Source organism: Oryzias latipes, chromosome 19, assembly GCF_002234675.1.
Source record: "Oryzias latipes chromosome 19, ASM223467v1".
NCBI lineage: Eukaryota > Metazoa > Chordata > Actinopteri > Beloniformes > Adrianichthyidae > Oryzias > Oryzias latipes.
In genome coordinates, this window is record NC_019877.2 from 3,762,802 (window position 1) to 3,823,557 (window position 60,756).

Below are 60,756 nucleotides of genomic sequence, written 5' to 3' on the forward strand. Positions count from 1 at the left end.
GCATCTTCTTAATGACAATGCCACTCTCATGTCTTTTGATGATTTCACAGCTAAATATGGTTCACTAACGAATAGAAAAGATTTTGAAAAAATTATTAAGGCCATTCCTCAAAATGTTGTGAGCTCAGTTTCTGATTTGTTTCATAATGACATCTACAGACATCCTACTGTCCCCAAGCTTCTGATTAATGGACACAACATAGCAACTGCCAAACTCCCAAACCTTCAAATCAGAGAATATTTTAATGTAACGTCCTTTCCCTACGTCTCAAATCCAAATTATATAACCCAATATTTTAATAATTCAAAAAAGAAACAAATACGAACTAAATATTTAAAACTCCCCATTCCTCCTAAAGCCAAGGAAGTTCACTTTAAGACCTTTTCAGGTATTTACCCTTCCAAGGAATTATTAAGAAAACGGTTTGGAATTCCTGAAAATTGTTGTTCTTTTTGTCATGTGGAGATTGAAACAACTGAGCATCTTTTCTTTGAATGTTTTTATTCTGATGTCTTTTGGAATAGCTTACACTATTGGCTTTTCCCCAAGATTCCACTTTTGGCAGACTTTTCTATTAAGGATATCATTTTTGGGTTTATTTTAGAAAACAAGAACACAGAACTTATTCTGAATGTTGTAATTATTTTGGGTAAATTCTATATACATAAATGCCGTTTCCTTAAAATCAAACCATTTTTTTCTACATTTCATAAAGAACTCTGCTCTTTTTTTTCATCTGTAAACTTCATGGAAAACAAACTTGCTATGGAACTTCAAAGTATCATATGTAAATTACAGCTTCTTGATAGCCCCCTAAGTTAAGATTAATTGCAATGTCTATGTAAACCCCCCCTTTTTTTATTTATTTTTTATTTTATTTTAATGTCTTGTATTTATTTTATTTTATTTTTCTGTATTATTGGTAAAAAAAAAATTATATTGTCTTTATTCTGCATTGGCTGTTTGTACATGTCCAGTACCTTTTTTCGATGTTTTTGCACTTTGCATAATTGTATACAATTGTCTCAAACTGTTAACCTCAACTGTCTTTTTCAATAAAAAAAAAAAAAAAAAAAAAAAAAAAAAAAAAAAAAAACTCCAAATTGCTCATTGCTGTTGTTTCCATTATACATCACAAGAGGGCGCACGCTCATTTTCAAGCCTTGTTCATGTTTTATTTAGTACAGACGAGTCACGCGCGGTGCATTCTGGGTAGGGCACTTTCAAGCAGCCATCTTGGCTTTTCGTCCTGTCTTAAGGGAGGGTGATGAAGGGGATCCGAGGAATTACCCAGCTGTCGGTGAGAATTGTAACATTTTTGTCGCTCCATTTGTAGCCCTAATATTGGCAACGGTTGCCCTGTCTGTGTTTTTATCCTCAAAATAAAGAAAAAAAGAAGCAGGGGTCGTTCGTGAACCTTCTAGTGCTAGCACTCTCAGCAGACGAGGAAGCTAGTTGGACTTTAAGCTACAACGACCTACTGGAGAATGTTTATGCCATAGAACATCACATACTCTGCCTTTACACATTAATTTAATATACGTTTACATTAAAGTCACTCTTGTTCAATGGGATTGCTTCTTTATTCCGCTGAAATGTCTCTAACCCCGGCAGCTAACTGCTAGTGATTCTAGTGTCAAAACTTGCAGAGCTCACACATTACTCACCCTATTTTCCAAGATAAGGTCATTTAAAATGAAAATAATCAGGTTTTCATATAGTTTAAGATTTACACACATTTGCTTTTTTGACCTATGTTTGTCTATATTAAACATCCATTTGCTTTCACCGTGTTTACTTACTGTTCAATCTCTTATGATTAAACGAATAGAAGTAATCGGACAGATTTGCATAATCTTATGTGTTTGTTAAAATGATACTTTTATTTTTAGCCCCTTAAGTACTTCTTCATTAGTTAGTGAATAACATGTTATTAATAACCGCCACAAATAGGAATAAAAAGGTTGAAACTTGTTTAAAATCATCCGAAAATTGATAATTTTCTCAAACGTGTAACATAGATAGATAGATATAAACTTTATTAATCTCCCAAAGGAGAAATTCAGGTGTCCTGTAGCAAAACACACAACCACACACAACAAACAACAGTAAAAAGACAGTTCACAAAATAATATCAGTTCATATCAGGCAGGTTCATTAAACAGCCTGATAGCTGTAGGGACAAATGAGTTCTTAAAGCGCTCTGTCCTGCAGCGCAGTGAAAGGAGTCTATTACTCCGTGTGCTCCTCTGACCTGACATCGTGTTGTGCAAGGGATGTCTGGGATTGTCCAGTATGCTCTGTGTCAAGGCCCTCATCCTCTTCTGCAGCACAGATCCCAGAGAGTCCACCCTCCTCCCGATCACAGATGCACATCTCTTGATCAGTTTGTCCAATCGAGTGCAATCCCTCATGGCCATACTGCCATCCCAACATACAACCCAATAGAAGACAGCACTCGCCACAACCGACTGATAAAAGAGGAACAACATGTCAGTACATAAGTCAAAGGACCTCAGCTTTCTCAGGAAGAACAGCCTACTCTGCCCTTTCTTATACAGAGCATGAGCCTGCTCCGACCAGTCCAGTTTGTGGTCAAGGTGCAAACCCAAACCACCTCGATTCCCCCACCATCGATGATCACTGGCTGGTGGGAGGACTTCCTACTAAAGTCAATGATCATCTCCTTGGTTTTTGATGTTTTCAGCACATAGTCTAATACAGAATAATTATAGCATCCTTTAGCCTATACCATAACCCTGTTTGTTCACGTTCTCCTGAGTTTAAAGTTTTAGAGCAGTTTTCAGGGGTGATTGCATTGTTCTTTTCTGGAAGAGCGTCTTCAGTCAGGCTGGATTCTTCCACAGAACATCTCACACCTCAACTCCCACGGCAATACGACAACTACGACAACATTTAGCAAATCACGGCTTTTAAACACTACACCTCTGTATTTATTTTCATTATTTTTTCTGTTATGCCACCTATTTTATCTTATCTATATATTTTTTGTTCTTTGTCTACTTTTTCTTAATTGTTGCTTTTATGTTTTGTGAATTTAATGTTGTGTTGACAACCCCATCTATGTTGTTTCTGTATCTGCTGTTGGCTGCCTTCTGTTATCCTTTCTGTGTTGATTTAAGTTGCAAGTCTTTTTACTTAACCTGTCTACAGAGACTGAAGATGGAATTAGCCTAAAAGGCTATAATGTTATACATTTTAAATGGTATTTTAATATGTGCGGACCCTGCCTTAAAACCAACCAACAAACCATAATAGTCACTCCAGTGCTTACATTCTGTATTATACCCATGGAAATGGCTGGTTCCTGGAGAAAACCAGCTGGGAAAGCCGCTGACTCAACCCGTGAGCCCACAGCACCTTAGTTATGATGTCCACCCTTCCCATGTTCTTTGTGTTTCCAGAGGAGGCTTTATGCAGCCCAGGCTGCCCGTAAGGTGGAGGTGACTGGGTTTCAGCCGCAGGATGTGCAGGTCAGTGGTTGCTGACTTCTTTTTCTTTTCCACAGAGGCGCTTCTATGCAGCTGCCGGGAGAGGCCAGTCCCTTGTGCAGCCCTTGACTGGCCTCCAGCTCACTCCTGGAGCTTTTCATCACTACCAGGATGTCCATGTAGGTTGGTGTGTGATAGGAAAGGATGCAGAAGAGATGAGCTTGAACAGTAACGCATCTAAGATTTAGTTTTGCCTAAGACGGCTGTCTTGTTACTCCGTAATTGTTGAGCTATATCCACATGCAGTGAGTGGCACCTTCTATTACAAGCTTTAATGGCTTTTTTTTCTTCAGTAGAAATGTTTCTGTGTCTGTTCTTCCAGGTAACCAGGTTGCCCAGCGGACTGGTGATTGCCTCGCTGGAGAACTATTCCCCAGCCTCTAAGATCGGCGTGTTCGTCAAGGCAGGCTGTCGCTATGAAACCCCGGAAAACGTGGGGGTAACCCACCTGCTCCGACTGGCTTCTAATCTTGTAAGAGTTTCATCTCTTTTTATGCAGTGATTATTACTATTTTATTTTTTTTACATTTAAAGCAGCAAATAAATGGTCAACGGATAAGATTGAAAATCATTTTTTGATTTGAAATGGTTTATTTCAAGCAATCAAATAAGAATAATACACAAAAAACATTGCAACCATCAGTTGTACATTCATACAGTGATGTATCAAACCCAAATTAAATATTGCTTGAAAGGGAGTGAACTTCTATAATCCCACCCCTGTTCTACCGTACCTGATTTATCATTATCCAGTTCATAACATTTATCAGACAGAGTTAAGAATCCTTAGGTATGAAAAAACACGCATAACAAAGATGAATTACTTATTATGTAAAAAATAGACATAACTATCTTAGAAATCAAAATGGAAAATGCAAAACAACTTTTTGTTGTCTGGTTTCAGACGACTAAAGGGGCTTCAGCGTTTAAGATATGCCGTGGGGTTGAGGCAGTGGGGGGCAACTTAAGGTTAGTGATTTCCCAAAAGGTTTTTTTTAAGGCAAAAAACTGTTATGAAATATTTCAAATGATTCATAAAAATGTGCTTTTTCCTGCGCAGTGTGACTTCGTCCCGAGAGAACATGGTCTACACCGTTGACTGCCTGAGAGATGATTTGTGAGTCTTCTTCATGAGAAGGAGACTTTGGGGAGGAAAAAATGATCACTTCTTATTAATGAAAGTATATAGTCATTTAAGATTACATTTGCATTTCTGTTTGAATGCAGCGACACAGTGATGGAGTTTCTGATCAATGTGACCACCGCTCCGGAGTTTCGTCCATGGGAGGTGTTGGATCTCACACCGAGAGTGATCCTGGACAAAGCTCAAGCTGCCCAGAGCCCCCAGATCGGTGAGATATTTATACTGCCGTGTTGATCTTTCTCTCTCACATGATTTGATACGCATCTCGATATAATGGTTCACGAATCCATACAGAAAAGATTCAACTGTAGTCCAGTTCTTTCACCTAAATCTAGATATTTACTATTCATTTGGCATTTAAAACTATAAATGGTGATACCTTTTATCAGGGAGACTCTTTTTTTCTATTCTGGCACTTTTTATTTTAACCTTTAAAAGACAAAATGTCTTTGGCATAACAGCTTCAAAAACTAAAAAAACAGTGTCATCATAATTTCTTCAGGTATTCTTCTTTGTGTGCTGTGAAAGACGTGTTGTTATGCGTTTAGTGAACACAACACGCATCCCTCGCCGTGGTAGAAGCAAGCTTGTGATTGGTCATCTTTTTGTTTGTGTCACATGTACGATAAAAGACAAAAACAGTAGAAACACAACAACTTTATCCAACTGCAGTAAACATTTAAAACATGTCTGGGAAACATTAAACCTGGACCTAGACTGCTTAAATTGTGCAATGATGGATGTTTTTTTCATTTTTATTTGAAATTTTTTCTGTTTTTTTTTTTTTTAAACAATTTTTGTCACATTTTAATTGGGCATCCTGTTTTTTTGTAGATCACAAATGCACTTTCATTAAGCAACAACTTAGTGTTTAGTTACTGGATAATGCACTTTTTATTCAGTATTTATTACTTTTATTAACAAGGTTTTTTAAGGTACAAGTGTTGCACAGTCAAGGAAGCACTTTTTAATTTCTGACAAATAAAGATCTGTTCTATTCTATTGTTTTTTATTCTATGAAGAAAAACTGACAAAGTTCTCTAGACACTGATTATTTACTTCCCTTATGAATTTTTTGTTTTTTTACCTTTTTATAAATATAATCTCTTCATATCTGTGGTTTTCAACCGTTCCTCAGTAATAGATCAGTTTTACTACGCATCTGCTTCTTTTACATCCCTAATTAATACACACAGTGTCCCTGAAAACACACACCCCTTTATAAACAAATTACTGTTAATTAAAAGGCTTTTTCCTTCTTGTGTTATTTCATGATCAAAGCATTTATAGAACTAACTTATGAAATTTAGGTGAAGACATGTTTTCTTTTGATTTTTTTCTGTGATTTATAAATAATTCAGATATTTTCATGCTGTTATTTGCCTAAAATATATAAAAAAAACTTACTTGTTTCATATTTGTTCTTTTCAAAATAAAAAAATATAAATATTTAATTGGTTTTGGAGTAAAGTTTGATCCCGTCTTCTCATTTGAATGTAGAGGATTTCAAATCTTGTGTATTTTAATACATTAAAAGCCCTTTTTACCATTTCCAGGCGTCATTGAGAGTCTGCATCAAGCAGCTTATAAGAACGCGCTGTGCAACTCCCTCTACTGCCCAGACCACATGGTTGGCAACATCCAGTCTGAACATGTAAGTCTTTGTTCCGATTTCCATCAAAGAAAGATATAATCTTTTTAAATCTTTCTAAAAACTCTTTTCCCCCCCACAGCTGCATCAGTTTGTCCAAAATAACTTCACAAGTGCCAGGATGGCTCTTGTTGGGCTCGGTAAGAATCCTTTTTTATTTAAATGTCGCCCAACCTTATTGAACTATTTCTGGAAGTCGTTTTGATGGACACCTGTCCTCCAGGTGTGGACCATGATGTTCTGAAGCAGGTGGGGGAGCAGTTCCTCAACATCCGCAGTGGAGCCGGGTCTGCCGGAGCCAAGGCTCAGTACCGCGGAGGTGAGTTGGCTCAAAACGCTCCGCTTTTGACAAATCCAGCGCCGTGACGTAACGTGTTTGTGGGTGTGGTCTGCAGGCGAGGTCCGGCTGCCCGGTACCAGCAGCCTGGTCCACGCTGCCGTGGTGAGCCAGTCAGCAGCAGCAGGAACCGGCGAGGCCCTGGCCTTCAGCGTGCTGCAGCATCTGCTGGGAGCCGCTCCAAACGTCAAGAGGGGAGCCGCCGTTTCCAACAAACTGGTCCAGGGTGTTGCCAAGGCAACCACTGACCCCTTTGATGTGGGTGGCCGTTGGTGACATATCGACTAACTTGCCGTTGTCTCAGTGAATCCAGAAAGTTTTAGATTTCTTCTTTTGTGAACAGGTCAGCGCTTTTAACGCGAGCTACTCGGACTCCGGTCTGTTCGGGGTGTACACCATTTGCCAGGCTGCTGCAGCTGCTGAGGTCGGGATGCTGTACTTTTTAAACAAACCTACTGCAAATGTTAAACCCGTTTCCATGGTAACAACTCTCATGTTTCGTCTCTTAAGGTGATCAGGGCAGCTGTTGCCCAGGTGAAAGCCGTTGCCGATGGTGGAGTCACGGCTGCTGACCTCACTCGAGCCAAGTAAGACGTTACTAAGGGGAGAAAAATAAAATCTGTTTTCCATTGAAGGTCTTTTGGCTGAAACAAGGTTTCTTTTTTTGTTTTGTTTTTCCCTCCTGTTAGGGCCCAGCTAAAGGCTCACTTCATGATGTCTCTGGAAACGTCAGAAGGTTTGCTGGAGGCAGTGGGAGCTCAGGCTTTGGCCAGCGGATCGCACCAATCCACCGAAGAAATCTCCAAAAACATCGACAACGTCTCCCTGAACGATGTTGCTAACGTAAGATTTCTGCAAATTTGATCTTTTTTTTTGTTTTAAATCGTTTCTATTTAATTATTTTGATTTTAAAACTCCGTAGGCTGCAAAGAAATTTGTCACCGGCAAGAAGTCCATGGCGTCCAGCGGGAACCTCATAAACGTACCCTTCGTGGATGAGATCTGATGTCCTCTTTCATCTCTGCACCCTAATTATCTGACATTTTCCCTCCATTTAAAGCCAAGCGGAGCTTATTGTTTTTCAAATACTGTTGTCCTAAAAAATATACCATCTGGGTACCTCTGAGTGTCAAAACTGTTTTAAGTTTCAGAGTACTGTGTATTACCCACCTCTAAACATCATCTGTATAGTTCATGTAAAATACAGAATAAAGTTGATCTACCTGAAGGTTTTAACTTTGTTTGATTTAAAATACAGAGAAAAAAGGGATGTAGACGATTTGGTGCCCACAGACAAAATAAAAGGAGTTACAATGCCTTTTTTTGTACAATAACTTTATTTAAAAAAACAAAATTAAACAACATAGCAATACACCATTAATAAAAAATAAATGTTATAGGAAATATAGCATGAGAGACCTTCATAGAGGCTAAGAGTTGCACAGTTCAGTAATTTTATCAGTTACTTTTCTAAAGGTCCAAAGAAAATGTTCATTTTAAAATATACAGACATCTGTTTCACAAGTGAAATCTCTATTAGAACCAAATGTGGTCTTTAATTCATTTTTTTTACCCTGAAAGTTTCTATTAAAACACATTTTAAAGTTGCCAAAATAGAAAAGCAACTGCTGTCTTTAATTATTAGTCATTTGGTTGGTTTCAGAGCATTCAGAAATCCAGAATTTTCTCAATTTTCACCTAATTTTTCAACATAAGCCAAGTAGCAACTAAAATACAGACGTTTTTAAAATTAAACTGGGTTTTAAAATGCAACAAGATATTATTGGTACAATATTTTTAAAGAACTTTCTCTTATACGTTCATTGAAAAATACCTATACAATATGAAATATTAATATTTAAAGGTGTTTAACTGTATATTTTGCCCAGAATGAGATTATTCCAAGTTTTTGAGGAAGCCTACAGGATTTATTTAAATAAAGGCTGTGGTGACACTTTAAAAAAAAATCTGATTTAAATTTGGATTTAAAAGACAACTTTCAGAAACATCAGAAGAATTCAGCGAATTAACAGGTGGGGCAAAAAAAGTACAATAGATGAGAAGTAAAAATAATGAGCACAGAGCACATTTCCTAACATCGCGAGAATGTAGGTTTATAAGTTTTTATAACTTTTTTTTTTTTTCCCATAAGTTTTTATAACTTTCACAGTCTTTAAACTTTTGAGAGGTTCATTATATTTCAAAATGAAAATCGGTAATAAAAAAGTTTCATTTGGGGATATTTACATTTTTTGTATATGTAATTTAGCTAAGAGAAAAAGTAAATTGAGTGATTTTCAAAGACACCTTTTATTTATGTAAAAAAAGGATCTCGTGTTCTCGTTTCTTTTCTCGCGAGACTTCGAGACCCGACTGGCATGGGGACGAGGGGACTATTTGGGATGAGTTTCCCACGCGGACACCATCATTTATGAGGGCATACGTTTGTGTTTACTGGAAAAACAGTGCTACGACTATAAGTTGGAACAATTTAGGACCTTGAAGGCTGGATTTTACTCATAAAGGAGAAGGCGTTTCCCGCCTGCGACCATCATCATCCGGAGGAAAACGAGCTTCCTTTGGGAGGATTCCTTCAAAACAAGTCAGCTGGAAGCATCAGCTGACTTTTGCAAGATCAAAGTTTAATCGGATTTTTGGAAGGCATATATTATTATTATTATTACCATTAATATTCGTAATGTGAAGAAACACCGGGGCTAGATACTCCCCGATCCCGCGGAGAGAGTGTCCATTCTTTCCTGGCTGGAGAAAGGCCAGAAGTCTGGATCTCCATCCATCATCGGTAAATCCCGGACCAGCCCGGTTCCGTCATCATGGTTGACGCGCAGGGACAACGGGAGGCGTTTTAAACGCGTTCGAAGGGAGAGTCGGAACGCCGACATGGACAAACCCACCGTGATATCCGGTTGTCTGTTCCTGGCTGCAGACATTTTCGCCATCGCCAGCGTCGCCAATCCGGACTGGATCAACACCGGAGATTCTTCCGGTAAACTTCGAAGCTCCTTCCAGATCAAAATACAGCTTTAAAGTATTTGAAAATATGTCGGGACAACAATAATTAAGTGTTAACCCACAAAAGAACATTTAACCCACATTATGATACCACCACCACCGTGCTTCACACTACAGATCTTGAGATATTCGTTCCAGGTGTTTTTAGACGTTTTTACAATACTCAGTATAATGAACTTTTACACTTCTTATGAGCAACATAATTTTATATATTTTTTAAAATGTATTCACATTTAAATGGAGAAATCCTTTTATTTTAGCTCCCAGATTTTAATTTTGAGTTCATGTGTTCACAGAAATGGTTTAATCTCCTCGTTGGCGGTGTAAAATTATTTGAAACATCATTTTTGCATTCTTTGACTTTTGGTTTTTGGGCCTGTACGTCTTCAGTTTTCTGGTCTTTTTAGCCCGGATTGAGCCAGCCCCACTATGGGGCGTAGGTAGAATATCAGGGAGGGGCAGGTCTGGGTGTGCTGAGAGTTTGGGGAGTCTCATCCCTCCGAGGCCCTAAAATGCATAGATAACCATGCTATCATCACATCTTCTCATTTGATCCATGTAGTATGTCTTATAAGTTTTATGTTGAATATTCTTCCTTAAACTCTGCGGTTACCAGGCTTCTTTTCTTCTTCTTCTTTTGATGTCTGTCTGTCCTTATGTTTATTTTTTGCATTTTTCCATTTTTGTGTTTTTATATATATATTTTAAATTTTTTAAATTTTAATTAATTGCAGACCATCACAATTAAGGGGGTATTGGTCTCCCTTTGGCCCATCTGGTCCTGCTCGGTGGTCTGTTTCCTGAAACATTTAGGTGTCCAACATACATTCTCACATTTAACCTAAACATCTTCAGTGACTGGAAAAGAACGGGAACAATCCATTTTTTTAGGGTTATCAGTGGTGTTTTTCCCTCCTTTCAGCACCTCCAGGACCAGCAAAACTAAATGTTTGGTTGATTTTTATTGTTGTTTAGAAGAAAATATAGGCTCCTCCTGCAGGTTAAAGGCTCATAAACATGCTGTCTTCCTGGATGTTGAATGCATCCAAGCTTTTAAAAACATTGTTAAGGTTAAAGCAGTTTCTAATTTGTGACGTTTGCGTCCGCTAAAAGCTTCGGTCTCAACCTCCTAAAGACATCTATTCTATTGTATTCGATTCTATGATGATCTATCTCCAAATTGAAGTCGAGATTTCCCACAAAACCGGTTTGATCGTTCTTTCTGGCTTTTAAAAGATTTTAACGAAATAAAATTTACTCTCTGAAATTTTTTCAGAAATACAAAGTCAGTAAAAAAGGGCATTTTAAAAACTGAAAACTAAATTAATATTTTGTGATATCACAAACTCATTGAAGAAGCTCCTTTAAATTACACAAATAAAGAGATATAATGAACTCAAAAAAACACAAATATAAAAAAATCCCAAACTATAAAAAGTTACTTTCAACATAAGATGATTTTTAGACTTAATACATATTTTATATTCTAAGAAAAGATCGGTTTAATAATCTGATCTTTATAAAACAAATGGAGACATTTAAGAAGAACAATCAGGTTTGTGTCGTCTACTTTTGCCTTACAGAGATTACAAATTATGTGTATTTAAAAAAAAGATTTGTACGGCTTTTTTTTATCTAACATATATTAAAATACTTTTACAATTTGCCAAATCTTTTTAATTCTGGTTAGTACTAGAAAAAAATAGGATTATAATTTGCATTTTGCTGATAACGAATGTAAAAATCCCATTATATTTGACAGCAAAACACATTTCCCCTCGCTAAGATTTCCTCTGGCAGTACAATAGTTTAAACAAACAAGTGCTAATTAACTTGTTAATTATTTTTTTCATTTTTAGTTACTAGTGCAGTTTAAAAACTGTTGTTCGAGCAGCTCTAATGAAGAGTCATTGCTATTTCCACTTTATAGCATGAAATCAAATGTTAGTTTTGGCCTAAAACTTCCAGGAAACGGAAGATGTTCGCTTATCTGGTGTGATGCATTCAGGGGAAGTGGGATTATCCTGTGTTAGAGGCTGAACGGGTCATCCTGCAGGAGGAAGTGGTTTCCTCAGGAATCTGAAGGGTAAAATGGGTCTGAATCAAACTCCAGCAAAAACAGAAACTAGGTGGCCGGGGTCTCTGCTTAAAATATGGTTTAGAGAAGAAATACAGGCTTTTAACCAAATTTAGGAATAAAATGATAACATTTCAATAGCTCTAATGTATTTTAGGGTCAATTGTTCGACTGATTTTTTTAAAATTTTGATTTAAATTTGCTATTTCTACAGATTTCTCTTAGTAACTGCAGAGTGGAGCGGACTCTTTTCATGGACAGATCCATTCTTTTTGACATCACCTATTCATTCATTTCCAAATGTAAAATGCAGAATAAGGTTTTAGTTACTCAGGGAGCCTCCATCGGCTCATTCCTCATCCCTAAAGGTTGCAGAGAAAACTCTTGGGGCTTCACAGCCAGTCGACAAGTGAAGTCTGACACAAACCTGGAGCTGAAACTCTGACTCCCGTCTCTGCAGGATCCCTGAACGTTGGTTTAGTCCAGCAGTGCCAGACCATCCACGGGCGAGATCGGACCTGCTTCCCCCCTCAGCTGCCCGGAGAATGGGTCACCACGCTCCTTTTCATCGTCCTGGGCATCATCTCTCTCACCGTCACCTGCGGCTTGCTGGTGATGTCGCACTGGCACCCCGAGGCCACCCGCTACGCCCGATGGATCGCCTTTACAGGAAGTGGGTGTTTCTCTCTGCCGGAGTTGGTGTTTTTGAGTCGGCTCAGGTGTTCTGCAGCCGCCGCAGGAATCACGACTTTGTCGGTGGGGTTAATTTAACTAAAATAACGAGAGAGAGAAAAAGGAGGGAGAAATGAGGCTGCTGGTTAAAAGACGCTGACCATTAAAAGACCACGCCCCCTTGTTTTCTTTGTCCGGCCAAATAAAGGTTGTAAAAATGTACCGCCACATGACTCATCACTGATAAAGGTCTTATCCCCATTCCATAGGGATAAGACCTTTAGAAAAATAATGTTTTTCATATCAACTATAAACATGTTCATCATTTCACATTGAATTTAGACTGGCTTACGTGAAGCGGGCCCCCTAGTGGTTACTTGGTAAACTGACCTTGCTTCGGCTATTTATGTTCATCCCAGAAGTCCGTGTTTTTCACACCTGTACTACTTCATGTCCAGCTGTTTTCCTTTTCTAAGGGTGGAGAGTTGAGTGACAGCGGCTGTTTTACTTAAATGCATTTACAGGCGTTGATTAAGTTAGAACAGGGGTCGGGAACCTATGGCTCGCGAGCCATATATGGCTCTTTTGATGGTCACATGTGGCTCGCAGACAAATCTTTAATTATAGTTTTTTTTTTTTCATTAGACCAGTCCTTCTCGGGCGCGATGCGATGCCAGAGGCGCGCAGTAGTAACAGTGCTTAGAGAGAGAAATCTGCGCCAGCGCTATCAGTTACTATTATCTATTATTTCACAGAGTTTGTACCAGCTGGAAACCTGTGAATTGACGTGCCTAAAACTACGCGCTCCCGTCTCTGAGAAAGAGCGCGCAGATGTGGAGACGGGATGTTCGAGGAAGAAAGCAGAGGGTGGGGCTGAGGTGTTGTGGGGACAGGCAGCAGGTGAATCGCGCAGGGATTGTAAAAACGTAAAACCCGCTTCCCGTCACTCACTGCAGCGTGTGAGTGTGTGTTTGGCTCCCCGTCTGCATGTGAGCAGTCTGTCTCACATCTACAGAACATTCAGACCTACGATGACGTTTAAAGCCTCAACGCCTGAACGAAGCAGAAACTGACCACGTATCAACCAGACTAGACCCTCAGCAAAACTACCACGAGAAATACTCATCATTTATTAGCAACAGAATAACAATGTTATTAAAAAAGAATCCACAGACTTATTGTACTTTAAAAATGTTGAAATTATATCAAATGCACACATTCATTTGTATATTTAGTTTTAAACAAATTGTCGCGGACTGAGTTGGATGGCTGTTGGGCCGCGTTAAAAGTTCTGGAGTTCATTGAACGCGTCAAGCAGAGATCTGATTGGCCCTCAGTTCTGTCGCTCAGCCTGTTGTTAGGTAGTTTGGACCAATGGGGTTCAGCTATGGGCCGAATAAGGGAAATGGGAGGGCTGCAGCGGGAGCAGGGGAATATAAAGTTGGTAGAAGCGCTCTCGTGTCGGCGGGAGAGATTCAGGAGTTGCTGAATTAATTGTACGGCGTTTGTTGCGGTCTGCAGTAATCGGAATAAAGAACTTTAAAAGAGGTTAAGTCTCCGTGCCTCAGTGTGGGGAAGGGACACTACATTATTGTATGGCTCTTTCGAAATTACATTTCAAAATATGTGGCATTTATGGCTCTCTTGGCCAAAAAGGTTCCCGACCCCTGAGTTAGAAGAACAACTTCCCGGCAAAAACTCTTATCTTAAAAGATCCACTCCGATCAAAATCTTGTTCTTCTGGCACTTTCCTGATGATGGAGCACAATTATAAAGAAAATTTAGCTTGAAAATTATATTTCTGAGTATTTCTATATTTAAATTGTTGTGAAATGAGGATCAGACAAAAAAACTCGTATTTGTGATGCCAACAATATGCTTGGCGAGCCACAAGGCCCCTGCTCTGAGCTCTCAGCAACTGCAAAGGGGAATGGGGGCGGAGTTGCCTCTCGTCAACAGTCCCTCCCACAACTTGGAAGTGAATTTCTAATGAACTTTGCAGAAACTATGTCCTGGAAAACTAGTTTTTTTTTAAATGGCTAAAAACAGCAGAATCATAATTAAAAGATCACAGGGAACACTTTGAAAATAGATCAAAATATGATTGGAGTGGGTCTTTAGGCATATTTTTAGTTTTTAGTGGTTGGTATTTGACCTCTGACCCGGGTGATAAATCTTTCAGACATGTATTTTTTCGTCATTTAAGAACTTTTAAAGCCATTCTTTGTATACGAAAACTATATATCTTGCTTAAAGACGTACAGCATTGAGCTCCTCTTGTGGTCTTTCCTCCCGCAGTGGTTCTGTTCTGCATGGCGGCGCTCATCTTTCCCATCGGCTTCTACGTCAGCGAGGTGGGAGGGCAGCCGTACAAGCTGCCCAACAACACCATGGTGGGCTCCTCCTACGTGCTCTTCATCATGTCCATATTCTTCACCACAGTGGGACTCCTGTTCGCCGGGAAGGTTTGCTTTCCCGGCTGACGCGCCACAGAGTTTGAATTCACCTCTTCAGGGGGTCAGATGTTCAAAAGGCTCCGAGATGTGAGTGGACCTTCAAAATAAAAGCTTTCAAAAGGGGCCTTAAGAAGAGCACAGCCATAACTAAAAAAATTTAGGTACAAGATGTACATAATTGATTCAACTCATGGGTTGTCTTCCCTGCTAACATATTTGACACTATTTATTTAAAAGCACTATTTTGTTAATTTGTAAATTTATTTTTCACAGCTTCTCCCAGTGTTTTCGGTCGACCACGTTGCCTTAAAAATGTTTTTTTGGACCAATATTGTTGTTTTAGGAAGGATCCCAGGAAAGAGAGACGGTAAACGATGATTAAATAAACTGATGTTTTGCTGAATTAAACTTTTTTTTAGTGAGGTAGGGTATGTACTCACTTTTTAAAGTCATTTTTCTCCTTTTTATGCATTAAACAAAAAGTTTTGCACATTTGAAGTCTTCTTTGGACGTGGTTACTGTCTTTAATAGAGTAATTATGCAGCATTAAAGGTAATTGTTCAAGCATTTATAGTAAAAAAATAATTGATGAGCTTTTTTTTTTTTAAATGAGTTTTGAAACTGACCAAATGTTTTCTTTAGAAAAACTTCTTTATTCAAGACAGCTGCACACCTCCATAGTTGTCTGTATTTTTTATGAAAGAAGAGACAAGAAGTCTTGTCACATTGTTATGTAATGTTTGAGAACAAAATTAGAATAATCTCATTAAAAGTGACTCAAATGTCTTTGGCTTTCTTCTTTTTATCACCTAACAGGATAAATTCAAAGCCTTGAGGGCCAAAAACATTTAAATATCTTAAATAAACGGCACATAACATGTATGTTTATGATGTATTTCATTTTGGATGGTATAGAAATACCAACTTTTGCAGCAGAAAATAACCTTTTTCATAATTTTCCTGCATGACAGTTTCAGATTTTTTTTTTAATCGGAAAAACCAATTTGAGGAAATCAAGTACAAGTAAAAATGACAAAAGCAGGTTTCTAGTTTTCATAAAATAAACAGTTTTTCCTACAGAAAAAGATTCTCTTCTGTTTCTGTTTTATTTTACATGAATGGTATTTCCTTTATAAAAGACAAAGTATTCACTGCTAATGTAACACTTAGTGATTATGGATGACACAATTAGAATAGAATAGAATATCTTTATTTAAATTTATAGCACTTTTCCCAAAACGAATCACAAGTGCTTTACAAAAGTAGTATAAAATCATATCAAAACACAAAGAAGTAATAAAATACAATCATAATAATAAAACATAACACTGTAAAACGTAAAGCAAGGAATAAAATCAACTAAAATAATTAATAGTAATTGATAATATATAATTGATTATAACATTTCAATTATAATTGATAATTGAAATATTATTTAATTGGAATATTTAATACTTTTTCTGGCTGTAGTCGCTTTTGGGAAACCCATAAAACACAATTTAAGGAAACTAAATTTAAAATAAATCCGTTTTTTTAGAGGACAAATAAATGAAGTAGACACTGAAATGTAGGTTTAGCTTGAAAAAACAACAAAATAATTGCTTGTAGACACCACAAAGGTGAGCCTTTCTGTACAGAGTACTAGCTTTTACTTGTTACATCATTGTATTTTACATTTTTTGTTTTGTCAGGTTTAATGTCTGAATACATTGATTCAATTTTTTATGACTTAAATTAAACATACATTTAGTTAATTTTTCTTAATTTTAGTGCACTTTTATCATTCAAAAAAAGAGGCAACTGTTTTTTTATACTTAAAATTTTGCACAATTTTCACTTATTACAAGAATGTATGTATGCTTATAGAGTTTTATTTTTTATTAACAGATCCAGAAACAAATGTGTGAAAACAAGAACAAGCCTTAAATGCAGTTTGGTCATCAGATAAACATGGTAACATTCTTTTAACCTGATGTTTTTTTAAAGCGTCTTGTTGAAAGCTGTTAAAACCAGCTGTAAATGTTTCATTTGATGGTTTTTTTATTAGGACTGATGAACAAGAAACAGCATTTTAAACTCTAACTGAGATTAAAAGCACAAATAAATGAAGCAAATATGCCACAAATAACAAATTTGATCAAAACTTATAGCACAGCAAATACTGATAATAAATGAGTTCTCTCTTTTTATGTTTAGCTTAACTGTCTCATGTAATCAACAGGAAGGTTTATACTAAAGTCTATTTTCATCTATTTTCTTTCAAAATTATCTTCATGTTGCACCAAAAGGAGGAATAATGATTCCAACCATAAATCCGAAGGATAAATGTTTAGAAAATGTTATAGACTTACATGCAAATACCTTAAAAAGTCAATATATACAGCTAGTTTGTTATTTTAACGTGTGGTATTTAGTAGGGCTGCACAATATGTATTTTAGATATTTAAATATGGATGGGAGAGAACTTTTTGCAGCTCAAGCAAGAAAAAACTGAAGTCTGGGTAATCAGTTCTGAAGCTGAGAGGGATAGGGACCAATTTTATCTGTCAACCAATTCTATGACTACATGTAAGGAAGCTCGGTGTGATTCTAGATGCAGATCTGAGCTTTGACCAACATGTGAATCAACTAACTAAATCTGCATTTTACCATCTGGAATATCGCCCGAGTGAGATCCTTTCTCTCTAGAGCCAGTGCTGAAATCTTAATCCATGCTTTTATTACACTTTGAGGATAGATTGTTGTAATGCCCTCCTTTCTGGTGTAAAGAAAACCACACTCAATCGCGTGCAGCTAGTCCAGAACTCTGCTGCACGCCTTTTAATAAGAACTAGGAAGAGGGAGCACATTACAGCAATCTTAAAATCCCTGCACTGGCTCCCTGTCCAGCTTCAGGGTTGATTTTAAAGTTCTTTTAATAGTTTTTGAGAGTGTCCATGGTCTTAGTCCTTCTTTCATATCCGACTTGCTTTTAACCTATGAACCTCCTGCTGAAGGTCCCCGGGGTCAGGACAAAAAAACCACGGCGAGGCCTCGTCTAGAAACTACGGGCCTCGTCTGCGGAACAGTCTACCTGAGGATGTGAAGGCCTCATCTACAGTCGAGGTTTTTAAAAAGAAATTACAGACACACCTTTTAAAATCAGCTTTTAATTCGATTTTATGTCATATCTTTGTTTTTTTTTTAAGTCTTCATTCTTTATGTTTTATCACATCATTTAATCTGTTCTATCTAGAATTTTTACTCTTCTATTTTATCACATACATATTTGTTTAATCGAGATTTTTTTGCGCTTATATTTTAACACATATTTGTTTCATGTCTTTTAGCCAAATTAGACTGTTTACGAGTGTTTTCTCACTCTGGGGTGCTCATCTATACTGACACCCCGGCCAATAGGAGGACAGGGCAGACGGCACCTTCTGTGTTCTCTCTTCTTTAGCATTTTTTTTTCTTTAGTCATTTCTCTTTTACTTATGTTTGTTTTTGTGCATTTTATTGTGCGGGGCTTATTTAATTATTTATTGCATGCATTGGGATTGGTGTTTTCTGCATTCTGGTTTTGTTTTTATGTTCAGCACCTTGAGCTGTTTTGTACACGAAAGGTGCTATATAAATAAAATTAATTTGAATTTGATATGAGGAAAACTTGCGATATTGGTGATTAATATTGCGATAGCGATATAATTTGCGGTATATAAACAAAGAGCAAAACAACCAAAAACATAATTCCCATTTCATTGCAACAGTTTAAAAATGACATTCCAAATGACCCTCGTTGACATAAATTTGAGGTATATTGCGCAGGCCTAGAATTTGGTAGTTTTGGGATTTTATTGATTAAAAAAAAAAAACTAAAAATCTTTCTTTTGTACCTCTATTGTGCTATAAAGTGTGATGTGATTACACCAAAGCAGGGAAGAATAACTCAAAAACCAGCCTTTGTTCTCATTTACACTAAACAGATTTTCAAAAAGTCAAATTTAAAGCTGTGAAAGAAGATTTTATTATCTATTGATTATCTATTAAGGTGTAGCTGTTAAAGTGGAGCCACACCAGGAGCAGTAAATGTATTAAAGACCTAAAGAAAAGAGATCCACGTCCGTCAAACCCTGCCTGCTGCCTCCCTCTGAGTCCTGTTCCGTCACTTGGAGGAAAACGGTTAGTAAGTTAAAACGGCGCCGCTCTGCTGCAGTTTGGCCGTCTGAGCAGCAGCCAGCAGCAGAACGCCGGCGAGGAGCTCCAGGGCGTAAGACAGCCAGGCCAGACCCAGAGACCATCCGAAGGAGGTGTGGATGTAGCTCAGACCCTCCTGCCCCACCAGCCGCTCCGTCTCTGCCAGGGCCTGGTGCGAGTAGATGATGTAGAGGGTGGCACCGCACAGCGTCAACAGACCTGGAGATTGAAAAAGGAAAGAAAAGAAAAGAAAGTTCTCCAGGGAGGTGGCCCTTTCCTCAGATTACACGTTTTTCACAATAAAAGCGGTTTGTCTGCAGAGACGACAGCACCAGCTGTTTTTTTTTTTATTGTGACAAATACAAGGAGAGTTTTGATCAACAAAGTATCATTAAAGATCCCCTATGATCATCTTTTGATCTAATATCAAGTGGTCTTTGAATTAAGATCATGCTGTATGCCCAGCGTATTTTCTACACCACAAATATGATCTTTTTCGAATGTTTCTTTTAAATCTGCTCCTGATTTTCTATTTGAATAAATAAATACTCAGAAAAGTAATTTTAATTGTCCTCCATCATCAGAAAAATGCCACAAGAACATGTTACAAACATCCTTTTCACCAGAGTGGGTCTTTATGAGCGCACATTTGTCACGCAGGATCTGTTCGGTATCGGAGAAGGACGAGTTTCACTGTGTTGCTATTGGAAACCCTTTTAATTTTGACGGCTGGCTCATGGGATTTTGGTCGTTTCAGCAAAGCTGCTCAGGATGGGACTAATAAAGATGCTACTGCAATTGCACCCTGAGGTGCAGCAAACTGGGAATACGGTGCATCTGATGTCTCATTTTTATGCACGGAGAACGGAGACTCTGTGAGAGACGGAGAGACTGCTGGGAAACGAGGCGCAGGAAGGACCACCCTGACCGTCACCAACCCAGCTTTTTTTTTTAAGAACCAGACTTTCAGTTCCGTCTAATTGTTTTTCTTTTCGCCTCTTGCCTCAACTCCAATCTGACTTTTTGATTTTCCTGCTGTAAAGCGACGACAGAAAAGTCCTTCCAGACTAATGTCATTTACACTAAGAACCAGGTCGCTTTCACTCATTTCTCATTTCGGTGAAAACTCTCTTCAGAGGGCCAGTAAAACTGTAGGACAGCCCAGCGAGGCACACACGAAAACACACATTAGCCTGTTTAATGACTGGAGAGGAGCCGCTGCAATATTCCATTTGAGGCACAACAAAGCAATCAGTGAGGAATTAACCTCACACATATACAATTAAGTCCAGAATTATTGAGTACTACAACTCCTGACCCTGGACTCTGAAAAAAAAAAAAAAAAAAAAAAATCACACTAAACTTGAGATTTCCTGTCCGGTCTTTCTAAAGAATGTTTAAGTTTGAAACTTATGTTTTGATAATCCCATCATTTTCAACAGCTGTTTTTCCTGGTTTCCAATTTTTAAGCCAACTTCAAAATGAAACAGTCAAGTTGAATCTGTGGTCAGCAAAAAAGTATTTTTAAAAAAATTAAAAGGAATACCAGTACTTCCTGTATGAAGTTGAATGGAAAACAAAAGTAGCTGGAGCAGGATGAGTTCACAAGTTAACCACTAGGTGGCTCCTTGCAAGTCAGTTTCCCTTTATCCACATCTAAAATGGCAATACTTTAAGTCAGATGGCAATCTATAAAACTAAACTTTGGGACAAATTTGAGATATAAAAGGAGACAAACCAACAACCTGGGTATACTACTCCTTTAGCTCTAGTGTCAACTTTCTTTCGACTACCGTAACTCTACAACTGTTTACGCAATTGACGAAATTCAGCAGCTTTTCTCCGCGACAGAATCGGCGCAAACTGTCAATAAGTTACGGTATTTTATAGAGAGTTATTTAGGTGTTGCCGGTGACCGTCCATCGACCTGCCGTACGGGTGCATGTGACGGCTCAAATTCTGTCGAGTTTATGCATCACTTTTTGCACCACTAATTCAACGTGGATCCACGTGGAAATGCATACCTTCTGTACTTTCTAACAGGCTGCTCAGCCAAACAACTGTAACAACAAGAATCCTAAAGAAAGCAGAGTCTCTGTTCATGTCAGGGCTCAGAAAAGAGCAGTCAACAAGCTGACTGGCTTTAATTCGGGCCGTGATATCATTTAGCTCATTGGCATGCGTTGCTCATACCCAGAGAACACATAAGAGTCTTTGTTGAGGAAGTGTTTGACCATCACAAGCTCCTTTTTATGCAGGTCATAAGGCGTTGGTTGAGTGAGGCAGATTCCCAGGCCCTAGATTAGGAGAAACTTCATTACAGTAATAAAAAAAACTAAATTGACATAACAGAGACAAGAACTCTGTCAATAGCTACAATTTATGCAGTTAAAGACATTTGTTAGACTGTTGTATGGAATCAGTGGGATGAAAATGCTGTAGTTTTTTTCCCCTCCACTTATGAGATGATTTCATCTAATTAGTTTTGTGGCAAACATTACACAAGCTTCATTTGAGACGCTGCTCTAAATGAGCTTTACTCTGATTATTATAATTTTTTTTGCTTCAATCTGTGATGAATTTTCAGTCAGCGGGGTGTTTTTTTTTTCAAAGTTAAATGATTCTTCAAGAAGAACAGCGAGTACAGAGACATATTAGCAGAGATGGGAATCCTGGGAACTCCTCAATGAACGATGGAGAAAGATCCAGGTAAAGAAAGACGTCTCGAGCATCGATCACATCCAGCATGGAAGATGACCTCTTTAGTCCATCATTTTACAGCTAAACCGATCTCCCTGTGCACACAGTTACTGATCAACCACCGTGTGCAATGAAACAATAAATTAGAAGCTGCGAGTGGCGTTGTATAGCCTTCAGGTGCTGGCTGCCCTCAATACCTCCCAATTACCCTTTTTTTACCTACCCTCACAGACAAACCACTGCCTCCCTTTATCTTTGCCACCCTTGTCAGAGCTGCCAGTCATGAACCCCCCCCCCCCCTTTTTGTATTTTTTTGTTTTATCTCCATAGCAACCATTTAATTTTTTGGTCACATGTGGGCGGTGAACAGATCCATCCAATTTTTAGAAGAATCTGCAAAAGTAAACTTTTGGATTTCCTTGGCAACTGAGGTTTGTTTTTGTTAACCACACCGACATTTTCAATATGGTCCTGTGTATTGTTTCGTTCAGCTTGAGCCAACGATTCATTTTCACAACCTTAAGGCCCGTACACACCGGGACGAATATTCGCCAGGCGTTATTCGCCAGCGTTTTTCGCCACGTTTTTTGTGTTCACACCCAGGCGATTTTCGCTGACGATGAGTGGAGTGAACATGCAATTTCATTCCCTGACATTAGATGGCGCTTAGTGTAAAACAGAAATACTCCTGTACACAAGGTGGCGCTGCGCAACTTTACGCTTCTTAAAGTCGCTTTTCACTCAGAAGAAGAGAGCAAGTATTTACACGCTTGTCAGAATCAAACAAAGAAAACATGAATATTTCAAGCACCAGTAGCTCCAACTGGTGCTTGGTTCGGGGATGTTTTAGAATGTCCGTCATTATTGCTTCGCGGCTGTGTAGACGCTACTTGGCGTCTATCTTCTTCGCTGGTATGTGTGCTCAGCAAGGCAGTTTTGTGTTTGAGCGCCCCCAAGTTGTGTTTTACTGTAACTTCAGAAGCTCCAGACACGTGAGCAAAAGCGCCGTTCTCATTGGTCGAGTAGATTTCGACGCGACGCGTCGAAAAAAAAAAACGAACCCGAGGCGTTTTTTTTTTTTGACGCTTTAACGCCTGGCGTTTTTTCGCGTCGGTGTGCACACTCTCATTGGGGCCCTTTGTTTAGTCACGAGGCGTTAAACGTCGGCGAAAATCGCCGGCGAAATTCGTCCCGGTGTGAACAGGCCTTTATGGAAAAAATGTCCGAGCAACAGGGAAACACCCCTTTTGAGAGCTTGACACACTAACAGCATTAAAAATCTTTAAACACTGTTTTTTCCCCCCAAAGGGCTAATGATGGTCAAGGATTTAGGAGGCGATAGATCAAAGTCCCGAGCTGGGCCTAAATTGGATTGTGGGGGGGGGGTCAAGATTAAGACCTCTTTCCAAGGTCAAAGGTCAACAAAACTGTGGTTACAGACTTGCACGTGTGTGAATTTTCCCATATCGTTAGCAAATACGATTCGAATTTCAAAGTTAACCTCAAAGTTGCTGCCAAGCCGAATGTCCTGTAGCCATCCCATAATGATTTTAAAACGTCCTTTGGATTTGTTTTGTTGTGGATTACGAAATATTTTTTTGAGCCCCATTCAATTTCAGGGTTTCTACCGCTGTGATGTCATCTATTTTTGTCCCCAAAATTCATTTTCATGGGGTGTGTCTCTGTTGAGTTTTTGAGTATGGGTGAAATGTTTGCTCAAAGACGCAATAAGAATGGTGAAAACGATCTGGTCCGTGAGTCCAGGACTAATGTGGGACAGAATAAAAACGGTCCTGAACTACAAATGATTTAGTGGTGGATCCCTGACTGCTAATACAAACAGTCAGCCGTTGTTTAATCCGCTTACATTCTCTTTGGAGGTATTCCTGCATAGCATGCACATGAATTTAAGCACTGACAACACATTCGTTGCAAGATTTGTGGGCATTTCTATAGTTTTCAAACCTAAACCTGGAATAGTTCGGTCAAAAATCCATTCCAGATTGGTTCGCATTTATTTATAATGATATAATCATGATCAAAATGTACTGATTTCCACTCCTCCTGTGTCAGAAGTTTGACCCGGCTGCACTAATTCAACGTTATAATTTCTTGTGTTAAGCTTAATCTTGACCGTTTTAAATGTTGTGCCATTGATCGCGTTAGCAGGTTAGATGTAATCAGCTGGTCAACGTTGTCATAAAACAGTTGAGATATTTTAGCCTCACTGGATCTGGATGGAGTTGTAATAGTCCCGTAGAAGGAATTAGATTACGACAATCCCAAACGACTTTAGTTCTGATTTTTGCGTTTTTCTTGCATTCTTTGAGTGGCGTCTTGAAACGACCCCCACAGTAAATCTGTACTTTATGGATAAACTAAGTCAGGTTCTGTAGCTCACTGCATTAATGTTTTTTTTTATTAACCAGAGTTGAAAGAGTTAAAGGAAAACACCTAAAATAAATGAAAAGATCTATAAAAATTGTAGATTGTTAAAGTTAAGTATTCAGCGGTTCAGCTCATTGTTGCGTCCTTTTTAAGTAAAGTATTAAACAACTAGTGGGGGACAGGAACGCCCCAGGAATTTAGGGAAAGTCTGTCCCACAAAGCAGCCCGTAACTTTCAAAAAGATAATTTATTTTTAGCTTAGTCATTTCAATTCATAACACAATCAATGCTTCTTCTATAAACAGAAGACTTTTATTTTCTAAAATGTCATGATCTTTTATATTGGGCTAGAAATAAGATTAAGAAAGCTTTGTCCCCCCCCCCCCCCCCCCCCCCAAAATTCTGGCTTTTACTTTAATATTTTTATCTGAATTTGTCTCTTAATCAATAGAATGATAAATCAGATCCCAAATTGCTCATTTCTTTGAGATTTTTTGTGCAAACTTATCTAGAAAGATGCAAATAAAATGAACAAAGTTTTGCACGTTTGTCAACTCGTTTTAGGAAATCCATAGGATGACAACCAGACGAATTCTGCAAAGAAAAAAATTTCTAATTTAGGTATATTTGTAATAAAACATGTTCCATTTTTAGAAATATGCGAGTCTGACAGTCACACGCCCTCTTTGGTTGTGGGGCTGATGTTTGGATCCTCAGAGCTGCAAATTCCCTGAAATTATGGTAATTGGTCCCAGAATCTCCTCTTACAAGAGCTCAGCTGCTCTGGGCTGAGTCGGCTCGTTCTGCACTAATGTCACCAAATGCTTCACGAAAAAAACAAAACAGGAATAAATTTGTTTGTTTTTATTGTCAACAGTTCTCATTATAATATGTTTTAATGTGCCAGTGTTCAGGTTTGTGCTCCTTTCAAATGATTCAAACACTTATTCTGAGGTTTGAAAGTGATTTTTTTGGGTGGAATTTGACATGTGAGGGGTTCTCATAAAGTTCAAAATAAAACTAAGCTAAGTTTTAGTTACACCCCTCATGGCAAATATCTCAGACTTCTTTCTCTTTCGGCTTTTCCCATCAGGGGTCGCCACAGCGAATCATCGTCCTCCACCTCACTCTATCATGAACATCTTCTACCCTAACATTAGCCAACTTCATGTCCTCTGTTAAGACATCCATATATCTCCTCTTTGGCCGTCCTCTTGCCCTCCTGCCAGGCAGCTCCATCTCCAACATCCTTCTACCAATATATCCACTATCCCTCCTCTGAACATGTCCAAACCATCTCAGTCTGGCTTCTCTGACTTTGTCCCTAACACAGGCAACATGAGCCGTCCCTCTGATGTACTCGTTCCTTATCCTGTCTAACCTGGTCACTCCTAAGGAGAACCTCAACATCTTCATCTCCGCTACCTCCATCTCAGCCTCTTGTCTCTGTCTCACTGCTACCGTCTCTAACCCATAGAGCAGAGCTGGTCTCACCACTGTCTTGTACACCTTTCCTTTGAGTCTTGCTGACACTCTTCTGTCACACAACACTCCTGACACTTTCCTCCACCCGCTCCAACCTGCCTGCACTCGCCTCTTCACCTCTTTTCCACACTCCCCATCACACTGAACTGTTGACCCCAAGTACTTAAACTCCTGCACCTTCTTCACCTCAGCCCCCTGTAACCTAACGCTTCTACCTTGATCCCTCTCGTTCAGACACATGTATTCTGTCTTACTACGACTGACCTTCATGCCTCTTCTTTCCAGAGCAAACCTCCACCTCTCTAGCTGTTCCTCCACCTGCTCTCTACTCTCAGACTACAAAGCATTTTTGAAGCAGGAAGTCTTTTTTTTGCACTTCTGTCTTTCATGCCATTATTGTTTCTTGTGATACAAAAGGTCAACAAAGGTTTTAACCTTTTTTTTATTAAATTCTAAATTCAGTTAAGGATCAAATTAAGTGTTTCTATATGTTCCAGAGATGCACTACAGGCATGGACTAATGAACAAAGATGATTCAAACCAAATTCAAATGATTTTTTCCCCCCTCGATCGGTAAACAACTTTTTTTTCCAGTAAGGTGTTGATAAATGCCAATTCTTTTTGGAGCAACAGTACTTTTAAGGTCTAACAAACCCTCATTTCGCAGTTAAAAAAGCTCAGTTTCTATTAGCAGCGGCAGCAGATGTTCTCTTTTATCTCCTCAGTGCGACCATTAGTGTTAACTGTAATTTCTTTTAACACATTAAGAGCTGAAGGGAAAAAACCCTGAAAATAGATCAGAGCCCAAAGAAAACCCTTCATTTCCTCCCAAACATCCAGAAATTCAATTTGCACACATCGATGCAGCTGCCTGAAGCTGCCGGGACTTTTTTTTTTTTTTTTAAGTTTAATATCTCTGTTTTCATAAAAGAGAAAACAAATTTCCAAAAAAATGTTTTTCATAGCTGGATGTCTCAGATTCATGTCAGGGTGTGGTATATACAGACTCTTTGATGTTTTTCTGCATCTTTCTAGAATTCTTCACATCGTTTTTGCAACTTCAGGTCATTCCTTACATTCTTAGCAAAAAGTTTAGATCAATTCAAGTCTCACAGGTTAAAAAACAGAAAAATTAGATAAGATCTGTGAGAGAAATAAAGTTGAATAAAAGTCCAAAAACTCACACTTTCATATTGGCCTATATGTACTTCAAGCCTATCCATTAGAAAAATACTACGATATAATATATAACTACTGCCTGTACACGGCTGCTGCAACAGTTGAATTTCCCAGTTTACTGACTTCTTAGGTTCCTCTGTTATCAGACACGGTTGTGTTTTTCTCATACCTGACGTGAATAAAAAAAAAAAAAACACACAATCGTGTCTTAAAGAAGTACTTAAGAAGTCAGTAAATAATACAGTTCCCAGTTTAGGATTAATAAAGTATCTTTATCTTAACCCTGGATAGCCCAAAAGCAATTTATTTCTGCTCTTTGAACGTTATTGTGACCCCCCCGAATTGGAAAATAGTAATTGCCCAGAACCTGAAATAAATAAATATTTAAATATTTAAATAACAAAAAAAAAAAAATCAAAATAAATTGAAATTTTTAAATAAAATGTTTGAATTTAAATATTAAAAAGATCAAAATAGAAAATAATAAATTTAGTTAAAAATATATAAAAGTAAAATGTAAAATATTAAAAAGATTAAAAAAGAACAAATTGAAACAAAAACAAATTGTCTTTTTGACCCAGTTTTTTTTTTCTTTTTCCTGAGGTAAAACAATCCTGCATAAAGTAAACCCTTTGATAATCTTAAGTATAAGTGTGTAACTGAAGTGTGTAACTGAACTAAATCAATCAATGCTTTTTTTTTTATTGTGGCTATTTATGGACAAATAAAATGAATTCACGTTGTTCGTTTCAGAAATCTGCTTTCTTCGCTGTGCTTTTGTATTGTCATTACAGCTTCAAACCCCTTTTTGAAGCTTTTAGCCGTTTCATTTTGTATTTGCTGTGTTTTTCTCCAGAACTTGGTGCATTGTGCTTTCTGTTGTGACTCTTTTCTGACCCCACTGATGTCCAAAGACACCTCAGATGATCACAGCATCTTCATTTTTGCACCCGACTCTGACCTTTGACATCCAGACCTTCAGGGGATTGAAGGCAGGAACTGAAACTCACTGCAGATGAAGAAGTAGGAGGCTGTGCCGGTGAGGAGGACCGGGCTCCGGGCCAAGGAGCTGATCAATCCACAGATGCCTCCAAACAGCAACAGAACCAGGCTGAGGGGAAGCACTACCACTATGGCACTGTGCATATCTGCAGGAGGAGCAGACGGTTTGTGGAGCATCAGTGGAGTTGGGGTTGCACCAAAACTGCAGATTAATGCAGAAGACTCACTCAGCAAGCGCATCTCCGTCTCAGATAATCTGGAGAAATCGGTCATAAACGAGTCAACTGAATCGGTCTGCGTCCGTCCACCTGAAAGAAGAAACTGTGTTCCTGCACCAAAACAGCTCGTGCTCAAACCGCGAGGCAGAAGTTGCAGCTTACCTTCGTTGATGCGCCACAGTCCAGAGTGCGAGGTCAAATCTTCAAAGTCCGTGGCGTTCTGGGGGTTCGTTTCTATGATGTACCAATAATCGGTTCCGAGAGACGACGCCAGAAAGGCGAAGCTTAGAATCCCGCAGATGCCGGCTGAGATCACCAGCGCGCCGAAGCTCACCTTCATCCTGCGCGCGCGGAGGTCCGTGCGTAAAGATCGGTCCGTATCCAAAATTTGAACCGCCGAGACGCTCAAAACAAAACGCTAGAGAGAAAAAACGAGCACGCGCTTCTTATGATTTAAATTCTGAGAGAAAGATGTGGAAACATCCTCAGGCTTCACTCAAATGACAGGAGCAGCTGCAGAGAAGTCAGTTTGGGAGGGACGCACGCGAGCCGCGCATGGATGGAGCACGTGTCAATGTTTTTGGAACATCTTTATTTATACCGTAATAATAACAATAAAAACGAACAGTTTTAAAAAAGAAACAAATATCAGTAAAATGCGATGAATAAAAATCATTCAGGATATTTATATACAACACAACAAAGAGGACAAAAAAAATCATAAACGGGAATCACTGCACTGACAGCCGTTTTCTTTTGAACCCCCTTCTCCTTCCTCCACTCCAGTGTCACTCTTCTCCTCTGGCTGTCTTGATGATCTTCTCTCGCCTCACTTTGGCTGCCTCCTCAAACTTGGTGATGGCTTCAATGCACCTTTTTTTCTATGGGAAAAATGATTGTTACTATAATAGCAGAAGACTGCTCGTCTCATTAGGAGACATTACATTTTCTTAAGGAATTATTCTGCTAGTCATCAGTTTTGGATTATTAAAAAACAAAAATCTATAGAATATTTAGAAATGTGCCCTAAGAAGTCATGGAACCCCATTCAAACATACGGTGATAATTTTGTCTTTCTCCTTTTGGAGTTTGAAGAATTCTTCCATAGTCAGGTCCTCAACGTTTTTGGTTAAAGAGATGAAGCTGCAGGAAGGTGCGTGAGATTTGTGCTCCTTCCTGTCAAAAAAAAAAAAAAAAACAACACAAAAAAATAAATAAATAAACAGATGCTTGATGTATGAACCCACAAACGACAAAAGGTTATCATTAAAGGACGACTGACTTGCAAAAGTTACCTGTAAATGTCTAGAACTGTTTCCGGAGAGAAGAAGAACTTCTAACATTAAATAATAAACAAAAGTCCACACATGTCTGCTTTTCTCTATGTACATTTTTAACTTTCAGGCAGCTGATGGCGTTTTCTCTACATAGATACATAAACAGATGCAGCTGCATAAAACTCACTGTGGGTCGTCGTCTGGCTCCCAGCCCTCCAGCTCTTTGAGGCAGAAGAAACACATGGCGATGTCTGGGCTGTTGTCTGAGGGCGTGTGGACAAAGCCAGCTCTGGCCATCTACAAGAGAAAACACGCCGGGAGTTTCACTTCTAAACATGCAGTCTTTCAATTAAATATGTCAGTTTTTACACTTATAGGAATCAGGAATCTTTATTGTCATTTTATCACATGATAAAACAACATTAGGTTCTCTGGTCCCGGGCCAGCCGTTTAGTGAGACACGAATAAATCATATAAATATGATACGGTGTGGTTCCTGTTGAGTATTGCACAGAGAATATGTTATAGTAAAGCAATAGCATTATAGAAATTTTGTTTTGAGGCAACAATTGACTAAAACGGCAATTTGTCCCAAGTAATTCCCTGTAGTTATCAATATTTTGAGCATAACATCCTCTGCTGCTTTGAGTAAAATGCCTTTTTCCAGGATACAGGAAATGAACAAGAAAACATTTCAAAATAAAAGGTGATAACCAGGAACCCAAAGATTAACTTTATAGTTGACTATAAAATAGCTTAATAAAGTGAGTTAAGCATCACAGTTTTGAAAGGCTTTACTTTATTATTATTTTTAAATTAAAATAAAGTAAATTACAATGGATGGGTTTCAACAATGCCTCCCGCTGTATGACTGTAGAGATTAAGCTTTAAATTTCTGTGACATTTTACCAAATGATGAACTTATTCTAACGTATAGTTGAAGGTTTGTGAACGACAAAATTTAAACTTTACAGTAAATTGCGTTGTTTTGAAACCTGTCAGCTAGCATGGCCTGTTTCGTTGCTTACGGACTAAACACGAAAGGCTTCTATTCACTCACGTTCTCCGGGGTGCAGGTGCAGTCTTTGTCGAAAGGCCAATTTTCAAAGGTTTTCAATCTGTTTTCAAAAAGATACATTTTATCTTCCTCGTTAAACGGGTCCATCGTCTTTTATGCCAGACTCTAACTCTTGAACTAACAACAAGATCTCCCAAAAATGTTGCTAAGCTAGAGGGCGTTTTTAAATTTCAGCGGTTGGGAACGTCGGCTGTTTTGATTGGCGGATGAACGTCACATGTCTTCTGGTTTCCGCTTTCATTTTTTTTTTAATTTTGTTGCTGTTGAAAAGTCTAAATAAGAAAAACATGGAACTTTACCATTGATTTTTCTGTGGTATATTTTAGGATACATTGAAAATTTTAATATATTTGATGAATCTGTTTGAAAAAGTACAGTATAAAAAAAGTGCTTCCGGTGTTGATGGGTAATGTAGTTAGCGTGCTTTTTGTTAAAAATGTGACGCGCGTAACTTTCTCCGCCTTCCTGCACCGCTTCTTAAAACTCGTTTTTGCTGTTTTTGTGTCGCTCTTAACCTAATTTAGAAAAACATGGACTTAAAGCGTCACTTTAGTCTTGCATTTTGTTAAAATGGAAGGACGCTGCGCTGTTGACACCTGGACCGAGTTTGGGTTTTTGAGAGCATCAAACACCCCGAAGGTAAAGCTCGTGGTCGGGACACACGTAGTCGTCTGCACTGGAGATGAGGAGGTGTATGTTTTTAATGTTCAGGACAAGAGATTCGCGGTGGGTCCTATGGTTAAAAGTTTTAGTGTTTGTCTGTTTTATTTTTGTAAACATGTCTTTTGTTTTGCAGGCAGTTCTCCAGTTTCCGGAAGGAGTGGTTGATCTGATTGAGAGCCATGACAAACATCTTCTGGTTGCATGTTGCAGTGGAGTCTATTGTGTTGATTTGCAGCCTCTGTTAGTCAGGTGGGGGCTTTTATTCTGTCCCCCATTAGTTCTGGACTGCAAGGACCGGATTGATTTAGCAATTCTTATTTCTTACTTCGCATTTGAGCAAAAAACTTCACCCAACCGCATAATCAACATGGGTGAAAATTAATTTTGGGCATAAGTGAACGACCTCCCCAAAAAACAATAACATCAAAGAGGGTAAAACCCTAAAAGAAAAAAATAAATAAACGTATTGTATGATATACAATATGAACATGTTAGGAATGTGGGCATGGTTAACAAAAAAACCTCCGTTGCCAAGGAAATCCAAAAATTTACTTTAGCCGATTCTTCTAAAAATTACATAGACATATTGGTTACCCCTGGCCGACCAAAAAATAACATGGTTGCTATGTGGATAAAGCCAACAGAAAAGCCGCCATTTTTAAATTAAAAGTGGGGTGGCCAGGTTGCACCTTAATTAGATGTGCATTGTCATATCCTCATGTAGATTGATTCCACTTGATTCATATTTCTCCTTTTACCTTCGCAGGCCTCACGGCTCCTCCGCATCCTCAGATCCAGCCGAGCTGAAAATCTCCTCTGAGTTCTGTGTGCTGGGCGGACGTGGTCTGTCGTCGCTGCTCCTGGTCGGCCCTTTGCTCCTCACTCTCGGCCAGAGAAATACGTCCTGGTTGTTGACTTTGTATAAAACCGCTCAACAAAAGCAGCCCGGCAGCTATGAGATGCTCCGCTCCTTCAGTCTGCCGCGGCTCTCGCCGGTTTCACAGGGCAGCGCTAAGACAGAACACACAAGGAGGTCTCTGCTGATCTGTGTCCATTCTGGGCGTCCTACACTTCCTGTACCCAGTGGTTCACACTTAACACATAGACAGTTCGGCATCGAACCTGTCCTCTTTAAACTTTTATTTGGAGTTGACGCTGCTCTGGCCAAATCACCGGTTGTAATTTGGGGCCTGCCCGATGGACGTCTATGTTTCCTCCCTCTACACCTTTCCGGGTCTCAGATACGGGTCCTCCACAGCCTGGAGCAGCCAGTCGCCTTCGTTGGAGCATCGGTTGTTAGTGAGACGGACCCGGGGCAGGCACAGTGTTTGGTGGCGGTGGGTGAAAGAGGCAGGGTGGTTCTGATCAGGACGGACAGGAGCGGGCCGGAGACGGGCGGCAGTACTGCTGGATTTGCTGAGCGGTGTGTGCCAGGGCCTGTGAAGTGTTGCTGCGTGGATAACAACCGTCTGTACTACAGCACCGGGTCAGACCTGCTCACATTAAATCTGCTGGGATCCTCTGGAAGACAGGATGCTGCGGTCCAAATCCCCACCAGTCTAAACGTGTGCAGAGTCATCGCCTTGGCTGTACATACATGCAATGAAGCAGGTAAGAGAAACTGTATAGAATTCACTTTCAATCAGATTTACAGTTTTTTTGTGACCCCACGTGTTGTCGTGTCCCACAGCAATCCTGGACTAAAGGACCAGATCTTTTCACAGTTTTTCATTTTTAACTTTTAGCAAAAAGTTTACCCAGCAGGAGAGACTTTCCCAAAAAAAAGTTTAAAACTCTCTAATAAAGCCAAAACACGCATATCAGAGTTATTAAAATTACTATGGGATGGCCAAAGGACTCAGGTTTAGGTAGCAAATTGAAAAATTTGGCGATTTTGATATTTTTTCAGAATAGAATTTCACACACGTCACCACGTAAAGTCCACAGCCAAAGTTACATTAACCTTTGACCTCAGGGAGGAAGCTGGCATCTTGAATTAAAAAAAACAATTACCTTTGTGGATTTTTTCTAGGGATTTTGAGCATCATTGGAAAGCTACCTGGGGAAGAAATGTTGGTTTTGAAGTTTTTAGATTTTGAATGGCGTTAGCATGAAAAACGCCGTTCCTCTGTTGGTAGCACTTTTTTTTTTTTACCAGAATGTTGTGAAAATGTAGGACATGAATCCTTGGCTCAAGCTGAACAAAGCGATACGAAATATGCTATGACCATATTAGAAATGGAGGCATGGTTAACAAAAAACCTCAGTTGCCAAGGAAATCCAAAATATTACTTTTGCAGATTCTTCTAAAAATGACATCGATCTGTTCGTCTCCCCCAGGCGACTAAAAACTAAAATGGTTGCTATGGAGATAAAAACAGAAAAGTTGCCATTAAAGAAAATGTTTTTTAAATGAACTTGCCACATTCCGTTTTGCTGGGGCAGAAAGTGAGTGAGGGGTGTGTAGTAGCCGCTCAGCCAGTGAGAGTGGGTGTGTGTGTGGGTGGCGTCTGTGGGTCACACAACGCCACTCATGACTTTACGACTTCTTCTAACCTTGATAACTATTGTTGAATCTTTACATTAAAGTTCCTCGCTTCTCCAGGTGAAGTTCAGCTGATAGGACTGTCTGACAGAGGGACGCTTTCGGGGATTAAATTACCCAACGGTGAACAGGAAGTGGGGATGTCCAAACTTCATGCCTCGCAGGTCGGCCGCAGTGTAAGGGACCTTTTGTCCGCCATAGGAGATATTTGTGAAAGGTATACCAACAAGCTTGGTTTTACTTGTACTTTTCTGTTTTAGTCAAAATGTCACCGAGATGAAGCAAAACAAACTTTCAATTAGCTTTAAAGCCAGAAGATGTTATTAAACGTTTTATTTTTTATTTTTTATCACAGCTAATGTTAATTTTTTGTTCCAAAGCTCTGATTGTTGTCTTGCACAAAAAAAACTGATTTATATCTTGACGTTTTTATTCTTTTCTTTTTACCCTAATGCAAATATTGAACATCTAAAGACGCTTTTTGGGGAAAACAAACTGAAACATTCACACGTGTTGATTTCTTTTCAACTCTTATATTAAACAACAATATTTTTGCTTCTTTTTCAGAGCATCTGCACTGAAAACGGTCATCAAATCCCAAAAATTAACGCTCAAGCGGCTAAATCAGGTCGTCAACACTTGTTTCTTGCTGAAATCCCCCGAGGAGCATCTTCCAACCGAAGAGAAGCCGATCAGATGTTGTGCCACAGTCGACTGGAGCAGACTGCTTCTAAAGGACTCTTTGAATCTCACGTGCGTCTTGGAAAACTCAAGTTCTTGCACTCTGGAGCGAGGATGGACTCTGTGCATCAGCGTCTGTCCTCTTTCTTGTTCACCCGTAGAAGCAGAGTCCTCAAATTTCACTTTCCCGATCCTCAATCTGTCTCCAGGAGGAGCGTTGGAAGTGTCCGTGCCGGTTGCAGCTGCAGGTGGCGCCGCCTTCCCCTTGACGGTGAACTGTTCGCTTGCCTTCTCCCTCTTGGGTGTCCTGGAAGAGCAGGAACTGGAGAGCTTTGCTGGCTTGCAGAGCAGTTTTTTCACCTTCTCCTTGAATTCCCTGACAGTGGACTGGTTGCACGCTTTGCAAGTGATCGGGCCCACGGCTGCGCAGAGATCACGCGCAACAACCGATGCCGTCCAGGCGTTTCTTAGCTCACGCCAAATGAAGCGGCGCCAAGGACCAGACGGAGGCGGAGAGAGCTCCGCCGTGTACTCTGCATGCGTTTGGGTGTCACTAGAGTTACTGAGGGACACGCTGAGGACAAGGATGTTGGGCTTGGGCACCAGTGAAGAAGAGTCTGCCTCCATCTCTCTGTCTCTTCTCAACTGGCTGTTATTTGAGAGTCATGGAGGAGTGAAGATGGGGCGCAGAGGAGATCAGGATGGCACGAGCAGCTCAGAGGTTCACGCACGTTCTCCTAACGAAGCCACAGTCAAGCTGAGCGTCAAAGAGGTGAGCCTGCCCTCACGGTGTCTCCTGCATGATCGATCCGCTCCTTCTCAAACGCTGCTCATCTGTTCTCCAGGTGAACGAGGAGAACTCTGTTAAGGAAGCCCACGTAGAAGTTCAGATTGAGAGCTCGTCTGTAGCGGCGGTGTGTGGCCTGCGTCACGCTGTGCTGCGGCGTTTGCAGGTACATTATTCAGACGACGCACAAATCCACAGAGAGGAGTGTTTGTAAAACTGCAAATCCCAACGCCACCAAACACGCTGGACGGAGGCCGCCGGGACTAAAGGAGTGCAAGTTTTCCTGCTAATCCATAGTTTTCAAAGCGATATTACCACCTTTAGTCTTGACGTTGGTGCAGAAGGGCTTCTTTTAAAAAATAGCTGTTATGCTATTTGTTTATTTTTTTATCTTCTGAATTTTTTTGGGAATCAGGCGGTCAAGTCTGCCCTATTAAATCTGTCCACAGAAGCTGGTCATCGTCGAAGAAAATGTGAGGCTTCAGTTTGGTTCCTCCCACAGTTTAGTAGTTCTTATTAAATATTCTAATCCCTCCAGATTATCATCAAGTTGCCCTCATCATGCTGAAATGTCCTACTCGTATTCTTGGCAATAGTTTTTCCAATTCAATTTTATCTATATAGCCCAATATTACAACACAGTTGTCCCAACGGGCTTCTTGTATCTGAAAGCACGGTCTTACTCTTTTCTGTAGAGTTTGTTGGCGATGGTTCCCGTGGAAACGGCTGCAGCCAAAATGGTCCAGATTTCGGATTTAAAATCAGCGCTTCAAAGGGCTGAGGTAAGACTTCACACTGCCAGGTCAAGTCTGCAACCACAACCAAAGTTTTTTTGACCTTTGACCTAGGGGAACAGGCAGTCATCTTGAATTTTCTTTAAAAAAAAACTACCTTTAGAGCCTGCTAAAAATTTAAACTCCTCCTTGGGATTTCGATCGAATGCCTTCTAACTCCACGCTCACAACATGCGTGTTTCCCTGTTGTAGGCATTGAACATTGAGACAATTCCACACATGAATCCTCGGCTCAAGTTGAAGGAAATAATATGACATAAGATATGAACATATTAGGAATGTGGGCGTGAAAATCCTACGCTGCCAAGGAAGAGCAAAACTTTACTTTTGCCAATTTTTCTAAAAATTGCATTGACGTGTTCGTCACCCCCAGGCAACCAAAAAGTAAAATGGTTGCTATGGCGATAAAACCAACTGTAAGCTGCAATCTTGAAAAAAAGATTAATTTGGTGCAGCTCTGACCTGGGGGGCAGAGGCAAAAGATGGGGGTCGAAAGGGGCCGGGCAGCGTTTGTTAAACACCATTTGCAGCTTAAATATTAACGGCTGTTTTTCTTTTCTTTTTTATATACTTATCTTTTGTTTTTTTGTTCTAGTGTTTGTGATTTTATGCCGTTATTAGTTTGGACATGAAATCTGTGAAACTGAAGTGTGAAAGTTTGATTTTTAAACCATATTGCCATTTTAAACTCTCCTTTGATCAAGTTTTTCTTCACTCATTTCTCTTAAATATTCCTTAAATGTGTCGCTGCACCAGAAGGAGACCAATGTCTGCCTTTTTTTTTTGTTTTACTCCAGAACTGTCACAAACCTGAGAAATGTTATTTCTCCTCCTATAATCAGATTCAGCAGAGCGGAATCTCAGAAGCTCTCAGCTCAGACGTGTCCTCCGCTCAGATGAACCCGTTTCTTCTGGACGTTTACCAGAAGCTCAGAGAGAACCGCCTCCTCATGATTTAACACCGCTGACCTCGGCTCTGCCTGCAATGGACATTTGCAGCTCAGATCAATCCATGTTGAATACATGACTGTTAATTCTCTTTGAATTTACAGCTGATACAATAAAAAAAATGTTTAAGAAGTCTGTTCTAATCATTTATATAAAGATAAATAAATGAGGACGAAAAGATTTTCATGTTTCTTCTCATTATTTTGCAAAGGTAATTGTTCAACATGTACATAAAGGTAAAACCATCTACCTTTAAAGTCTGTGAAGGTTAAAAGTTTCCACTTTATTTTCATTCAATTCTGTTTTCTCCCTATTCTAGGATTTTTAACCCTTATGCTATCCTAGGCACTTTAACATTGGGAGTTGGGTCATCTAGACCCACTAGACAGTGCTCTGAACCTTTTTTCTTCAATGATTGGTGATCTTCACTGGTGTCCATGGATTACATGAAATCTTTCCACCTTTATCCACCTTTGTCATGGTAGGGAGAACACGTCAATGTAAGGGTGGGGTCATCTAAGAGAGCACAAGGGTTACAGAGACTAATTCTTGCAGAAAGCTTAAAGATTTGAGTTTTCTGGTCAGAAGTTGAGTTTCAGAGGGTCAGCAGTTGTACACATCCTGTCATCGTCGTCATGGCAGCAGATTCAGAAAACAGCATCACTGGGGCTTTCTGTCATCTATTTTTCTGATTACAAACCAAATAAAAGTTATGGATCTTTTTTTTGGCTTGAAACCAAAAAATTGATTAATCTTGACAAGTAGTCTCTATATATACTTACTCCTTGGGAGTAGTATCTATCTATTTAGATTCAACATACACATCGCAACTAGTGGAAAACAGCCATAAATCATGTTTGCATGAAGGATAAAATCATCCTAAAACATCTAAATTACCCTCATTATGATGCTAAATTTAACCCACTGTGGGATTAATCCAGAGTTGTCTGGCTGCAGTCCAAAGAAGTGGTGAAATATAACAAAAAAAGAGGAGAGTTTTTACGGTAAACATCGGATTTTACTCTCCATAGTTTCAACTTCAGAAAGTAAAATGACTTCACCTGCATGAGTGAGTGGGAATGCAACTTTCTTTCATAGAGCAAAAATCTAAACATGCACATCATAATATTTTTTGGCTTAACATCTTTGAAAATGGAAAAGTTATTACTGACCACTATGAAACTTTTTCCTTCCTGCAATTTGCTAATTTTGTCTGAAATTAGCATGTTCTTGTTTTGCAGGAAGTTTCTTCAAAATTCTGCATAAAACACAGCAACTCTAAATATTACATATGCAGACATCCATCCATCCCTCCCTCCCTCTTCTTAGCCCAGGGTCCCGGGAAACCGAAGCCTGTTAATAGGCAGAAATAAACTTATCTACTTATCTCTTCAATAAAATGAACACAATTTACATTGACATAAACATATTTAAACCAACTCCTGTTTGACTTTTCCGCTCTTATATACTTTGCATTGTTAGTCTGAAGTGTTTGATTCCTGCAAAAAGTGCTGAAAAAAACGTAAAGACACCAAAAGGTTTGAAGTTTTTTTATGCCATACCAGAGATTACATGAAGGTAAAGGTAGGAGTTTACACACTTTTGTTGCTTTCCCTCATGAATGCGCCTAATACATCTTAGGGGGGGGGGGGAGAAAGATCAAAGATAAACGCCAAACTCTATTTTTTATTACAATTAAAAGTAGCATTAAAGCATTTATGAGTTCTAAAGGGTCAATTTGTGGCAGATTAAGGCAGGTTAAGGTGGAAATGATGGGTTTGTTTTAATATTCCCACAGGGCAGAGCTGCTCACACCAAGTCCATCTCCTTTGAGGGTCCCTCCCTGGTCTCCACGCAGGTATCTACCATTTCTGCCCCGAATAGCAAGGCGGCCATGTTCCAGGAGCTCCAAGGTGAAATCCTCTGGGACCTCACCGTCTGAACACACCAACCCGGCGCTGTTCACATACCAGAACCGGCCGTCGACGCCTGTAGGACAACCCAGCAAATGAAGAGGAGAGAGTAGGGAGGGGGGCAAATCAGTCTTCATATAGGAGTGAACCCTCCTGACCTTTGATATGGTAGGACCCGTTGCTGAACTGAAGTGTAAAAATGTCGTAGACGGATCTGCTGGCATCTAACGTGTTGGAGCTCTTGTGGTGGCAGATGAATCCATTCTCTCCTCTGAGTATCAGCATCGGTCTGTTGATGAGCTTCAAGGTGAGCTGCTCATCTTCACCTGGGAAGGACAACAACAGCAACAACAACAACACTGTAAACAACCATAGAGCAGGCAGGGGAGTCTGGAAAGAAGAGGCCAAGCAGAAAAGTTTACCAATGGAGTCACTGACTGCAAGCAACTGGCCATTCTTCTTGGTGCAGATGTATTTTCCATTGCTGGCTTTTAGTGCCACCTTGTGGCCAAACCACTCCAGTGAAAACATTGTGTTTGCTGATCTGCAGCAGAAAAAAAAAATCAACAACAAGATTTTAGTCTGAAATCCTATTATTTCCTTTTATGATGCTCAGAGGATGAATTTAAAAGGTTAAAATGATGCTACCAAATGACTAAATCAGGGGTCTGCAACCTCCAGAGCCACTCGGTTATCCCTCCATTGTGGCTCTGTGGCTTTGAAGAAAAATGCAAAAAAATCTAAATAAACAACTGGTCTGTTAGTTAAATTTTGTAATCTATTTTTAGATTTTTAAACTGAGCTGATCTTGCTTTTTTTTCTTTACAAATTCTGACATTGCACAAAATGAAGAGAGAGAGAGAGCATTGAAAGTTTTGTCATTCCTCCAAAATGCACACGTCAGACAACTAAGTAAAATGAAGGTTTGATTTAGAATTCAAGTAAATCAGGCGGATCTTTATCTCTTTATTTGACACAGGATTTATTTTTTTAAAAGGAACTTGTGTGCTGCTAAAAAAACAAACTTTCAAAAGGTTAATATAGAAACATAAAATACTGTTATAATCTAGTAATTTTAAATATTTATAGCATACATTTTATTAAAAAGTGACTTAATGGCCTTAAACAATATAATTAATTTATTTTTCCAAACAGTGAGATTTTTCCTGGGATTTGATTCTGGACCAAATGGCTCTGAAAGCACTGAAGGTTGCAGAGCCCAAGTCTAAACAATCTTTCTGAACCCTTTTCACCCACACTTCTGTAGCGTTACTCTGGATGTCGCCGTGAGCCACCAGAGCCCAGTAATTCCCCAGGCTGGAGCGAAATGTGCACTTCTTGGTGTCTTTGTCGATCTCCATCTGAAATGTCTCCATGTCGGTCTCATCTTCCTGATTGGCGGCAAGACTCACGCCTGGGATGGGCACAGAAAAATAACATGCAACACAGCAAACACAAAACAATGAGCCCAAAACTGTTCCACTGATGAGCAGGTCATTGATTTCCAAATCAACATGGTTGCAAAAAGAACACTAACTGGAGCGAACAGGAGATTTTCAGCTCATTAGCTTTACATTTATATGCATGCATATGCTTTTACCTAAAAAAAAATCATATTTTAAGCTAAAATTACACATTTAAAAATAAAGTTGTCAAAATTATATGTAAACTATGAGTAAAAAAACTACTTTCTTAATATATCTGATCTATAAGATGTTTGCAAGATCAAATAAATGAACCAGATATTCAAAAGATTAATTGTCTTCAATGTAAATTGTGTTTTTAACATGTTTTTGTGGCGTTTTTCCTGATGATGGACAACATATGTAAAGAAAATTAAGCTCAAAATCGCATTTCTGAGTATTTCTTTATTCAAATTATTGTGACTTAGGAGCAGTCGAGAAAAAACATTTGGAAAAAGATTGTATTTGTGACGTAGAAAATGAGCTGGACGAGCCATTCTGAATCATCCATTTGTAGTACGTCTTAATTTTCCTCGTCTGAGCTGGAATCTGGATCATAACTGTACAGCTGGATGGCTCCAATATTGCTCGCCATTTTTGTTGCACCGGTAATGTTAAGTTGGAGGTGTCAGGGGCCGTAAGCTAGCAGGAGAAAGAGTGCACAGATGGATGACGGGAAGGGAAGGCGGACTGGCTCTGTACCACAACTCAGGGGCCAATTTCTAATGAACCCCTGCCCTCTGCAGGAACTATGTCATACAGTTTTTTTGGCTAAAAATTGCATAATTATAATTAAAAAATCACTTACAAAATAGATCAAAAGATGATCAAAGTGGGCCTTTAAAACAAGTCGATACTTCATACTGAAAAGTTACTTGTTGTCTCATATAATGTGCAAAAATATATTTCAACTAGAATCAAGACAAAAATACTTGGTGAGATTTTAGGTTTTTGCCGTGCAGGAGGAGAAAGAAGGAATGGGGGGAGGGGGGGGGGGGTTGGTGCCCACTTTGATGACCATAATGTCTTTTGTTTACCAAACTGTGAAGCTTTGTCAAAAGGAGGCATTACAACACAACAAGAAAGAGCAGCAAATTTGAAGCAGAAATAATAAATGATAAAATAATTTGTGGCGTTATTAACTCTAAAAAGGTCTTTTTAAGACTCTTTTGATCTATTTTCAAAGCATTCCCAGTGGTCTATTAATCATGATTATGCTGTATTGACCCAAAATTAAAAATTCTGTGTCGTTTTCTAAAACATAGGTTCTGCAGAGCTGTAGGAGTTCATAGGAGAAATACTCAATTTCCGCTTAATTGCCTTTTATATTGGTCCTCCATTATCAGAAAAATGCCACAAGAACACGTTCAAAACACACAAAACCTGGGCCTTTAAGGACCTTTATACCCTGCGTTTGAGCAGAAAGTGCATTTAGTTTTGATGTCATTTAAATTTATGATATTAGATTAAATAAAAGTTTAAAACAAAATACATTTTTCCCAATAAAATTCATTTTTAGATTGGAGAAGCCTTAATTCTAATTCAGGAATAAGAGCCCCAGATTGCTCACATCACCATTAAGCTGATTGATAAAAGTTACCCGTAACTGTTACTTCATTCTGTCCAAACCCTGTAAGCTGCTTATGAGGGAGCGATAACTAAACCCCTCCAACCTGAGGGGGATGACCAATTTTTTAACAAGCAATGCAGTATTTTTAAGTTGACCAACTGGTGAAACCAATCCACCGTCTCCTCGTTTTATCTCCAGGTACGTCTTGAAAAATCCCCTTTTGGAACTTTATCTTGAAACATCAAAGTTAAATCAAACCTTTTTGTTTTTTTCTTGTATCATCCAGAAAATCGTGCAACAAGGAAGTCCGTTAGATGAACGCAGAGGGTAAACAAATGTTTGCTTCCCTGCCAGCAGATTGTTGGAGACTAAATCCCTAATTAGATAAATCTCAACATATCCCCACTACATTTAGTTAATCTTTTAACAACACTAATCTCTTTGTCTCTTTCTGTCCTTTTTTTTTCTTCTGGTCATCCTTTATATCTCCCCCTTACCCCCACGCCTTAACCCCCCCGACTCCCTGAAGCCCCACCCCATGCAGTTACCCCACCCAGAGCTCTGCCTGTTTGCCCTTTTCACAGTGGGGCTCTGATGTAATCAGCTTTCGAGTGCTGCCTCTCCAGTCCTTCAATCCCCCCGAATAAAAGATATGGGGAGAAACAGGAAATAGGAAGGAATTTTTTTGGGCTGGACTAAGCAGGATGAAGATAATGACCAACCCCAGAGTTGAAGACAAAAGAACCTCGGGGGATTAAAGAGGATAAAACATCTTTATTTCATGTCGGACTCAAAAAAATGTCTGTAAAGTCATATAAATTGTGTGTTTTCTCTGTCAAACCAATCAACATTATTGAAGGCAATGCTTCATGGGTAAACATTGTCTTAAAGACTCACACCAGTCAAAATGGTGTTTTTAACATGTTCATTTTTCCCATGATGGAGGACATATATAAACAATAAAACAGCATTTCTGAGTATTTCTTTATTCAAAGGGTTGTGAATCAGGAGCAGATGAAAAGATGCCGTTGGAAAAGTTTGTAGTTGTTGCGTAAAAACTACAACCGGCAGGCCACAAGATTCCTGCTCCGCCCCATTCTGATGCATCCGCTTGTGGACAAATAACACCACAAATGTCTCTGTTGTCCTCGTTAGAGTTGGCATCTGGCTCAAAACTGTACGGCTGGATGGCTCCAATATTTAGCGCCTTTTATGTTGGGATGATGGGAAATGAGGTCAGGTTTATTCTGTCCCAACAGATGTTAAAAAAACAAAAATCCGCTTTTCTAAGTGGCTAGATTGCAAGGAAGTTTGTGGTTCTTGTTCATTTTTAACGCGGTGAGCATTGAGGTGTGGGAGGGGCCAACGGCAGTCCCAGCTATACTATTGAATGACTGAATGGTCAAATGTGGTCACATGGCATTTTGGGTCCAATTGGACTCGGTTTTATAGCTTTATGTCTTCTGCTTGGCAAGATAAGAGGCCATTGAACCTCAGCTTTTCCCAATTATGGGATACAGGCGGCACAAACAAAGCTGGCAGCTGTTAAAAAGAACATCCAGGCTGTTTTAGAGCTTTTAGCATTTGACGATCATTTGTCAGTCTGTCTAAACTGTCTATTTCTGTCTTAATTTGGAAACATTTCTTATTGGAAATAGTGGAATTAACTTTGTTTTAAAATAATTACGAGGGAAACTGGACTTTACTTCACCCAAATCAGCAACTTGGAGAAGGGAAATTGGGTAAAACAAGGTAAAAGAATAGAGCACCTTGTTGAGTTGTTGGCAAACAAAATGTTTATCTATCCTCCAATCACAAAACATGCTCCCAATATTGAACAAGTTTGAGTGGAGACAAAATCCAAACACAAATAATAATGTTTTATCCCTTTACATATGTAATGAATAGAAAACAAAGCAAAAGGTTCTGTGCCAGACTGTACATTAGCTTAATAAAGGGTATATTCTACCTTTTAAATACTAATTTCAAATGACTCTTGATTCTTGTGGCATTTTGTTTTTTATGACAGAGGACATACATAAAGTAAATTAAGAATGCATATATCTGACTGAGCCATGATGTAGGTCTTTGTTTTATCACGTATTGCTCACAATTTCTGTTGCAACTGTAATGCTATGTTGGGGTTGTGAAGGGCTGTAAGCTAGGAGGACAGAGTGATGGGAAATGAGGGCAGGCTTCCTCTGTCCCAAAAGTCCTGCCCACAACTCAGAGGCAAATTCTGATGAAATCCTGCCGCCCTGCAGAAATTATGTCTTAGAAAAAAACATCTTCTTTGGTTTTGGCGGCATAATCGTAATTTAAAAAAACCTGGGAACGCTTTGAAAATAGACGACAAGACTGTTCTGTAAATTGGAAATGTCTTACTTCTGAAAACAGCCTCCAGTGGTCATTTGAGGAACTGCAGCATTTGGTACTTACAGGTTGAAATCGAGTTTGCAAATAAAGCTTTAATTCTCAATTGCAAAACAAAACATTGAAGAAATTTAACAAAATCTATAGCCTGCAGGTTATAGAATACATTTTTGCATTTCAGTTTAGTTTTTATCAAGATTTCCAGCCAATTTGCTTCTAAAATATGTGGGTGATTTTGTCTTTATTTTAAATCTGACAGTAGAGATTAAAGAAAAGAAAATTTACGACAAAAATAGCATGTTTACCCCACTGATACTTTAATCACATCTTGTTCACACCTAATAAACTAGATATTGCAGGTTTGATACCTGGTACAATTATCATTGATCTTAAGAACATCTGAAGCTTGAATTTAAGTATTTCTACCGCACAGGATGTGCCTGAGGGCCTATCACTCCCATTCTCTCTCATCCTGACTCAATGTCATGCTTTGTCTATCTGCTCCATGTGTCCATTTCACACTAATTCAACCCAGAAATGATCCTCAGACAGGACTCACCTGGGACCTCACAGTAGCTATCGGATAGATGAGATAAGAGGAGGCGGAGGAAGGAGAGAAGGATGGAGGAAGAGAAAGACTCAGAAAAGAGAGGGGAGAGGGGATTGGATATGCTGAAATCCAAGCTGGCAGTCTGAAGATATCAATAGCAATGTTGATGAGTGTTTTCGTCACACGCGTTGGCCAAGCAAAAGAGTTAAGATGGCGCCCATGATCACTGATTTAAAGAAAGACAAAAAAGAAAAACCGGCACAGACGGATCTACTTCTATGGAAAAGTGGATAGGATAGAGCTTCATTTTGGATCAAAGCCTAGATTGAGCTCCATTTCCTCCCTTTGTCCAACCAACAAGTCTGCAAGTGGGGCAGGCATAATTAATCCATCAACGGTGGACGGCTCTGACATCTATTATTGATAGTAAGCTGATGCCACCGTCCCGTGTCCCTCATTTTCATCTATCTCACAGGCTCAAACCCCTGAAACTCCATTTTTAGTTGGATTGTTGGCTATTAACAGATGCCGCACGTGGTTTTAAGGCTTAAAAAGGTTTACTTCTTTGCATTTCATCTCCATGTTGAGATCCAAACGACATGAGATGATGGGGAACCATGTAAGCCAACATGTACAGTACGTTGTTTTGTTTGAATCCAAATGTGTTCATCAAAATACTTAATTTTTTATTTTGTATAAAGAGCCAAATTGTTCAACTTTGCTTCCAGAAATGACTCTCAGAGTCACACAGATGCTGACTGTGGCTGGGTGGGTTAGGGCTGGACTCAGAGCTGGACTCTGGGGGGCAGAAGTTTGAGTGCAGGTTGAGTTTCTGAAAGCAGACTCTCTATTGCCTTCCAGGAACAGAGGTCCTGGACTCATTAATTATTCAGCCTGCTTCACTCGCTGCAGCAGGACGGCTCTGTTTTTGAGCAGGAGAGGAGGAGAAACTCTTGATTTATCAGAGAAAGTGCAGATGGACCCAAAAAAAAAGCTTTAAAAATGTGCAAAGATGCATGCTTCAGCTCGGTATATGGAAACTAAAACAGTGTGTTTGCACTAGTTTCTGAACTTTTCCATTCACCCGTTGTTTAGAGTGGCTGAAGTGACCAAAATTTAAGTCTTAAGGAGCTAATACTGTTAACAAACATTGATGATTCACATTGATTAACCCAAAAATTGAGTTTCAAATCAAACCATTCCTTAGGCAAAAGTGGTTTGTTTAAGGTACAAGTAGTCGATAGTAGCATAAAACTCGGAAAAGAATCTTGAGAGGAAAATCACAAAAGTTTTAAAATGATCTGTCCATGCTTAACTAGAAATCTTATAATAAGATCTCAAAATCTAGAAACAATGAGTTCCAGACAAGCATTCAAAAAGGGAAAAATAGGCTTAAAAAGCAAATGTTAGATAGAATTACTTCTAATTAAATGTTTTACAAGTATATTTTTTCTAGTTCTAAGCAAATAGTTTTAGTTTTTATGTTCCTAATTAGGGCTGCACGATATGAGGAAAACTCACAATTTGTGATATCAGTGATCAATATTAGAATGACGATATAACTTGCGGTACACAAACGAATAGCAAAACATCCAAAAACATCATTTCCATTTCCCTGCAACAGTTTAATTTAATTAAGAGTCAACATAACTTAAATGAGACTCCAAATGACCCTCGTCTACATGGGAGGCGAGCATCTAACATAAAAGGAGTCCATCCGATTGGTCAAATGCATAAAGGGATTTATTTGATTCGTTAAATAATTCAAGCTGTCATAAGATTGTTTTAGCATATTTAAGGTAACCTTTTATTGCAATTTTGCCAACCTTTGTGATATAACAAAATGAGAAAACATTCTTAGGACGAGTTGGTCCATCTTAATATAACCTCATAAAATCTAAAACTAGCACACATAAATCTACATTTTTTCCCCCAAAATGAATGCCAGCCGAACTTGTCAACATTTATTAACTTTAAAATAAAAGCCTTAACATTGAACCGCTGCAATTGGAGTTTTAAATCAAGTTTTTCTGTTGTTAAGAGTAGGAAGCAAAAGGATTTTGACTCGTTTTAACAATAATCTTCTTATTTCTAGATGCTAGCTGTTAATGTGACAAAAAATCCTGCACTGATTTTGAGAAAAGCTTGGAAAAGTGTCTTTGCTAGTATCAAATAGTTTGTGTACTAAAAAGGAGGCAGTATACTTGAAGTTTCCTTTTCATATACCAAAGAAAAATGTTCCAATTTAGTCTCAAGAAGTACTCAGTTACTTCCTACATTACACATAAATGGTGTTTTAACGGAACGGGCACACATCACCGAGAGCCATCGAGAAATGTTCTGACCCGCCATATGGAATAAATGATATTGATGATCCTTAATAACGTTTTATTCGCCCTGCAATTCTGGTGTCTCTCCATAGATCACGTTCTACAAATACAGTAAACTGAGCTTAGTTCAGCTGCAGAAAGTTGTTCTGCATTCATGTGGTGTTGAAAAATGTGTGTTTTCCAAGTTGGACAAGCATTTTGCAGATCATTCCAACAGCACATGAACGCAGCATTTATGTAAATTTGCTTTTTTACCTGAGGAACATCAACCCATTGCTTCAATGGGCACAAAAAGGAAAATAAAAGCCACAGTTTTGAAATAAAAACTTCAAAATGTTCTGTTTTAAAATATATATGTCAATTTTCTATCAAAGTTAAAGCATTTTTTTGTCCAAATACCATGTTCTGTCTTTCTCTTCTGACGTGGAATACCAAAACACTCCTGGTGCAGCCCTTCTGACAATTTTTAAAACCCTTTGTGGCTCACGAAAAAAATAGTTTGAACTCCTCTGGTCTATAGTATACTTGCCGTTGCTGTACATATACTCAAGTATACTTAATAATGTAAACTTGAAGTGTACTACTGTTTGTGAAGGAATCAGAAGACCTTCTGCAAACAAAACACTGTCAAACCTTCTCTGCATTCACCCAGACTCTCCCACCAACAGCTGCATTAACTTTAATTGTATTGAATACACCAATTTTAGAGAAAGTTTAACAAACTTCACGCCCTCTCCTAACATCCCTGCATCCATAAATCCCCATAAAACAGCATCAGCGGTGGGTTCCTGCTCAGCATCCTGATCACACACAGGTGTTCCAGCAAACCCAACAGGACAACTGCACGCTGCCACTGGGAGGAGATGAAAAATCTTCCAATGAAATGTCATCCTAAAACAGAATGAGTCTTTTATTTAACTAGGTTCCCGCGGATTGGAGAGCTCCTTCATGAATACTGTCAACGTTTGCCACATTAAAGTAACTCTCCTTTTCATGTTGAACTGTGGGTTTTGTCTGGAAATCAGCAATAATTAATGATGATCTGCATGCAAACTGTTGGTGAGACTCCCATATTTACATGCATCCATTATCAGATGTCACTTGCTGTTCCATAATGGATGTGAGCAGGTCAGCCTGTGTCAGCACAAGCTCACGTGCCCCCCCCCCCCCCCCCCCCCCCAGCTCTTAAGGTCAAACTTTGTCCATTTAATTAGCAGTTTGGAATTCTGCTAAGGTTTCCAGGAGAAAGATCAACTGTCTATGCATGCATGGGTTTAGGACCCCAGATTTATGTGCACAATGTCAGTGTTTTCTTACCTTGTCGTATGGAGACATAGCGGCCGTTGGCTGCAATCAGAACCACTTGAGGGTGGCTCTCCACCAAGTCAAACAGCTCATCCTTGCCTGGTTTGGAGCACCTCCCAGATCTCAGGGTTCCTGTTGGTCCCATGGGAGACAGGTACTTCCCCTCGCAATCTTTGAAGGCTAGTTTTCCACACTTCAACTCCAACGTGTATTGCGTGGTCCTCTCCGTCTGTGTCAGCAGCTTTCCGTCGTTGCTGAGGAAGCGGCTGTCGCTGGTCTTTAGGCAGTACCTCCCATCCACGTAGACGATGGTCAGAAGGGCTCCCACTCCCCAGGGAATGTTCAGATCCACAGCAATTTCTCCATCTTCCATGGAGAGGCGGGCGTAGCGCTTGCGGGCCACGGACAGCAGGTTGGCCTGCGGATGCAGAGCCAGGTGCATTGCCCACAGTTCAGCATCAGTGATTGCCTGAGCAAAGCAGGACAGGTAATCCCGAGATCCGCCGAAGAAGCGGAGGTACTGCTCAGACTGCAAGGCCCAGCGACCATCTGACTGAGGCACGATGAGGAATCGGCAGTCTGAATTTTGGCCGTCAGCCTCGCAGGAGACTTTGCCATCCTTGTCTGAGGCCAGGTAACGTCCCAAGTGACTGCGTAGGTACACCACCTGGGTATCTTGGAGGTCCTGCTCTAGCGTCCATATCTGCTTCTTCTTTAGGCTGGGCGCTGATGCGTTTAACTGAGAATCAAGAAAACACACAGGTGTTATTTACAACTTACAATAAAACCCAACCAGCAGTCAAACAAGAACCGGCTTGTACTTTTATACCTTGAAACCAAAGGCCTCTGCGGTGAGGTATCGACCCTCATGGTTGATCAGACCAAACTGCAACTTGAGTGGGTGATTTCCATTGACGGGCATCTTCACCTGTAGAGGTATTAGGGTGGACAAAAAGGAACACAGCTTAAAAACCCACTCCAATCATCTTTTCATCTATTTTCAAAGCATTCCCAGTGGTCTTTTTTAATTATGATTGTGTCATTTTTTTGGCCAAAATTAAAAAGGAAGTGACTTTGTGTGTAAATTCTAAAATACGTGCGGCCAGTATGAAAGTCATTTTCTTGGCTGCACTTATTTTGAATGCTGAAAATACATGGATTAATATATCCGCACTTAAAATATTTGCTGTGCCCCTTGGTAACCATTCCTGGGGGGTATTCCAAAAAGCAGGTTATGCTAGTTGCCACAGTAAGTTTGAGGCTAAGGAGGTGGATAACCTCAGCTTTCGGTTCCAAAAACAGAGGTATGTTTCAGGGTATGCTTAGTTCCCATAGCAACTCATGCTCTGAACATATAACCTGGTCTGGAGCAGGTTTAGTTGAAGGTTAGTTTGTTTTCAGAGAGGTGAAGCGGCATGGCGTGTCCATTTGAAGATGATTTAGTGGATGAAGAAGCTCAAATAATAATTTTTCCACCATGAGAGGGTGATAAGACCACGGATGGATGTTGGAAAGAAAAACTTTTTTACATTGATCTAACTTAATTATTTGCTTCAGTAAAGATAAATAATTTTTTTAGTTAAGTCAGCTTGAAAATAACACGTAAAGTTACAGTTATTTTACTTTCATTCAAATTAATTCAATTAAGTAGGTGGAACTTTGGTGCTGCGGTTAGATCAGCACCGCAAGGAATTGTGGGATACCATTTCCTTTCCCTGTCTGGACGGATTTGGGTTTAAGTGTGGGTTTCTGACCAAATGTGTTTAGTTGTTTAGCTGTTTTACTGTGTTTTGCCCAGTTATTTGTCCTGTTATGTTTAATTCTTTCTGCACCATGAGTGAGAGGGAGGGAGAGGACGATGAGTTTTTTTAACACCCCTACTGTGCAGCTGTGTAATGTCAAAGTCAGTGAAATATTATACTATATTACGTTTCATATTGCAAATCTGCTTTGTTTTATTCATTTTATTGTTATAAAAATTAGTATATCTGCAGGTTCAAATTTAGACATATGAGAGTTCAAGAAGTACAATAAATTAAGATGGAAAAACATTTAATTGAATTGGAGTAATATTACATTTAGTTAGATAAATATGTAAATTTGAGTTGTAAAAAAATATTATTTTAAATTACGTGTTACCAATTAAAGTAATTCATTTAAGTTGGATAAGTTTTATATATATATGTGCGCGTCACAATGAAAATGGAAAAGAGATAGAAACTCATGTGTTTACTTTGTCCGTTCTTTTCTCCAAGCAGAAGCATTTTCTTTTGCTGATGATGCAGCTGTATTACTTTCTTGATGGGCGTATCTTCATACGCCGTCATTAAAATCTCTGACTCCGTCTCACTGTTTCTCACTCTTTCATTCGTCTCACTCTTTTATTCTCCACGCGTTTCCATGGAGACTCTGGAAATCGGTGATCCATTGAGAATGTCTTTATGTACTTGCCGTGCACGTGCAAGTCCAGCGTAATTACGCTAACTCATATCCAGTCTTTTGGAACCGACATACCCAGAGTAAGCAAGTTCAGGCGGATTTCAGCCAGAGTTCAGGGTTAAAATCAGGGTAGTTAAAACATGATTTCTGGAATACCCCCTGCTTTTTCAAATTACCCCTTACAATATGTACAACTAATAATAACATTTTGCCTCGGACGCACTAAAAATATGCAGCAATGTGCATCTGAGCCGCAGGTAATTTAGGTGTGTGGCCAAGATGAATTTCCATCAGTCTTTTTACTTGGCGGCACTCAAAATAACATTAGCTAATTAAAAAACCTGTGTTTTTTTCTAGGACATAGTTTCTGCAGAGCGGCAGGAGTTCATTAGAAATGCGCCTCTGAGTTGTGGGCAATACTGTTGGTGTGAAGCAATCCCGCCCCCTAACTGAGAGCTCTCAGTTTACACTCCTTTCTGCTAGCCTACACCCCCTCACACCAACAGACCTAATGCCACGCTCAGACGGGGCTCGGCAACGCTCGTTCAAGATACGACTTCCAATGAAACGTCTATGTAATTGCACGTGAATTCTCGTTTTGGGCTTTCACATTAAAAACTCTCGCGCTCAATCACAACACATGATTTTAAGTCAGTTTTCGTACTCTATGTTCAAAATGCAACCACTAACTATAACTATAACTTTAACTTTAACTATATGTTAAAGTTAAACCGGTTGAGCTTTGACCAATCAGGGACTTGGATTAGGTACTGACTTATGGGTAGTGTCCTTCTGTATTTACGGAAGTGTCAACCGTTTAAAAAATGATCACGAAGGAGATATTACTGAATGCGTTTTGTATTAAATGACTCTAAGTCTTTCATATATCGGAAAGAAGCTGTAAAAGAAAAAACCCGGAGCCAGTTTTGCACCACTTTGACAATTCGCACAAAGACTCTTCCAACTGGCAGGGCAGTCCAGTTCAACAACCCGCATTTAGCGCATTCTTGAATACACAACACATGCTCGATGTGAAATCAGCACAACATTACTGGTGCAACAAAAATGGCGAGCAATGTTGGAACTCTCCAGTCATACAGTTTAGAGCCAGATTCCAGCTCAGATGAGGAAGACGTAGTTGTATTCAAGTGGATGCATCAGAATGGTGCGGAGCAGGGAGCTTAGTACCAGCCCAGCGTATTTTCCACTGAACGAATATGTTCTTTTTTCCAACTGAATTTTTTCATCTTCTCCTGATTCACAACAATTTGCATAAAGAAATACTCAGAGATGCAAATTTGAGCTTAATTTTTTTATATGTCCTCCATCATCAGAAAAATGCAACAAGAATATGCTAAAACACACAAAAATACAATTATTATCAGACATAGTCCTTAAGAAAATGAGAAAAAAGGAAATAAAAGACCCCAAAACCTTAAAAAAGATAATCAAAGAAGTTTGATTTCAGGTATAAAAGTTCCCCCCATAATTCCACTTGGCCCATGAGGGGAAGCAGATGGGACCAAGGAGAAGGATCCATGTTTTTAACTCTGAAAGCACACCATAAATACAGCAGTATTTGTAAATAGTGAAAAAAAACGTTATGTTATAATGATGAAATGCAAAAGTTGTCAAAGCTGGCAATCAATTCATTAAGGTGCAGTACATAAAGCACTCCCTAAACCACAAATTCCTCCCTCCGCTCTATGCTTCATTATACTTTGTTCCAGCCACAGGCTCCTAATTTACTTACTGTGGTTTTGTGGCTTCTCTCTGCAGTTCCTACAGCTCTAATTCCAGCTCGCAGATTTAAGAGGCTTCTTTCACCAGGCGTCCTCTTGTAATTCTCTCAACTTCTTCTTCTCTTGCTGACTCTTGCTTTCTGTTATCTTGCCCGTTAGCTGGACTTCACTGCCGCTAATGGTGTGCCTTAATCAGTTTGCGTCAGCCTTGATCTCTCCTCGGTCTGGTTTCCGTCCTTTGCAGACTAATTTCTCACAGGACTGTTTGGCTCCAAGCTGCATCCTTTTTTACTCCGACCTTTGCGTTGGATCAATGCCATCAAACACCTTGGATCTCCTTCACCTTCCTCCGGATCCCTCTTCATCAGAACATCCCGAACAGTCCTGGATTCACATCGGCGGTATGCAGAAGACGCTGGGTGATTCCTGCCCTTTTTCCTCCCAACATGAGCACCACCGCTGAAACAATCACCACTCTGAAGCCCCTTTTGTAGCTTTTACCTCCCATCCCCTCCTCTCTCTACATTTTTCTAACCTGCCATGAGTTTGCTCCTCAGTCTCAGCAAATAAACTCTGCACTTCACCTCTTTGCTCGACACACAAACAGGACAGAAACGCTGCTCACATTGCAGCAGGTAACCAGAGCTCTCTCTGAGCCTTAGTGCGGCTCCCCTTACCTGTCTGTGCGGGGGTTTGGTTACACACCTTCTCTGATTGCAAGCTCTCTGAGTCCGAATGAGAATTGTGTCTGAGAGGGACAGCGGGGGGAGACTTTACATCTGAATTTAAGAGAGGCGGAGGATATTATGAGGGCAGCAGGCTAATCAACATAGGGGGTTTGAATGCATGTGTGTGTGTGTGTAATCAACCTTCCCAATCAGCCTATTACATATCCTCTTTTCAGAGTAAACAGTCGTGTCTGTTCCTGAATCCGTCTAATCCCCAACCCAATCATCCCAACCTGGCTAATCTACTACAGCCATCCCTCCCCTCTTCTGAAACACACACGTCCCTTCTTCCTCTGCTTGGAAAAACCAACTGCGGCGCAGAAAAATATATCACCGCATGCACACAGAGGTCAGAGGGCACTCACAATAAACACCAGCCACGCAGAGATTTGCTTTTCCCGACCCAGACGTAAACTGCCGCGGGAAATGCCATCAGCGGTGCGCTCAAGCTCTCACTGACACGGAGTTTAACGCACCCCCAGCCTGCTGAAACAAACAGAAAACTGCAGCGTTCCAGAAAAAACTGTTCGGAAAACGTCATACAAGAACCAATATGTTTTTTGTTTGGTGCCACAAACGCACAATCAGAAGGAAAAGAGAGATGTCATCAAGTATGCTGTTAAAAAAAACTGCACAGGAACCATGGACACTCAATATCTTAAAGCACAACTCTGATCAAATTGGTGTTTTTGTTTTCAGCATGTTTTTGTGACATTTTTACCAGAGATGGAGGACATATAGGAAGAAAATTAAGCATAAAATTACATTTCTTAATGCAAATCGTGAATCAGGATCAGATGAAAAATTGCAGTTGGAAAAAGATTGATGCTGCCATTGAAGCTCCCTGCTCCGCCCCTTTCTGATGCATCCACATGTAGACAAATAGATCCATGAACGTCTTTATTTTCCTCGTCTGAGATAGAATCTGGATCAGAACTGTACGGCTCCAATATTGGTCGCCATTTTTCCATTCGTTTTTTGTTATTACCAACATTTACGACTATTTTTAATACATTTAAGTCAATGAGATGGGAGAGAACAAACAACAAAAACTGACATGTGAACGAGAACCTGTTACACAAATATAAAAATTCATGTTACACAAATAATAAAGGGTAAACTTAACCAAATCAAAACAGTTTACACAAGAAAAGTGTTGAATTGTGCTGATAACAACACAAAGCAGCTTCATATTGAAAAATAAAATGAGATTAATGACAGCATTTCAGTGTTAAATTCAAGATTTCAAAATGAACCCACATATTTGTGTATTTAACACAAAATGAAGACAAAGATGAACTGATATTTCAGCAGTTTTGATCTTCTAAAAATAAAACAATATGTGACAATCTTATAAATCCCTGACTATGTGAGACAAAGCGAAAACAGAGGTAGTTCAGCTTCTAAAATGATCATCTCTTATCTATATTCAAAGCGTTCGCAGTAGTCTTTTATTGATGATAATGCCTTTTTTAGCCAAAAAAAACAAAACTGTGTCATTTTCTAGGACATAGTTTCTGCAGAGCAACAGGAGTTTATTAGAAATCTACCACTGAGTTGTGGAGCCGAGTGAGCCTAAACCTACGTCTAGCTTTCCAATGGTCTTTTTTTTCATCTGCTCCTGATTCACAGTGATTTGAATAAAGAGATATTCAGAAATGCAATTTTGACCATGCATGAGACCATTGTGGTCTTAATCCTTTTCAGGCCATCTTCAGCTTTGAATTCAGTTCTTCTGGCTTCTTTCGAAGTGACATAAAACATTACATTTTTAATCTTATATTCAACCAAGGCTCAACAGAACAATCAGAAACGGGTCAGATTTGCAATAAAAATGACGGAATTTAGCAGAAACATTGTAACAAAACTGATCATCAGTTTTTAGGATTCACCCAGGCAACCTATAGAGGGCATCCCAGTTCTAAAAAGGCCAACTCAGGTCTGAAACGTTGAATCAAACATCCATGAAACTGCAAACTGAAAAGGTTTAATGAAGCTCACTTCTTTTCTTAAGTTACTAGGAGAGTTCTCGTGAACTTCACAGCTCTAAAACAACACATTTGCATTAAAATGGAAATCAGATTTTTACTTTTGCATCCTTAAAATCATGCGTATACCTCCCCCTGATTCCTATCTGCAAAATCTAAACAAAAATCCAGTCAGTGAGAAAGAGGAGGGGTGAGCAGGCCCGCTAAAATCCAAAAAGTCATTTACTGTTATTGTCATCATTGCTATTATTTTCATTACTATAACTGTTATCACTATTACTGTATTTCCTCCTCGTGTGTATCCTATCCCACGCATCATTAGCTCGCTCTCTGTGGCCCCTGGGGGCTGCGTCATCGTCTGCTGATGTGCCGCCGCTCCTGCTGCTGCCGCTGTCGGTACCGACGCCTGTCGATGGCCAACCAGATGTTTTTTTTCCTTTTTTTTTTCCTCCACTCCTTCTTCTGGGACAGCGGCTGTGCCAGGTTCACCGTGGCAACCGTGGGATGGTGCTTTAGAAGCCATTACAGCGATCCTCTGATGACACTCAAATAGCTATCATTACACCTCCTCCAAGGAGACACAGAGGTGGGGGAGGAGGGAGGATGAGAGGTGAGAGGGGAAGGAAGGAAAAAAAGGGGGGAGGCTGGATGGCTCGCAGGGAAGGGAGAGAGGTGGTAGCCATGCAGATGGGAGACAGAGAGGAGAAGGGCTGGTGGTGGGAGAGGGGTTAAGGGTGGAGGCAGAGGGAGAGTCTGCAAATTACACAGGCAGACATGGATGAGAAGTGTTAAAGGAATACAAGGTGCACGGAAAGATGGAGGAGAGGGGAAGGAGAGTCTTGAAGAACGGGAGAATTTAAAAATGACCGTTTCTGAGTTAACAGCCGCCAGCCCTTTTCTACCCTATTAAGTTCTATTCTGCCATTACTTGGGGCTGCGGGGTGCTGCCTCGTACCCCACAGTGCAACCCCCCCCCCACCACCACATTTTTTCATACACTTTGCCCCATGTCTGCCTCCTGGTCGGTTCTCTTGTGTTCAGTTCATTTCAAAGGGTTGAATGAAGGAGAGACTCTGGTTGGAAGCTGTTGTGCTATGTCGTCCTTTAGTTTGTGTTTCCTGAACAATTTAAAGACCCGCTCCAATGAACATGTTTTTTTTAAACATGTTCTAATGATGGAGGACACATATAAAGATTAAAATTGCATTTCTGAGTGTTTCTTTACTCCCATTTTTGGCGTATCAGGTGCAGACGAGTAAAATTGTAGATTGTAGTTGTTATGTAGAAACTACAATCGGCAGGCAACAAGCTACCTGCCGCTCTGCTCCATTCCGATGCATCCACTTGTAGACAAGTAGATCCATGAACGTCTTTCCTAGTCTGAGCTGGAATCTGGCTCAAACCTCTACGGCTGGAAAGCTACGATATTGGTTGACATTTGTGATGCACTGGTAATGCTAGGTTGAGGTTGTGAGGGGCTGTAAGCTACAGATTGATGATGGGAATTGGTGGTGGCGTTGCTCCAGTTCCGTTCACAACTCAGAGATGAATTTCGAATGAACTACTGCTGCTCTGCAGAAACTATGTCCTAGAAAACAACAGTTTAATAAAAAGGTTTTAGCAAAAAATGGTATAATCATAGTTAAAAGACCACTGAGAACGATTTAAAATTACACTGTGTGTGGCAGGTTCTTCTCCTCAGGTAAAATGGGCCGTTAGAGTGATTTAACTGACTCTGACAAGTCAAAAATTGTAAAAAGTCTTTCAGGGGGTTTAGCACTCTTGAAATATCCAAGATACTGGGGCCCGTTCAAAGAATTATTACGTATTTTGTTGCAAATTGTCAACGGGTATGCAAGAAACATGTGGAGAAGAAATGACGCAAATTAACTGCCAAAGGTTTGAGAAGAATCAAGCGTGAAGCAACCAGGACGCTTTCTCGACCAGTGCTGCCATATCCCACAACTGCAACCTACCTGGAGTATCAGGAAGTACGAGATGTTCAGTTCTCAGAAAAGCTGAAACCCGACCACCTCTTAACAAAATGCACAAGTTGAAACGTCAAGAACGAGCAAAGAACTATCTCAAGACAGAACTTTTCAGAGGCTTTGTGGGCCGATGACATGAATGGACCGGATGGAGGCGCCCGTGGTTGGATCAGTAACGGACACAGAGCTCCACTTCGACTGGAGCAAGGTGGAGGTGGGGTGCTGGTGTGGGCAGGTATCATTAAAAATAAGTTGGTTGGACCTTTTCGAGTTAATAATGGACTCAATATCAACTCTCAGACCTACTGCCAATTTTCAGACAACACTTTTTTCAAGCAGTGGTTCAAGAAACAGTCTGCATCTTTCAAGAAGACACTCCATCACTTGCATCAAAGCCCTCTACTGCGAGGCTGGCTAGCAAAGGCCTTAAAGATGGAAGGGCTAATGACACAGCCCCCATCTTTATTGACCTAAATCCTATTGAGAACTTTTGGGCCCATCTTAAGCGGGAGATATACAGTGAAAGTAAACAGTACACCTCTCTGGGAGGTGATGGTCACAGCTGGACAAAAGGTTGATCCCAAGCAGATCAAGAAACTGACGGACTCCATGAACGAAAGGCTTGTGTCTGTCATTGAAAAGAAAGGTGGCTATATTGGTCACTGAGATTTTCTCTTTGCATTTCAGAAAAAGTTTATTTGTAAAGTTTGTTTGTTATTCTCACTTTAACAGGTGTATAAAAAAACTGCAAGATGGGAAAATCTTTTTTTCTTTGAGTTGCAGAATAATTCTGCACATTGTAAGTTGCCTAATAATTGAGTAAACGTAGTTATCTTTTTAAGAAAGCCAAATCTTCACTTTTAATACTTTTATCTATTGAATATTCAGGTTTGAGGTTTTTTTCCCTACATTTTAGATCGACCAAGTGCACTGTAGTGGCACAACAATACAATTTATCCTCAAAAATACAGATTGCCTAATACTTGTGCACTCAGTGTAGATCAAAAGAGAACTGGAGTGAGACTTTAACTGAACTCCAGTGAAAATTATTCTACATAATAGCAGCGATAAGAACGATACGATTCCTTGGCCATATTGGTTCCTGTTGATTGATCTGATTCACTGACCTAAAATGAGTTCAGGACATCTTTAGCCAAAACTTCAACCAGTTGATGTCAAATCCATGTAGTTCCCACATCATAATTATCCAAATGGAACATAATTAGAACATTTTACCACACTATACGGTCACATGTCTTTGGAAAATTCTGTTTCCACACATTGGTGCCATCACATCAGTCGTTCTTACGTTACAGTAAAATAATGTCTCAATCCAAATGTTATTTTCCAATATTGATATAATCGACTTATTTCATTTTGAAAAGATTAAGTGATGGTATATTCAATTAACAACTTGAGTCAGACGGATCGATCTAAGGATCGATAAGTGTCCAGTTTTGTTCCTTCTATAGGGTCTCGTGTTCTGAAGGCTGTGAAGCCGACTCCTACATTTCCAGGACTTCAGCGCCTCATTATTCGACTCTCTTGAGTGAGAACGAGTCTAAAGAAGCATTGGAATTCGCTCGAGCTTCAACAACTCAAAACAATAAAAAAAAAAAGACAACGTTCTCTGAGAGAAAAAATGTGTCAACCTTTTTTTTTCTTTTTGTGGAGCGCTGAGCCTGGCTCCTTTCTCATCTCGCTTTGTATCAAAATACCTCCATCCAAGTTTGCCTCTTCATCACATTTCTCTCTTCTTGACACACTTTTTGGATAAAGGACGAGGTGAAGAACTTCTTCTTCCGTTTGAAAACAAATGCATGGTTTCTGAGACAGGGGATGGATAAAAATGGAAGTATGATAGACAAACGAATGACTGAATAAATAAATAAATATAAAAACACACTTATTAAAGGGTTGCCACTGAAATCAAAGGAGAAAGTTGAAATGTCAGTACTCAAAGCCACCACTAGGAGGCGGTGTAGGCCTTATGATGCTCTTCTAATGAGAACGCTGGCTGTATGGATTTTGGAGGTCGCACAAAAACGAAAGAGAAGATTGATGCTTGGTTTGTCAGCGTTGGTGCCTGTGGGACTGCATAGCGTAGGAGGGAAGGACTGTAGTGCTATTTAAAATGGCTGCTATTAATGCTTTTAAAATTTGTTTTTTATGGCATTTTTTGTTAAAGCCTTCAATCCGCTACATGAACAAAAAACATCCTTGCAATTCAAATGTTTTTCTTACCTCACCTGAGTGTCTCACCTGTATAAGTCATGCTGTAACTGACAGTTTGGGTGCAAATGTGGGTTCCACTTCACTGCCAGGCATGCGCTTCTTGTGTGCCTTTCAGTCTCTTTGGTTTCCTTGCATGCTGACTTGATTATAATCAAGGAAGCACGCGCTTAGAAAGGCTTCAGAAATGTCTCTGGTCGCCTCATGTGTTCCGGTCTATACTATATTATCCTTTCTTTAGATGTGTCTGAAAAGATGCTTTGAAACGGCGCGGATTAACTGATGTATTGCGTTTCTAAAAACAAACCGCCTCTGAATCATTCATTAATTCACATTTGGCTATTACAGAGCGGGTTTGTGCTTTATGGGGGAACGCAGCGCCTTCTTGTGTGGCAGGAAAGAGTTAATAGCGATGGGCTCGACGTGATGAGTGAAGGGGGCTCTGTGAAAAGCAGCCAGCCAATCCGCGTCAAGATTAACACCTCGCGCGCCTGTGATTGGCTGACAGCCGAGTCGATGTTGTTTGGAGCTCAAACCCCACGTGGGGGCAGGGACTGTTCGCGTCGCTGTCATTGGTGGAATCTTCGCTGAGCGGCCCCGCCTTTCAATAAATCTCGCCTTCTGATTGGTCACAGTACCTAAATCAAACATTTGCGAAGCTCCTCCCCGTCTGTGCTCGCCTTGTTTTTCCGCCCGGGAGGAAAGGCAATATCCCAGTCGCTCTGCCTCTGCCACCGTCGCAACACATCTATCAGGAGTCGTACGACCTCAGATCAGACATTTTCTCCGATTTGGCCCAAAATTACATAACCTGATGTAATATTTACCTAGACGTTAACCCTGCCGTCGAAAACGTCCTATTGTCTTGACTTTATTACCGTTTTTTTCGTCTCCATGTTTCCTCATTTCGCTGCAAACAAACGCAGGCCCGCATCCGCGATGATCAACTGCTGAATATATCTGTGTGTAGAGAAGCCCAAACAGATATTCACATTTAAAGCTTATGAGAAGCTCAATAAAAACCTATTCCGGAAGAAAGAAAAGTGCACAACATATATGTAACGCATTTATTTTTTTCTTTTCTTGGCCAAATAATACGTTTAAAGAGCTTTTAAACTGAAGGAGGTGCAACTAGAACTGAAAAGCACCTTTATCCATTTTACCTTTAGATTGCTTCCAAAATGTTTCCAAACTGCAGACATTGCTAAAATAGACACATTTAAATGAGACACCGACGTTTCAGTTAGTGCTAAAGCTGTTTTATAAAGGACAGTTTCAAAATAAAAGGACAATAACTGGCCATGTTTGTTTGTGGCCTGCAGACTTTTACG

The 60,756-nt window shown here is 39.7% G+C and overlaps 6 protein-coding genes across 13 annotated transcripts; 3 read left to right on the plus strand and 3 right to left on the minus strand.

Annotated features, from left to right (window-relative positions):
• The first annotated feature begins 1,175 nt into the window (after nucleotides 1-1,175).
• Nucleotides 1,176-7,915, plus strand: LOC101175512 (cytochrome b-c1 complex subunit 2, mitochondrial). Of its 2 annotated transcripts, none has more exons than XM_004080159.4 (14): nucleotides 1,176-1,301; nucleotides 3,427-3,495; nucleotides 3,836-3,985; nucleotides 4,418-4,482; nucleotides 4,574-4,630; nucleotides 4,741-4,865; nucleotides 6,214-6,311; nucleotides 6,391-6,448; nucleotides 6,532-6,627; nucleotides 6,704-6,903; nucleotides 6,989-7,069; nucleotides 7,156-7,232; nucleotides 7,335-7,488; nucleotides 7,568-7,877. In XM_004080159.4, the coding sequence occupies exons 1-14, from the start codon at nucleotides 1,269-1,271 to the stop codon at nucleotides 7,649-7,651; spliced, it is 1,347 nt and encodes a 448-aa protein (XP_004080207.1). In that variant the 5' UTR covers nucleotides 1,176-1,268; the 3' UTR covers nucleotides 7,652-7,877. The 2 variants fall into 2 exon arrangements, with proteins under 2 accessions (XP_004080207.1, XP_011486195.1); XM_011487893.3 differs by lacking the exon at nucleotides 3,427-3,495 and adding an exon at nucleotides 3,531-3,632 and having other exon boundaries at nucleotides 1,191-1,301; nucleotides 7,568-7,915.
• A 1,030-nt stretch (nucleotides 7,916-8,945) lies between these two features.
• Nucleotides 8,946-15,669, plus strand: LOC101154810 (uncharacterized protein C16orf52 homolog B). The gene is made up of 3 exons (XM_004080160.4): nucleotides 8,946-9,652; nucleotides 12,216-12,428; nucleotides 14,726-15,669. Exons 1-3 carry the CDS (start codon nucleotides 9,547-9,549, stop codon nucleotides 14,908-14,910), a joined length of 504 nt encoding a protein of 167 aa, XP_004080208.1. The 5' UTR covers nucleotides 8,946-9,546; the 3' UTR covers nucleotides 14,911-15,669.
• A 2,924-nt stretch (nucleotides 15,670-18,593) lies between these two features.
• LOC101170057 (transmembrane protein 235-like) lies at nucleotides 18,594-28,498 on the minus strand. Of its 4 annotated transcripts, XM_004080218.3 has the most exons (4): nucleotides 28,194-28,498; nucleotides 28,041-28,121; nucleotides 27,822-27,959; nucleotides 18,594-19,278 (listed from the first exon to the last, which is right to left on the minus strand). In XM_004080218.3, exons 1-4 carry the CDS (start codon nucleotides 28,369-28,371, stop codon nucleotides 19,046-19,048), a joined length of 630 nt encoding a protein of 209 aa, XP_004080266.2. In that variant the 5' UTR covers nucleotides 28,372-28,498; the 3' UTR covers nucleotides 18,594-19,045. The 4 variants fall into 4 exon arrangements, with proteins under 4 accessions (XP_004080266.2, XP_020567699.1, XP_011486199.1 ...); XM_020712040.1 differs by having other exon boundaries at nucleotides 27,822-28,121; XM_011487897.2 differs by having other exon boundaries at nucleotides 28,041-28,498.
• Nucleotides 28,499-28,606: 108 nt separating this feature from the next.
• LOC101155061 (baculoviral IAP repeat-containing protein 5.2) lies at nucleotides 28,607-30,578 on the minus strand. Its single transcript, XM_004080161.4, has 4 exons — nucleotides 30,369-30,578; nucleotides 29,496-29,605; nucleotides 29,090-29,207; nucleotides 28,607-28,912 (listed from the first exon to the last, which is right to left on the minus strand). The coding sequence occupies exons 1-4, from the start codon at nucleotides 30,471-30,473 to the stop codon at nucleotides 28,820-28,822; spliced, it is 426 nt and encodes a 141-aa protein (XP_004080209.1). The 5' UTR covers nucleotides 30,474-30,578; the 3' UTR covers nucleotides 28,607-28,819.
• A 191-nt stretch (nucleotides 30,579-30,769) lies between these two features.
• faap100 (Fanconi anemia core complex associated protein 100) lies at nucleotides 30,770-36,933 on the plus strand. The gene is made up of 8 exons (XM_004080219.4): nucleotides 30,770-31,112; nucleotides 31,183-31,298; nucleotides 31,816-32,660; nucleotides 33,655-33,811; nucleotides 34,162-35,047; nucleotides 35,121-35,228; nucleotides 35,758-35,844; nucleotides 36,699-36,933. The coding sequence occupies exons 1-8, from the start codon at nucleotides 30,957-30,959 to the stop codon at nucleotides 36,813-36,815; spliced, it is 2,472 nt and encodes an 823-aa protein (XP_004080267.1). The 5' UTR covers nucleotides 30,770-30,956; the 3' UTR covers nucleotides 36,816-36,933.
• Nucleotides 36,934-38,169: 1,236 nt separating this feature from the next.
• Nucleotides 38,170-59,706, minus strand: fscn2 (fascin actin-bundling protein 2, retinal). 4 transcript variants are annotated; one of them, XM_023949727.1, is made up of 7 exons: nucleotides 59,456-59,706; nucleotides 49,138-49,236; nucleotides 48,321-49,047; nucleotides 39,975-40,131; nucleotides 39,140-39,261; nucleotides 38,876-39,043; nucleotides 38,172-38,793 (listed from the first exon to the last, which is right to left on the minus strand). In XM_023949727.1, the coding sequence occupies exons 2-7, from the start codon at nucleotides 49,228-49,230 to the stop codon at nucleotides 38,588-38,590; spliced, it is 1,473 nt and encodes a 490-aa protein (XP_023805495.1). In that variant the 5' UTR covers nucleotides 49,231-49,236; nucleotides 59,456-59,706; the 3' UTR covers nucleotides 38,172-38,587. The 4 variants fall into 4 exon arrangements, with proteins under 4 accessions (XP_020567910.1, XP_020567914.1, XP_020567913.1 ...); XM_020712251.2 differs by having other exon boundaries at nucleotides 38,170-38,793; nucleotides 38,876-39,261; XM_020712255.2 differs by lacking the exon at nucleotides 59,456-59,706 and adding an exon at nucleotides 53,167-53,415 and having other exon boundaries at nucleotides 38,170-38,793; nucleotides 38,876-39,261.
• Nucleotides 59,707-60,756: the final 1,050 nt, after the last annotated feature.

Excerpts from the sequence above, each read along its gene's own strand:
- LOC101170057 (XM_011487896.2), bottom strand. The coding sequence starts at position 28,371 with ATGAAGGTGAGCTTCGGCGCGCTGGTGATCTCAGCCGGCATCTGCGGG. Across the intron at positions 19,279-27,821 it reads CTCCTACTTCTTCATCTGCA|GTCTGTTGACGCTGTGCGGT; the intron begins GTGAGTTTCAGT and ends TTCAATCTCCAG.
- faap100 (XM_004080219.4), top strand. The coding sequence starts at position 30,957 with ATGGAAGGACGCTGCGCTGTTGACACCTGGACCGAGTTTGGGTTTTTG. Across the intron at positions 35,048-35,120 it reads TCAAGCTGAGCGTCAAAGAG|GTGAACGAGGAGAACTCTGT; the intron begins GTGAGCCTGCCC and ends TCTGTTCTCCAG. Across the intron at positions 35,845-36,698 it reads CAGCGCTTCAAAGGGCTGAG|ATTCAGCAGAGCGGAATCTC; the intron begins GTAAGACTTCAC and ends TCCTATAATCAG.
- LOC101175512 (XM_011487893.3), top strand. The coding sequence starts at position 1,269 with ATGAAGGGGATCCGAGGAATTACCCAGCTGTCG. Across the intron at positions 1,302-3,530 it reads GAGGAATTACCCAGCTGTCG|AGGCGCTTCTATGCAGCTGC; the intron begins GTGAGAATTGTA and ends TCTTTTCCACAG. Across the intron at positions 4,866-6,213 it reads TGCCCAGAGCCCCCAGATCG|GCGTCATTGAGAGTCTGCAT; the intron begins GTGAGATATTTA and ends TACCATTTCCAG.
- LOC101154810 (XM_004080160.4), top strand. The coding sequence starts at position 9,547 with ATGGACAAACCCACCGTGATATCCGGTTGTCTGTTCCTGGCTGCAGAC. Across the intron at positions 9,653-12,215 it reads CAACACCGGAGATTCTTCCG|GATCCCTGAACGTTGGTTTA; the intron begins GTAAACTTCGAA and ends CCGTCTCTGCAG. Across the intron at positions 12,429-14,725 it reads ATGGATCGCCTTTACAGGAA|TGGTTCTGTTCTGCATGGCG; the intron begins GTGGGTGTTTCT and ends TTCCTCCCGCAG.
- fscn2 (XM_020712251.2), bottom strand. The coding sequence starts at position 49,230 with ATGCCCGTCAATGGAAATCACCCACTCAAGTTGCAGTTTGGTCTGATC. Across the intron at positions 49,048-49,137 it reads CAGAGGCCTTTGGTTTCAAG|TTAAACGCATCAGCGCCCAG; the intron begins GTATAAAAGTAC and ends CTTGATTCTCAG. Across the intron at positions 38,794-38,875 it reads CGGGTCCTACCATATCAAAG|GCGTCGACGGCCGGTTCTGG; the intron begins GTCAGGAGGGTT and ends GTTGTCCTACAG.
- LOC101155061 (XM_004080161.4), bottom strand. The coding sequence starts at position 30,473 with ATGGACCCGTTTAACGAGGAAGATAAAATGTATCTTTTTGAAAACAGA. Across the intron at positions 29,208-29,495 it reads GAGCCAGACGACGACCCACA|GAAGGAGCACAAATCTCACG; the intron begins GTGAGTTTTATG and ends TTTTTTTGACAG. Across the intron at positions 28,913-29,089 it reads AGAAAGACAAAATTATCACC|AAAAAAAGGTGCATTGAAGC; the intron begins GTATGTTTGAAT and ends TTTTTCCCATAG.